The sequence below is a fragment of the Odocoileus virginianus genome, chromosome 5 (genome assembly GCF_023699985.2).
Source record: "Odocoileus virginianus isolate 20LAN1187 ecotype Illinois chromosome 5, Ovbor_1.2, whole genome shotgun sequence".
Lineage (NCBI taxonomy): Eukaryota > Metazoa > Chordata > Mammalia > Artiodactyla > Cervidae > Odocoileus > Odocoileus virginianus.
Window position 1 is genome coordinate 22,873,411 of NC_069678.1, and position 72,089 is coordinate 22,945,499.

The 72,089-nt window shown below is 44.6% G+C and overlaps 1 protein-coding gene and 1 long non-coding RNA gene across 6 annotated transcripts; one reads left to right on the plus strand and one right to left on the minus strand.

The window, feature by feature from the left end:
* Window positions 1-520: 520 nt before the first annotated feature.
* Window positions 521-51,439, minus strand: RXRG (retinoid X receptor gamma). 5 transcript variants are annotated; one of them, XM_020885230.2, is made up of 10 exons: window positions 51,030-51,439; window positions 32,994-33,241; window positions 19,757-19,901; window positions 17,273-17,452; window positions 10,884-11,044; window positions 10,638-10,767; window positions 9,174-9,306; window positions 7,787-7,878; window positions 6,164-6,269; window positions 521-815 (listed from the first exon to the last, which is right to left on the minus strand). In XM_020885230.2, exons 1-10 carry the CDS (start codon window positions 51,076-51,078, stop codon window positions 668-670), a joined length of 1,392 nt encoding a protein of 463 aa, XP_020740889.1. In that variant the 5' UTR covers window positions 51,079-51,439; the 3' UTR covers window positions 521-667. The 5 variants fall into 5 exon arrangements, with proteins under 5 accessions (XP_020740889.1, XP_020740891.1, XP_020740894.1 ...); XM_020885232.2 differs by having other exon boundaries at window positions 33,144-33,241; window positions 51,030-51,432; XM_020885235.2 differs by lacking the exons at window positions 32,994-33,241; window positions 51,030-51,439 and adding an exon at window positions 26,389-26,587.
* Window positions 38,816-43,231, plus strand: LOC139035042 (uncharacterized). Its single transcript, XR_011487552.1, has 2 exons — window positions 38,816-39,020; window positions 41,566-43,231. It is a non-coding gene; the product is annotated as an uncharacterized lncRNA (long non-coding RNA).
* Window positions 51,440-72,089: the final 20,650 nt, after the last annotated feature.

Consider the following 72,089-nt stretch of genomic DNA (forward strand, 5'->3'; position numbering starts at 1 on the left):
ATTAAAAAAGAACATCTTCTCTTGTCCTTATACTCCATGGCCCCCAATCAGGACAAGGCTATTAGTACTCATCATTCTTAGGAGTGAAAAAGCAAAAAACAAAAAAACCAAGCTGACTCTGAAAGACAATGTTTCTTCCCAATCTCTCCAGAGGCTACCCTGGGGCAACGCTGGCTATGCCCAGCTTAGACTTGGGGCATCTAACTGTGTGATTCACGGTTTCAGGACCCCTGCCTCAACCCCTATTCATAACCACCAGTACCTTTTCTCCTGCATCTAAGATAACTTCCCTGCAGCATAATAATTCACCCTATGCTCCAAACAGTGCCAATATCACATATGTTACTTTATTATTCATTCATTGGCTTTCCAAGGCAAGTGAAAAAATAATTTAAACCAATTATATGTACAGAGGCTTGGTTAGTTTTCCCAATAACTTCCAGAAAGAACCCCATTCCCTTAGATAGCAAAGAAGGGTTACATTTAACATCTATACAAAACTTCACCTATAAAAGTCACATGTGTAGAAAGGTTTCTTTATTATAAGCATCACGTCTGGGGAATGGGTAGGGGTCAGGGCGGGAGGTGGAGGAACATGTGCAGGGTGGGGGTCCACACACATCTGCCCGGGCTAGTCCTGTGCAGGGAGGCTGGTGGCTGGTGGGGCTCAGGTGATCTGCAGTGGGGTCTCCAACATCTCCATGAGGAAGGTGTCAATGGGTGTGTCCCCGATGAGCTTGAAGAAGAAGAGGTGCTCCAGGCACTTCAAGCCGATAGAACGCAGGGCTGGGAGACGCAGTAGCAGCTTGGCAAACCTGCAGGGAAGCGAGGAGACCGTAAGAACTGGGGGGCCATCATGCACGGGGCAGCTGCTGGCACGAGGCCGCTTGTTTGGTCTTCTTGACCAGTCTGTGGTCAGAAGAGAGAAACTGAGAGGGGAATCTATCGTAGCCGGAGAATCTCTAATCTGGGGGAGTTTCAGAAATAGGCTTGAGGTCTCATTTAGCTTCCTTAGATGGAAGTTGGATCCTGTGACCTCTTGAGGAACTCGTGACTTCTGTGGTCACATCCCAGAATTGCCCTCAGCACCCCCATTCATGGCAGGTGAGAGCCAGTCTGCTTGCGATGAGTCAGTGCCAATCCTAACCACGAGATGTTCCTTACGTTGTTTGTGCCCAGAGGTTCCTGGCAAGATCTGCCCAAACGCTTAGAACGCAGCCCGCAGATGTGCTGAATCCACAGGGGTTGTCCCATCGGGGAAGGTGCTCCAGGCATTCAAGCCACTGAAGCGTGGGGCACGGAGGGGCAGCCGCAGCTTGGTAAAGCACCATCAGGCACCGCAATAGGTTCTGGGATCCAGGGGAGCCCCTGCCCTCAGGACCAGCAGCTCTGATCGCCTCCCCAGACGATGCATTTCCTCAGGACACGCTTACCTTAAGCAGCGTGGCCGCAGTGTGCCTCAGTCACATTTTTGTTACCGCTTTATAATCACTTTGTACATCAGCTTCTTAGTCGATTGCTTGCCTTTGTTTTGCTTTTTGCCTAAGAAATGTGACTTTCTTTTTTAAATTTTTTTAAAAAATTATTAAAACATAGTTGATTTACAGTGCTGTGTGAGTTTCAGGTGTGTGTGGTTACTCAGTTACACATATGTACACACACATGTATATTCTTTAGCTGATTCTCTGTTATAGACCACCACAAGGCATCTAACACAGCGCCCTGCCCTGTACAGTGAGCCCTGTTGGTTATCTATTCCGTATGCAGTGGTGCACAGATGCTGAGCCCAAACTCCTAGTTTACCCCTCTCCCCCTTCCCCCTGTGGTAACCATAACTTTGCTTTCCACATCTGTGAGTCTCTTTCTATTCTATAAATTCATTTCTGTCATTTTTTTAGATTCTACATATAAGCAGCATCATATGATATTTGCCGTTCTCTGTCTGACTGACTTCACTCAGTATGATAATCTCTAGCCACCATGGAGAACACGATGGAGGTTCCTTAAAACACCAAAAATAGAGTTACCATATGATCCAGCAATCCCACTCATGGGCATACATCCAGAGAAAACCATGATTCAAAAAGATATATGCACCCCAGTGTTCACAGCAGAACTATATACAATAGCCAAGACAACATAAATGTCCATCAACAGAGGACTGGATAAAGAAGATGTGGTACATATATACAGTGGAATATCTTTCAGCCATCAAAAGGATGACATAATGCTATTTGCATCAACATGGGTGTGTTTACCTTTAAATTAGGAAGAGGGGGAGACAGAACAGAGTAGTCTCTGCCCCTCATGGGCCCATAGTCTGTTAGGGGAGATAACACACACATGCGTGCATACACACTTACTCACACGTGCCTCCCTCACATGTGCACACACACACCCTCATCACTCACACACAGATGTGTGCACACACATTCACTCACACTCTCATCCCCCCTTGCACAGAAGCTTGCACACACACATACATTTAAGCACACATATTCTCCTCCATTCTCATCTGCCCTCACACACTGGTACAAGCACTCAGGCACACAGGCACGTGTAGACACACTCACACTTTTCAGTAATTAAAGACCTTTAGTTGCAGGGCTCAACAGAGGGAGAGAGACTAGTATCTGAAGAATTAGTTCTGTTCTGACATATCTCTCAATCAAGCCACATTTGTAACCTGCTTCTGTGGCCCTTCTTCATCTCTCAAAGTCCTTTTTGCTCATGAAGCTTATTTGCAATGTTATTTATGACAATGACCAGAAACTAAATAACTCTACTTACAACTTTCAATAAAAAGTACAGGAACCAAAATCATGTTAGCCACTACAGCCTTAAATCAGCAGTTTCTGGTTGGCTGGATCTTCCCTGGAAGTCACAGCATTATTTCATGAGAAATTTTCAAATTGGAATTTTGATACTCCTTGAAAATGCATATAGGTCTGTATTTGTGCCAAAACAAGTTTTAAAGAAATGTGGCAATATAAGAAAAATAAAGTAGCACAATCTTAAGAGGTAAGAATTACCTCCCTATATGGAAAAATTAAAGGTCTATAGCAAGGCCAGCACACAACTTCAAAATGTCTGATTAGGAAGCTTCTGAGTGCATCTGAATGGTATCACCATGCTGTGAAGAGGCCATCAGATAAAGAACAAGGAGGCTGAGCTCCTGGTTGTGGCTCCCGATGGAAGTTTTATAGAATTAAGCAAAGGAAAAGGCTTTACACTTCTTTATAAAGTGTAAAATTAGATTATCTCTGAAAATGTATTTTTTTTTGCTCTAAAAATGCCAAAGTTTTACAATATGTAAAATACCAACCATTTTAGATACAAACTATTATACACAGAATGGATAAGCAACCTATTGATTAGCACAGGTAACTATATTCAATATCTTCTGATAAACTATAATGAAAAAGAACGTGTATATATCTATACACACACACACACACGCACACACACATGTATAACTAAAATCACTGTGTGGTACAGCAGAAATTAACACAGCGTTATCAATGAAATACATTTTTAAAGAACGCGAACCATGCCGTAGCTCGGCCGTCTTTGCTGTCTGCCCCAGGTTCAGAAGCTGAGACCAAGCCTGTAGAAACAGACACACTTTCTCACAGACGCAGCCGCCGGTGGCAGTCGCATTTCTCTCTGGTGTGTTTGGCAGCGAGGCCTTGGAGGGTGCCTGCTGCGTGCGAGAGAGAATGTCCCTGCCGGCTCTGCCCTCTCCTGAGCTTTGATCTCTGCTTTCTGGTGGGGGAAGCAGAACTCGGCCCTGCAAGATGTACTTCTGAAAAGTCTCCACGGAGGGGCAGCCCTCCACCACCGAGAACAGGCCCCGCGTGCCAGGAACACCGCCTGCCATTTCACAAACCCGAGGTGAGCAGCCTCTGACACGCTTCCCACCTGGCGGAGCCGAGTAACATCCTGACGGACCTGCTCAGTCTCAGGGTGGTCTCCTTCTGCCAGGCTGTGCTGGGCACACCAGGTGTAGCCTCTGCACCCACTTCCTGCACCCCCAGGCCCTGCTTCAGGCCAGGCAGCACTTTTCCCTCGTGCCTGGAAGCAACTCAAGCCCCTGGCAGTCCCTTTCCTGGGAAAACAGGCACGTTCCCAAGTTTTCAAAGTGATATTCATCAGAAGCAACCTAGCCGTCCACCACAGGGCAATGACTGGATACATTAGGATCCATCTATCCTCTGAAATAATACAAAATCACTGAAAACAAGAACTTTGTGCTTTTCAATATCTGAAAAAAGTAAAATAGCTACGGGAGGAAAGTAGTACACTGAACCAAATGATTTCAGATCCGTAACTATACATTTCTAAGTATACACATATTCACAAATGAAGCTACTAGAACTATACCTCTGAAATTTACAATCAATATTACCTGCTTAATTTTTTTAATACACTCATTTTTAATACATTTAATGTATTTTTAGATACATTCATTTTTTATAATAAAAATAAATACATTTAAAAATACATTTTAGATACATTCCTTATTCATGAAAACATGCTTGGCTTTTATAATAAGATTTTTTTAAAAAAGAGTTTTGTTTTTTAAAGAGGAAAAGGATGAGTATGAGCTTTCCTTGTTCTAATGCCTGGCACACAACACGTGCGCACACACACAGAAAACCTTGTGTAATGTTGCCGAACCGCTGGGAGATTCAGTGAGTGTCACCAGCATAGGGTTTTCAGTCAGCTCCTAAGGGCCAGAGGCTGAGCTGATGTTGGCAGTCAGGCCCTGCTTGCTGGGTGGAGATTTTTTCAATCTTACCCACTTGCAGGTATAGGAGAGGCTGCCAGGCACCCACCAAAATCCACTCTCCCCTTCCTCCTTGGCATCTAGCTGCATACATTCTCCAGATAAGCCGTGTGACCGAGTTTCAGCCAATGGAAGTGAGGGAAGGCAGACGGGCCCTCTCCAGGTCCAGGCGTTGCCCGTAGAGACACCTCTGTGCCCTCCTCCTCTGCCCCTCCAACCATCAGCATACAAATACAACGTGACTTGGGGACCATGGAGCCCCGAGAAGGACACCTGGGTTCCCGAGTGATGGTGTGGAAAACAGTGCTCTAGACTGATTATCCACCCAGGATTGATTTGTGAGGAGGAAACAAATTTGTGTTCAACTCCTGACATTGGGAAGTCTGTTGTCACAACTTACTCTCCCTAACACACCAGGCCTGCACATTTATTGTACCAACAGGCTGGATCCCACTCACTCAGATGCATCCGTTTCCTGTGATTAAAAAAAAAGCAGAGCTCATGCTCTTTTAGACAACTGATAGTGGCTTATGATCCAGGAAAAAATGGGCTAATAGAAATTAGATTTCATAGGGGAATAAAAGTCATCAGTGAGAACTGGGAACACATATAATTAATTCTAAAAACAAACTAATGCCTTTAAAGGAGTTTATTTAAGTTTCCATTTTCATTTTCAGTTTTCTGTGAGATTTGTGGATCTTTTTCTCTCTTTTTAACTAGAGTTAGCAGAGTAAGGAAACTTTTATTCAGTTGTACTTGGGGGAAATATTTGGGAAAAGTATTCAAGAACTCAGGAATACTGGCAGATGGCCTCAGAGATCTTCTGACCCATGCCCTCCTTTTCAGACAAGAAGTTCAGACCCAGGACCTTGCCAGAGCCTACAAATGGTGACTTCAGGGCTAGCGATCACCTCTTGTGGCTGCCAACGCCTGTATCTTCTACTGCAGTAGGGCTCCCATTGGGGCGAAGCAGAAAGCAGCGCAGTCACATTGGAAAGCACAAGCTCTTTGAAATCAAACACACATGTGTTCGCATCTCACTACACCATGCACCAGCTCTGTGACCCTGGGCAAGTTCCTTACCCTTTCTGAGCCTTGAGACCTCTTTGAAATTAGAGATAAGGACTTCCACAATTACTCACTCATTTGCATGTTCACTCAACATTTAAAGATGAGTATTATTTGCCAAGAGCAGTGATAGGCTCTAGAGTGCTAGAGTGATGTTAGAGTGGTGAATGGTGGATATACAAGAGAGACAAGACCTCCAGTTTCATGAAGCTTTGAGCTGGTTATGAAAACATCTAGACAGAGCCTGCTGAACATCACCATTCATTAATGGCTACTGTTGTTAGCATTCTTTCAGGACTCCCTCACCTGCCTGGTTGTTCTGGATACTTTTGCTTGGTGTAGGCCTCGAGGGTGGCATAGACCTTCTCTCGCAGAGTCTCTACCTCGGACGGGTTGGAGAGACCCTTGGCATCTGAAAAAGACAGCCGATCAAACCTCTGGTTACACACCTCTGTGGAACACCCTGTTAGAGAGGCTGTCCCCATTCATATAGGCCACATCCTTAGGGTAACTGGAGACAGACGGGATGAGGGGCATTGTGAAATACACAGAGCTGCTGCTTTGCGCCTGCCAATCTACCCAATGAACTCCTGAAGCAAAGGTACCCACCGCTGACTGCAAGGAGGAGAGTCTCCTTTTATCTGGGCCATCGTACATATACTACCTTTACACATTCATTGAGTGTTTACTCTGTGCTAAGTGTGGGCTGAATGAAAAGACAGGGAACAAAAACCAGACATACCTATGCCCTGCTTCAACTAACTGATTACCTAATTCAGAGATGAAGTGCATGCATCAGTTACTAGGTAATTCTGAACACTCATCTTTCCTGACTCATGGCAGCCTGTGGTGAAAGCTGAGCTCTTGCTCCTCCTTGCAATGCTTTTCCTCCTTGAGCCCCCAGGACATCATTCTCTGGTTCTTCCCTGTCTGACCCACTGCTCCCTCGCAGGCACCTTTGCTGTTTCTTCCTTTTCTCCACAACTTCGAAATGTGGCCATGCCCCAGGACCCAGTCCTCAGCCCTTTGCTCTGCCTCCGCTTACACTGCGGATGAGCTCGCACCAGCCTCAGAGCTCTCCACGCTAGGTATAGGCTGACAGCTCTCAAATGTACATCTCTGGTGCTGCCCCCTCCCCTGAACTCCAGAATCACATGAATAATTGCTTCCTGGACAGCCACTCTTGGGCATTTGCATCCATCTCAGAGTTTCACATCCAAAGACCTGCTTCCTAGCCACCCACCCTTAGAACCTACATTTCAGTCAATGAAAATTGTTTTCCAATTGTTCAGGAAAACAAAAATATTTAATGCCTCTCTTTCATATCCTATGTACAATACATCAGCAAAATCCCATAAGTTCTGCCAAAAAATATATGCAGAACCTGACTCCTATTTTTTTTTTTGCATGGAAGTAGTTTATTTGAGGCAGTGACCCAGGGAAGAGGAAGGAGGGACCAAAAAAGGAAAAAGCAGGGAAGGAAGAAAAGCCGACACATGAGTACATAACTGGACTGGTCATGGCCATGGGCAACTGGGACTCAGTCTCACAGGGACCCTCTAAGGAGGTATGTAGAATGTACCTCAGGATTGTCCACCTAGGGAAGGAAGATGGAAGCACGTATTTATTCACTAGTTTCTGTCACTCCTGGGAGACCTGACCACTTCTTACCACCTCCTTTACTACCCTAGGCCTCTGTCATCTCCCACCTTCCCCACTGACCCCCAACGTGCACACTCCAGGCCCATTTGAGACACTTTTCAAGATGGCTCAAGGAGCAGAGGCCATGCAGAGGTGACCCTGTCCTCCCCACGGGCAGGTCCCCTGGCCCTGCCTTCTCCCCTCTCTGTCTCCGCTGAGCTAGAGGGCCAAAGAACATCAGAGCACTGGGGGCTGACCATGGCGGGGGGCCAAGCAAGACGCCGTCACCTGGGTTAAACAGCACGATGGCTCGCAGGCACCCCAGCTCTGACTTATCCATCTGCATGTCCTTCATTTTGGAGACCAGCTCAGTCAGAACTCTGTTCACAGGAAACAATGACAGGGAATGAGAAAAGCATGAGCACCAGACCAAAGGCTGGGAAAATGAATGCAATCAATATTTATTATGTACCCCCCCCCCCACGTTTTCCAGTCAATGCGCCAGGTACTGGGGGCACAGAAATGAATCAGACGCAGTCCCTGATCTCAAGGAGCTCAGAGTTTAACTGAAGAAACAGACAGAAACAGCACATAGCAACAAGGCCAAAGTCCCAGGGGACACCCAGGAGGAGGCGGCGAGCTCAGACAGGGGGCTGGAAAAGCAGCCTAGAGGCTTTGGAAGCTGGTAGAAATGCAACAGGTGAAGCACACCGAGGGCACCGCTTTTCGGGAAGAACACAGCGGAGGACGGCGTTCCCTGACACAGAAGGAACCTGCAGGCACCATCAGGAGGACTAAGGCCACTGAAAACCTGGAACATGTGGGAAAAGGCAGGGAAGGAGGAGCGGCGTCTTAGATGGACATGCACACGGCCCTGGAAAACCGTTTATGTTGGGGCTGGGAAGGGACCACAGGTCCCCGGCACTGGGTAGAGAGACCATCTTCCAGCTCACCCTTCCCTTTCCTAGCACATCTCCATCCTGTCTCCCCAAGTCATGCATCTCTACTCATTTCTCATTGCCTTAAATCACCTGGCTTAATTTCCCTGAGGGCACAGAATCCCAGACTGAGGCCATTGCTCCCTCAGCGGGCTTGCCCCAGAGAACCTGATGCAGAGCCCAGCAAAAACCCTAGCTTACCTTTCCTGGACTCCTAAAGTCAGATTCTAAGCCTTCATTCCTGTCTCAGCTCTCCAGGATAAACAGTTCAAACTCCCCACCCCTACTTATCATTCAGTCATGTCCAACTCCAGAGACTGTAGGCCGCCAGGCTCCTGTGTCCACGGGATTTTCCAGGCATGAATTCTGAAGTGGGTTGCCATTTCCTTCTCCAGGGGCTCTTCCTGACCCAGGAATAGAACCCAGGTCTCCTGCATTGCAGGCAGATTCTTTACTGACTGAGCTACGAAGGAAGTCCAATCTTGCTAGGTAATGTCAGTAACACCATCTCTTCCTTGGAAACCCATAGGTTTTCATCTGCCAATAACTTTGTTGGCCTCTGACTGGCTCTGTCTCCTTAAATCAACATTTTTTAAAATCACTTTCTCATTCCCCAGGTTTATGTTTTCATGTGCTTAATGGTCTCTGCTTCCAGCCATATGTGTACAGCTGATTGAGCTATCCATTCTAAACGCACACATGTACACACACACATGCTGGAAGCAGAAGAGACGCACCTGTCGAAGATGGAGCCCACTCCAGCACTGTGGGCGCTGCTTCGGTGGACGTGCAGTCCCGTGGCCAGGAGGATGCCGTCCTGCACAGAGACGGAGCGGTGGGAGAAGGAGGCGATCAGCAGCTCGTTCCACCCTGCAAGGATAAGAAGGTGGCCTTGAGGGAGGCCTGCCACACTCACGCTTCATGGATAGCCATCCAAGGCGGGCATTATTATCCTTTGGAATAAAAGTAGAATCAGAATCCAGTTCCAGACAATACTGCTACTTAGTGAAGGAACAAACGATAAGACGGGGGTCTCCGGACCTGGGGCTATGCCCATCCCCAGGCTCCCCGTGTGCTGCATAGAATGGTAGCTTGAGAACAAGGCTCTTTATTCCCCAGTCCATCAACAGATGTGGATTGAATACTTAACGGGTAATAGTCACTATGTTAGCTGCCGTGGTGGATAAAGCAAGCATACCTTGCAGTCTCTGCCCCCAGGACCTGACAACTTAGTTTTATTTCTTTGGTGTTGTCTAGTATGGGCTGCCGTCTATGGGGTCACACAGAGTTGGACACGACTGACGTGACTTAGCAGGAGCAGCAGCAGTGTCACCCAGCATGGCATGACGCTTTCCACTGACACTCAGGGATCGCTCATTATTTGATAGGAATGAAATGAGTGCACTGGCTTCCAAGGTCAGCCAATCTTCATGAAATTTCTCTGCTCGCTCCGTGACAAAGAGGAGCTTTGGCATATGTCAACTGCCAGTGTCCCAGAAATGGGAGGTGAGAGAAATTACAGCATGTAGAATATTAAAATAGGGAGGGACCCTGGAATCCATCTAGTACCAGCCTGAGCAAAAATCTTTGGCTTCCCTTACTTCATCTGTGAAATTAGAATATCTCTATTTTCCAATTTCATAATAATAATGAGGCAGAGCTTCAGATTGTCTTCAGTAAAAACTATTTAACTCTCTTTGAAAATTGAATGCAAATTATAAAGGCTGTGTAACATTTGCATGGAAAAATAGTTCTTTTCTGGTAACTATAAGGATTCTAGGAAGCAGTTTAAGAAACCCAATGGACAGAAAAGTCTCTGCTTCTTACTAACTTGCCTCTTTTTGAAGTGCTATATGTGTGTTTAAAAGTTATTTTTCTCTGATAATAAAATGCATGTAGAAACTGATACAAATTTCATCGTGTTAAAAAAAAATTAAATATCAAAAAAAGAAAAAGTCTTATTCCTCCACTAACAAACTGTTTTGTTTGGGAATGAAAAGTTTGGGAGAGGACCATCCAAATTTAAGAGACTGTAAGTAATATAAAAAAAAGAACAATCTCACATAGGGTTATCCTTTCTCAACAGGATGTACCAGCTTGGAGGGGTCCAACTCCATCAGGTCACTTGTTTTAGAATCCCAAGGGCAAAATGGCAACCCAAGTGCTTGCCCCAAGAAGAAAGGATCCTTGGTATCACTTACCTGCCCGGAGCAGAATGACTTGGTCCTCCAAGGTGAGGTCAGAGAAGTGGGGTATACGCTTGGCCCATTCAACGAGAGTAAAAAGCTGCTTATCGGCAGCATGGCATATATTGGTGACAGGGTCGTTAGTCTAAAAAAGGAACAGAGTAATCTGAAGGGACAGAATCTAAGACTCAAACAAACCCCTTGCCCATGTCTAGCCCCATCTAAGATCTGGCAGCTGGATGGAGATCTAAGAGCACCTACCGAATTTTCCGTGTTCATGTCACCATAGGATTCTGTCTTTGGTTCAACAGCAAGCTCAGCCTCCAGAATCCTCTCCACGGGCATGTCTTCGTGGCCACTGCTGGCACACTCTGCCTCACTCTCAGCCCGCTCCCGGCTTCTCTGCCTTTCTTCCTGCACAGCTGGTAAGGACAAGGATGTGCAGACGTTACCACGTGCCCAGGACAACAGTGGGAAATTGAGTTCCCTCCCCAAGCCTCCATTTCCTCATCTGCAAAATGGGCACCATCATGGTAGTGAATCAGGACATTGTCCTTTAACAGATGAAACCAAGAAAGCAGAGTGTTTGCTTATGCCTGTGCACAACTGTGGGTTTTTTAGTCCATATTCCTTCCAGTTCATTATGGTGACCTCTCTAAGAAGTATGCATTTTAAGCTTTAATTATCTCCAATTTTGCCCTTTCTTTAAGTAAACCACTATCTCCTTGCATGCTGTATGCCATGTCCTTCCTCCACCGGCTATCTCTAATAAACTATGAGCACGCAATAGTTAAGTAACAAGCACATTACTCTAAAAACTCCCCCTGTCAGATCTTATGCATCATCCTTGGCATTCACGTCCCATTAGGTCTGCCCCTAGTGCACCAGCCTGAACACAACATCACCTGATCTGACTTGTCAGGGAAGATCTTTAGGGAGCCGTGCAGGCATTTAGTAAGCAGAAAGGTGGAGGAATGTCACCTAGATGACATTTCAGAATCAGTAGATGATTTAGGGGGTGAGGAAGGGTACACAGGCAAAGGTGGAGGCTGGAATATTCTCAGATTCCCAAAACTTAGGGTTTCCATCTAGAACCTTCTGGGTCTGTACATGAGAATGTCAGCCAGACCCCTTCCCCAACTCTGTCTTCTTCATTGGGAGGACAGTCTCTATGGGGTTAGTTTCCATTTTCTCAAAAGCTTTAGTTTTCATCTTATTCCCAGTAGCAATAAACAGAATTCAACATTAGCATACATCTTTTTAAATCCCAAGAATCAAGAAAATTATACTCTAAACAGTGGCTAAGTGGGACCTCAGTGATAACTACTCCGTCAGAGATTTCTACGTCTCACCCCCTCTCCTTCCCTCCCCATCATCCACTTTCCCAGGCACCTCCTACTCTCTGAGGGCAGAAGGAGCTACAGAGAGTGCAGAATGAACTGGGACCGGATGCTGGACATTTAGTTTCTCACGCAAGGGGTATTAGCGATCTGTCAAAGTAGGTCAGAAAAGGGCCTGCCTCACAGACACAGCTGATCACGTCACAGTCTCGGACAGAGACGCTCCAAGAGGCCTCAAGATGAGAATAATACTCAGGGGGTGAGAAGGAAGGAAGGAGTAAAGGAAGAAAAGGAAGAGAGATTAAAGCAAGGGACTAAGAAAAAGGAGAAACAGGAGAGAAAGAGGACAAAGATGAGAAAATAGCAGAAGAGCAAAAATCATGTACTGGGAGTCAAATCTTTTTCAAAATGGACCTGACCATTTCCTAGCCAGCAGCATCAGACATGTTACTCAGCCTACAAAGCCTCAGCCTCCCTGTACGTAAGGTGGGGCTTGTAGTACTTACTCTAGATTGTTTTCTGAAGATTGAATGAAGTAATAATTTAAAAGTTAAAAAAGTAGCAACTTCCCTCCCCTTGGTCTGTCTGCACTCTTGGACTCTGCTCTGGTCCTCTCTCCATCCCCTCTTTGGACCTCTTCGTCTCTCTCCTTGTTTCTCTTTCCCCCTCCTTCTTTCTTTCTGTCCATTCTGGTAGCCTTCATTCACTGACGATGTACAGAAACTCTCATATGTGTCTTTATATTCAGTTGGATTTGCTGGTTAAAGTTGAATGCTTCTTGTATTAATTTTTTAACACAGGTTAATGGGCTTCTATTTGTCTTAATTTGAAAAGATGTGGAAAGCAATATAAGTTGCTTTTGTGGTCCTCAATTGATTTCTTCTATAGATTTGTAACATTCAAGGAAAATAACTTTCAAACTTCAAAGAAAATAACCTTAGCTTCAGGGAATTATATCCTAATTCCAATTCTGTCATTAATCGAGTGATTCCTTTTCTATTCACTCCTCTTTTTTTGTGCCATGAATCTTACTGTCGTCAATAGGAGTCCAGTATCTCTGGTTGGAGGAAATTCGCTATGGACAGACATTTTGAGCTACTGCGACTTCATGCCTCAGGCTACATTTAGGGGACAGTGGGATCTAAAACAGGATTATTCTTTAGTCCAACATATATCTATTGGGATGCACTAAAATAGCCAAAATTTATCAAGCTCTTTCTCTGTGTCAGAATTGTGCTCAACATTTTCCATAGACTACATGTCATTTAACCCTCTGAAGAGCTATCAACCACAGAGAAGTTAGGTGACCTACCTAAGGTCTCAGAGCTAGAAAATAATGAAGTTAGCATTGTAGACAGACCCAGGCTGGCTGTCTCCTGAGCCTCCGTCTAGCCCCTCTTTACTACCTTCAGGACTGTAGGCTGGTTGGATTAATAAATCCACAGGGATATCAAATGCTGCCTAAATTGCTTGAAAATACTCCATTCTCTTACTACCCAAACCACATTTTATGGCTCAGAATTGTGGAAACAGACTACCCCAGAGCCCTGAGGATTGTTTGGTGGCCTGGATGCCAGAGGGTCCCAGTCCTACAGCTGCTCTGCCACTAGCTTGCTATGTAAGCTTAGGCAAGACTCTGGCCTCTCAGAACGTCCGCTTCTTCATTCAGAAAATAAATGTGTTATATCAGTCAACAGCAAATGTCCATTCCAGCTTCACCCCAGTATGTACCCTGATTCCAGACAGGTGACTTCTGAGCCCACCCCAGTTTTATCTCTTTCTATCTGTCCAACTCTCTAGTAATATAAATTCCATAGTATCACTCAGTTATCTGTTCCAGAATTTCATTATTCTTGCCCACAAGAAGGTGCATGAACTGAGCCCTAAATTCTGCAAATAAAGACCAGAAATGATAGTGGCAAAGGGAAGGCTGTCCAGTCACTTTTAAAAAGTGACATTTCATATAGTGAGATGAGAAATTGATTTCATTTCTTTGCGTTCTCTTTGTCAGGGTAAATAGTATGAATTCCTTTAGTAATTTCCCAAAGAGCCCTTTTCCACTCCTAATTTTTAACGATTCAGCTTTTCATCACTCTTCTTTCACCACATTATTTTTTTTAAATTCAGGAACCAAAACTGGACCCAATTTTCTAGTAATGAATCAGAATACTAGGTTTAAAAGAACCTAGAGACTGTTATACAGAGTGAAGTAAGTCAGAAAGAAAAAGACAAATACCATATATTAACGCACATATATGGAATTGAGAAAGATGGTATCAACGACCCTATATGCAAGGCAGCAAAGGAGACACAGACATAAAGAACAGACTTTTGGACTCGGGGAGAAGAGCGTAGAATGATTTGAGAGAATAGCATTGAAACATATACATTACCATGTGAAAAACAGATGGTCAGTGCAAGTTTGATGCATGAAACAGGGCATCCAAAGTCAGTGCTCTGGGAGAACATAGAGGGATAGGGTGGGGAGGAAGCGGGGAGGAGGGTTCAGGATGGGGGGGACACATGTGTACCAATGGCCAATTCATGCTGATGGGTAGCAAAAACCATCACGATATTGTAAAGTAATTATCCTCCAATTAAAATAAATATATATATATTTAAAACAGGACAGCCCAGGCTGTTATAATCCACATGTCCCTGTTTGACTTACATTTTAAAATAAAGAACCACATTTCCCATAATTTTCTCCGTGAACCAGTCTGACCCTAATTGAGCCGGAAATATTCAGGTTGAGTTTTGAGAGACAGAATTAGACTGTGAAGAAACAGAGTCGAATATAGATGATTCTCAGTCAGTAGCAATCACACTCTATGCTGAGGGGAGACACACTTCGGGGTCATTAATTTAATGTTTTGACTATCACAGTGGTGGGAGCTACAAAGAGTGAGTATCAGTTCTATCCTGGGGAAGAGAAGACAGTCTCTACCATCTGATTTTTCGCATCACATGTTCCAGTCTAGAAAATCGTTGACCCCTCTACAGCAAGTATGACACAAACATAAAGTAGACACCCGGTTAATACATGATGAATGAATGACTGAGCAAATGAATCATTTGGAAGCACCTGAATTACTAAAACATCTGACTCCAATATTTAGTTTAAACCACTCATCGATTCTCTCAACAAATATTTCCTAAATATCTACTATGTGCTAGTCCCTGGTGATACAGCAGTGGGGGGTAGGAAGGCAGGAAAAATACCCCTGCCTTTTTGGAGACAGGCAGTAGACAAAATTTAAATATGTATTATATAGTAATAAATGCTGTAGGAAATAAACTGGGAAGTATTGGGGGGGGTTGATGTGATTTGAGTCAGTGTAGTCAGGCAAAACTTTAAGAAGTTGACAAGTAAAGATATGAAGAAGTGAGCCATGCAAACACCCGGGAGAGGGCAGTCTGAGCAGACAGAACAGTAAGTGTAAAGCCCTGAGGCTGGAGCAGAAAGACAGGGGTAGCCGGACCATGTACAGACTTGAAGTCATAACCAGGATTCTGCCTTTTTTTTTGAGTAAGAAGTGAAGGCACTAGAGGGTTTTGATGAAAGAAAGACTTCACCTGACCCACTTGTTCAAAGACTCACTCTGGTTGCTTTGATAATGAGAGACTGAAGGAAGATAAAGATGGAAGCAGGCAAACTTCTTAAGAGGCTATTTGTATTATTACAAAAAAAAACAACAACAGTGGCTTGGCAATAACAGTAAAAATGGTGAGACACAGAAAGATTCTTAACATATTTTGAGAAAGAGACAAGATTTCCTCACCCATTGAATGTGGTGCATGAAAAAAAAGAGGTGTTCAATGAATTTTGATCTGAGTAGCTGAAAAATGGCTATTTCCTAAAATGGGGAGAACCATATGGTGAACAGGCTGAGGGGCAGATTTGGGTCTGTCAATCTGAGATTCTTGATAGATATCAGAGTGAGAGTCCATCCTTAGCTCCATAGTTCCTTCTTGCCCTGGTTGGAGAAGAGATGTGTGATGAGCTCTGACCTGGAAGTAAGAAGTTCCAGTCTCTGTGTATCACCTATCCTTAGGACCTTGGGAAACTCACGCCACCAATCTAAGTCTATTTCCTCAGCTATAGAATGGTTAGGTAAAGAATCTGCCTGCAATGCAGGAGACCCAGGTCCAGTCCTGGGTTGGGAAGATCCCCTGGAGAAGGGAATGGCTACCCGCACCAGTATTCTTGCCTGGAGAATTTCATGGACAGAAGACCCTGGTGGGCTACAGTCCATGGGGTCACAAAGAGTTGGATACAAGTCAGTGACTAACACTTTCACTTTCAGAATGGTTAGGGTTATTAAGTTATTCTTAAGGGCCACCTCCATCCCAAACATTCTAAGAATGCCATTTTTTCCTTGTTGGTAGGATTCTCTCCTACAAAGGGTCCAAACCCTTTTTTCACTGGTTCTTTTAGCCAGCCTCCCCCCTCTTCATAGAAAAGAAGTTATTTAAGAATAGTCACCTGGGAGATACAAAAACGCCTTGTTCCCATTTCTCAGAGAGAGAGAGACAAGACCTCTTGATTCTTAAATCTATTAAGATTTACCATTTACAGCCTGTACCTCTTGAGTTCACTAGCTAATTAACTTCTTGATTTGATTTATCTGTGTTACTTAATGGAAAGACTTTTTGATCTTGTAAATAAACAGACAGCACGTTCATATTTTTTTCCCTACAACAACCCAGCTAACCTAACCTGTAAATTTGAAAGATGTAACACTTTAAAAGTACACAATGATGATCCCCCTGAATGAGAAGGCTGTCTGATCATTGGTAATGCCAATAATCCCTAAAGATTTTGGAATACACCAATCTCAGAGGATTTATAGCAGACCAAGGTCATAAAAGCCCAGAGAGATTAATCAAACCAGCAGGCTTCCCCAGGGTGAGGATTAGAGGGGATAGTCATCTCTGCCCAGAAGGTCAGTCTGATGCTCCATGGTAGGCCAGCACCCTGAGACCTCAGCTCTAACACTGCCTGGATATTGGAAGAGGAAGAGAACAGGTCCCTTTTGGACCATCATCTGAGGTCCAGGACAGGTGAGAATGGTGAAGGAAGATGCTCCTGCTCGCTTTGCTTAGGGATACATGCTTACCAGGGCAGGAGGCATTCAATTGCAGCACTTGAGAAATCATGGTACCCAAAGTCATTCCCTCCTCCTCTTCAAACTTGTTCACACAGTCCAGCCTAGCAGGACTCTGTCCTACGTCCTGCACTTGCTTCCATTATGTATATGCAAACTGCTCTCTCCCCTGAGCGGAGAGCAGGGTGGCGGGAAGCCTTACCTTCCCTCTTCATGCCCATGACCAGGCACTTCTGATAGCGGCAGTACTGACAGCGGTTGCGCTGACGCTTGTCGATGAGGCAGTCCTTGTTATCCCGGCACGTGTAGATGAGGTCTTTCCTTATGGTTCTCTTGAAGAAGCCTTTGCAGCCTTCACAACTGTACACACCATAGTGCTTTCCTGGCCCCAAGAGAAGGACATTCCACAAGTTGTTCTTGTGTTTATCTGGGTCTTTCATTCAAAAGAACCTCTGGGCTCTCCCCAGAAAAACTAGCACCTCGCCTCGGCAATGGGAACAAAGGCGAAGAATAACTACCACAGAACGCAAGCCTGATGACTGGAACCAAACCAAGGCAAAGTAAATATGCCCTTTCTCGTGTCCACCCTCTAGAAGCAATTCTCTGGAGTCACTAATTCCAGAGAATGTTATTAAAAACATCCTGACCTAAGACTTCGCTTCCATTTATTTAATAGGGCAATTCTTATGTTTAGTTAAGCAAAGTGTTCTGCCTTCATTCAAGACATTAGTGTACATAAAAAATAAAAATATTTATGATTGTTATGTATTATCTAGCAGGAAAACAACCTCAGTTTCACTCATATTTCTCCGTAACTGAAGTCCAAGGACTTAAGAATCTCACTTAGAACTATTATGCTTTATAATAAACTACATGCAAGAAACTAAATTACAAATTTTTCAAATATTATTGCCTATCAGAGGAATAAACTGTTACATGATCTTTACAGCACAACATGACATGTAATCTTGAGATGTGACAAGAAGATCTGGTGGAAGGTGGTTTTACTTGGTCCAGGATAATCTGTTACCTGTTCCATTGCCCTTATTACCTGTCCCACACCTCCAGTTTTTCATGACCCCAGCCAAAGATGGCTTATTTGTGTCAGAAGGGCCACCTCACACATGACCACACAGGCATCAAGAATCAGTCACCATGGACTTCCTGGGTGGCCCAGTGGCTTAAGACTCTGTACCCCGATTGCAAGGGGTTCGGGTTCAATACCTGGACAGGGAGCTAGATCCCATATGCTGCAACTAAAAAAAGATCCTGCATACCACAACTAAAAAGACCCCACATGCCCAATTAAGACCCAGCACACCCAAAGAAATAAATATTTTTAAAAAGGAGTGTTTCTAGGTAGGCGTCTTCCCAATACGACACACTAGGCAGCTGCACTCAGTTGTGAAATTGTGAGACTTGAACAATATAATGAGACAAATTATGCAAAACAAATTTAAGTCTGATTCTTGAGAGTGACACGTGATGCAGTTTAGCTATAGACCTGATATGACTTTCTAATCTGGTGAATCTGAAGTCCCTGAGAACTAACCAATGTTAATATCTGGATCCCAGGAGCTTATATTTCATAAGAAGCCACTTCAAGGTGCAATGGTGGCTAGAGATAGCCTGCTTGATGAAGTTAGTCTGTGTCTAATCAGCTGACTACACCGATTTACTGAACTCATAGAACAACAAATAATGCTCTCAGCTCTGAAGTATTTGTCATTAAGAACTTACCATTTCCATGGTTCTCCCATATATGAATGAACCGCCCAACTTCAATTAAACCATAGCAGAAAAAACTCTATCAGGGTGTGGCTGGAGTTCTGTTGCTATGGCAATGGCCAAATCTGCACAATTTGGGAACAGCGTTTTGAGAACAAGCAAACACTAGTCATGTAGCTAAGTTCCAGGCACTGGGAACTTTCAGTGGAGGGACAGTTTGCAGCGACTTCAGTGGCAATAAAAAGCAGAGAAAATATTGTCAGCCAGCATACACAGACATAGAAATCTCCCTCAGCTTCTCTTTCATCAGAGCAGAGATTCAATTATCATCAAAATTGTTGATATGGGGAGTAGAGGGGCAGGAATTTTGGAGAGGTAGGGAAAGAAGTCAGGAAAGAAATAATTCGGGCAAAAGTGGAAGACGATAAAGAGAATAAAATCAGGGAAAACAACAGTTCCCACCCAGGGAAACATGTTAAAAGCCTAGAAGGTTGTAGAAGGAAATTTGCTAAAACATCAAAGGATTTCTCTTTGTTGGGAACATTATAGATAACTTTTTTAGTTTTCACTGATAACTTTCTAGTTCTCCCATATTTTGTACATTAAGATATTATTTTTAGAATTATAAAAATAATTTTTTAAAAATTAAAGAGACTCTAGATTGAAATACTTGCTCATCACAACCGTTTCTTTATCCCAAATACACATGGAACACAGTAACTCCAGAGAAGCTTCCTGAAATGTTGCTTATAAATCTAACCACCTAAAGTGAAGTCATGCTTTAAATTCATCAAGACTGTGGTGACAGAAATCTACAGCCTGGGCCCTAACTTGGATCATCCTCAAGGACTTTTTTTCTCATTGGGTACAAAGAAGCCCAGTGGGACGTAGAACAGCTGTCTTCTCTGGGACCCCGTTGCATGGGGCACTTGGGAGAAGTGTCTGCCTCTGTACATACCTGAGGATCTGTCCCCGCAGATGGCGCAAATGTGTTTAACCAGAGATCCTGGGCTGGTGGATGGGTAGTTCATGTTTCCAATGCCAGGAAGCCCTGGTAAGGGCTTGATGTCCTCTGAAATGCTGACACTGTTGACCACATTTAGCTTCAAAAAAAAAAAAAAAAAAGATACAATAAAACACAGGGCCAGAGTAAACCCAACCCCCAAGGCAGAAACTAACAAAGCCTTCCTTGGGGAAAAAAGCAGGTTCTCTTTCAAGAAGTAGTTTCTGAATACAGAGTATCTAAAATTGCCTATGAAGGATGTGAATTTAAGGGAGAAAAAGAGTAACACAGAGGAACTAAGTCATTTCTAAATGCCAAAACCTAAACTGAAAATCACAACACATCTACATCAGAGCTCTCAACGTTAACTCATTTTACTCATGTTTTATTTGAGCTAGAAATCCACACTGAACAGCACACTTAAGACAAGTCTGTGTATTTCTAAATTTTTTATTAACTACCTCTTGCCTATTCAGCAGTGCTCCAAGAGGAGATATGGCCCTCAGGCAAGACTTAGACTCTGAAAGAACCAAGCAAAATATGCAAATCCATTTGTTTAGTGAATCAACAGAATTCAAGCGCTCATTATGTCAGGCATCAAGCCAGGCTCTGTAGCACAAAGGTAAATAAAATGCACATTTAAGGTGTTTGCAGTAAAATGGAAGAGGAGATAATGTGTAGTGGTCATCTCAGTGAACCTACTCAAGACATTAAGCCAAATGCCCACATCATTGCAGTAGCACTAAAAATGAGCTTAAAAGCCCCTGATCATACTTTTGAACTTGTCTATAAGGGAAAAAACAACCTCCATGAAAATATAAAATCTTTTGCACCAAAGACAAGCACTACCTGACATCAACCCAGCACGTGGTAGTGTGGTAGGAGAAAGACGGGCCTCTGGGCTGGACAGCTGGCGTTTGTCAAGTGGGGTAGAAATCAAGCTTGTTCTCACTCAGGCTCCAAGGACAAAGCTATGGCAAAAGCTCAATTCCGCTAAAGTAGAGAGGTAAGGTGCTCACTCTTGAGATCAAGGAAGACTTCCCTGTCTGCACATGTGCAGGAAGGCTCCTTGGGGTCAAAAAGGGAGGGGAATCCATGGGTCCCATGCCATAAAAAGTGTGAACATACACCCACAGCCCTCTGCAGTGGGATCCATCTTAGCAAAATGTTGTGAACACATCTTGGGAAGGGCCCTAGGAACAGTCAGATATGAAGAAAGTAACAAGATCATTGGCCAGGGTAAACAAAGACAAGCTTCCCCGGTGACGCTAGTGGTAAAGAATCATCCTGCCAATGCAGGAGACAGGAGAGATGCCAGTTCAATTCCTGGGTCAGGAAGATCCCCTGGAGGAGGAAATGGCACCTCACGCCAGTATTCTTGCTAGAAGAATCCCTTGAACAGAGGAGCCTGGCTGGCTTCCGTCCATAAGGTCGCAAAGAGTCAGACATGACCGAGCATCTGAGCATACACGCAAAGACCCAGAAGGACAGCCCTACATAAGTGATTTAAATCACCTCTTTACTTCTCTCCTCCTCATTCAGGATGCCCGCACTCCTCTCCGGGTGTGTATTTCTGCCTAGCTTCAGACTTCCTGTGCTCCTCCTCACTAGAGAGGATGCCCATACCCTTCTTTCTGGGTGTGTGTTTCTCCCTTACTTTTGTCTTAAATAAACTGTTTTTCTGTGTGCTCTCCCCTACATGTTCTGCTCTGTCTCTAATAAACTTTGTACCTATTTTTACAGCTCTTGCCTCCATGAAACATTCTTGCTTTCCAACAGGGGAAAGAGCCAGGGCCACTTTGCTTCTAACCTCTCGTCCCTGGTTGGCTAGGATTCCTGGTTTTCATCCAGGTTCAGTTCAGTTCAGTTCAGTCGCTCAGTCGTGTCCGACTCTCTGCGACCCCATGAATCGCAGCACTCCAGGCCTCCCTGTCCATCACCAACTCCCAGAGTTTACTCAAACTCATGTCCATCGGGTTGGTGATGCCATCCAAACATCTCATCCTCTGTTAGCTGGGTTCAATTCCTGGGCAGGGAGCTAAGATCTCTTTGTAGGATCACTCACTGCTGTCTCTCTGAGAAATAAGTAGGGAATTGGTAGAACTGAATGGCTCAAAAAAGGAACATTGTGAGATGCCTTTCCTCACCCCTTAGCACCAGTTAACATTAGCTCTTCACCACTACCAATTCCACGTCTCTTGGTGCGCTAATGGAGATGACTGAGAAGCCACTGCTACCTGTTTCCTATTCATCAGAGAAAAGTTAAATAAACATGAGTCCGTCATCCAGTCGGCAGCATTTCTGTACCCATGGGTACAGGTCAACATTCTAGACACTGTCAAGGGAGATATAACATCTAGATCTGTCTCTCATTCTTCAAAAATGGCCACAATCTCAGTGAGGAGTCAGAACACACACAAAAACTAAGAACACTTCCAAGTAAATTCAAACAAAGGTGATGCTGAGTGCGCATGTGTTCAAGTGCCCAGCAGCAGCACCTGGTGAATACCTGGGGATTTTAGGGAGGGTCCACTGACTTTTGCACGGTCTATATGAATTCTGAATCACATTGCCTAACCAAAGTGACTGCAGCTCCCAAACTGAACCAAAGGTAGGAATTTCTTCTCTATTTAAGGCCTTTGAAACAGAAGAAATGATCAATAAAACATAAAATATAACAGAGCCTGAGTTAGGTTCCTTCAAAATTTACTATCTTTTCAATTCACTAAACAAATATTTATTGAGCAGGAGGTGGGCAGAGGTTCTGGATTAAATGCTGTAAGGGATGCAAAAAAGAAAAGATAGCGTTCAGGGCCTTGCTTTGAAATCAAAGTCACCAGGAATTTTTAAAAATTAATTTGTGTGAGAGATGAAAACACATATGTGATGAGGGAATTCTCCCTCCTCTTCCTCCTCCTCCCTCCTTTTTGTACAAGGCTAAGACAAGATATCTAGAATTTATGTTCAGCATTTTTTTTTTTTTTTTTGTTTAATACAGTGGTTCTCATCACCGAATGTACTCCTGGGAGCTTTGGAAAAATTTAATTCCAAAGTCCCACGCCAAGAAATGGTCTGAGGGTCATTGGTGCTGGCATTTCTTTAAGTTGATCAGATAATGCTAATGGCAGTCCAGGGTTCTGAAACACTGATGTAGAGGAGAAAAGTTGCTTTGAAATCACACAGCCCTGGGATTGACTCCCCATCCGCCTTTATTAGCTGCATGACTTCAAAGAAGTCCTGGATTCCAGGTCAACATTCCTCCTTATTAATCTTCCTTGACCTCTGTCTCCTTGTCTATAAAATGAACATAGTAATACCTAACTTACAGAGTCACTGGGAGGATTAGATGAGATGATAATGTAAAATGTCTGTCACATTGCCTGGTACACAGTAGATGTTCCATAAATTGGAGCTATTATCATCCCAATAAAATCCGGTTAACTCAGATTTTGAATGTTTATTATGAACCAACATTCTGCTATGTGCTAGGAATTCTCAGCATCTCGAGGAAAGTTAGATCCATCCCACAAAATGGAAATATTTTAGAGAGCTCTCTAACTGACCTTTGTCTGCAAATCCTGAAATAGATAAGAAAGATCAAGGGAATAAGGAGGAAGACAATATCACCTGGGGCTCAGGAGACCCTCACCCACCTTCCCTTCCCACTCCCATCTCCAGTAGAACCAGCTCCACCCTCTCCAGTCTTCAGTGATCACAGAAGAGTAATTATTGTTCGTGCTACTCAGTGCTACCGTCCAAGGAAAGTTTGCTCAGATCCAACTAACTCTTTTAACCCTCACAACAACCCTATGAGGTTTTCCTATTTTCCAGCTGAGGAAACTGAGCCATAAGGAGGTTCACTTATTCATTCACTCACAGGTCCTCCTGGGACGCAAAAGAGAAGGTGCGGGCACTGCCTCAGGAAACCGGTCGTCAGTGAGACAGAAAGCCGGCTGGGATAGCTTAGGAGAGAAAGACCACAGGCAAGATTAGGGAAGATGTCTTGAAGGAAGGAGCATTTGATCTGGGACTTGACAACTTTTAAAAAAAGAATGGCATTTGAATGAGCCAGTGGGTGAAAGGTTTTGACAACAAGGGCCTGGAGAGAAACCCAACTATTTGTGTCCGGTGGATGTATGGGAGATAAGACCAAGAGGTGGGCTGTGACCAAGCCTGAGGCTTGATCGCCCAGGGAAAGCAAGTGGATTTAATCTGAGAGGCTATGAGGAGCCACGAGGTTTCCAGCAAAGGAATCAAACCCTTAAAGTATGAGGCAGCAGCACAAGGAAGAGAAGGAGACACCCGAGGCCATTGCAGCTGCCCATGTACCGGGTTCGGAGAAGGCAATGGCGCCCCACTCCAGTGTTCTTGCCTGGAGAATCCCAGGGACGGGGGAGCCTGGTGGGCTGCCGTCTATGGGGTGGCACAGAGTCAGACACGACTGAAGCCACTTAGCAGCAGCAGCAGCATGTACCAGGTTAGGCACCTTCCCAGATCTAACATGCTGGAGCTGGAACCCTGAGCTTCTGGATCCCAGCTTATCATTCTTCCTTCCCCACCTTGCCTGTCTTGTGCAGCAGGAGCTCCCAGACCACCCCTGCCCTGGCTGCTTCCAGCCCCCACCTCATAGGCAATGAGCCCCCGGCAGAGTAGACTTGCATCTGGTCACTGTCTCCTGGCAGCCCCTCTCCAAAACCCTTCCCCTTCCTGGGTTGGATGGTGGTGGGAGGCAGTGGTGGGGACAAGTGGGTTGATAGCCTCTCCTCTGTCCGTCTCTTTGCTGGCTTGGGGCTTGTGTGGGCTAAGAGCAATGGTAGATGAGATTGAAGGCAGCCACCAGAACTCAAACCCATTAGCTGCCTGGTCCCAGTCCCACAGCTCCCCAGCTGTCTTGTTCCATTAGAAGCCGCTCTGCTGAAGTGAGCACTTCAGAGCTGGGATTTACCAGGCAGCTGGCTGCTCCTGAGAAAAAGGAGAGACACACACTTGGCTGACCTGTCTTCCATTTGCAGACTCTCAGCCAAGGACCGAATGCATCCTAGATGCCCTGGAGCCATCACCAAACATTGGGTCCCACATTTCTGAGCTGCTTTCAGCCTAAATTATTCCATTCAAGGCAGATACGTGGCCAGCCAGGCAGGATTCAGGCAGGCACTCCTCTTCCCGTGAGCGGAGTCCTCAGAGGGGCATATCTTTAGTTGAATGAGGGTCTTCACTGTGAAAAGTACAGAGCCTGGACTTGCCACTCCCTTGCTGTGTGGTCCTGACAGGATGACTTCACTCAGACTGCACTAACTTATGCACAGACTAAAGCAGTGGTTTCCAAGCTGAGAACGTGTGTGGCAGGGGGTGGGGAGGTTGAGTAAGAAGTTTTCACATCTCCTACCTCAAGTTCACCAGACCTGTTTTTACTTAACGTACAATGGCTTCCAAACATGCTTTCACTTGAAGACTATATGGCTTTTTAAAAATCATTAAACAAGATGGTATTCAAGATCTGTTCTAGCTCTAACATTTTTAAACTTTTAAATTTCTACTATATTTTTATTATTTTTAAATTTTTGGTCATACCACACAGCTGTGAGATCTTATTTCCCCAATCAGGGATCAAACGTGTGTTCCCTGCAGTGGGAGTGCAGAGTCTTAACCACTAGACCACTGGGGAAGTCTTACACTTGCAACTTTTATTATCAAAGTAATCTCTGTAAAAATGCAAACATCTGAAAGGGCAAAAATTCAGTTATCAATCACTACCTAGGCAGGAATTATCAGTGACAGAACCCAGGTCGGGCAGCAGGGTGGGGACAGGCGAATGAGGTGGGGGCCTTCCAAAGACTTGCAGGTCCTGCTTCGGAGTCCAGCCAACAGACATCAGGCTTACAAAAATACAGCATTACACACACACACACACACACACACACACACACACACACACACACTGTAAAATGTAATCTAGATCATCTGTCAGAAAGCTGCATCTCCTCAATTATATACATGTTGTTTTGGGAAACAGCTCACTCCACTTAGATCCTCCCCAGGCCAGGGACTGAGTCTTGTACATTTTTTAAATTTCCAGTTCTTAGTGTAATGAATGCTTGTCGAAATGAACTTCTCTGGAACCTTTTGACAACAAAGAACACACACTTGGACTAATAATCACGTAGGTATATAACATTCATCACCTTGGCGCCTGATATATCACCTGGGTATAATAATACTAATAGTAAAAATAATACCACCTTGTGGCCATAGAGCTTCATAAGCACCTAAGAAGTAATTTCTTAAGTCCACATCTTGTTTGATATACACAAAAAGTCTCTGTAGGGTAATCAGGGCAAAGTATGTTACCCCACAATAGAGAAAAAGGAACTGAGATAAATGTAAGTTCAAAGTGATGATTTGCGAAAGGTTACACGATCCTTACCTCCGGAGCAATCGGTTCAGTTCTCTTACTTCTCAAGACTGACAATCCAACAAGAGCAAAAACAGAAGCTCAAACACCAGAAAGGCAGAGCACAGAACAGGACACCACGCCTGCTCTCACCCCGAGCACCTCCTTCCTCCCCTCACCCCTAAATCACACTCACCCGAGACTCAGGTCACAGAAGACACATGTTCCCACATGAACTCCACTCAGCCTCAGTCCTGGGCGAGAAAGGAGGGATGCATAGGAACCGTCTATCTGGAGCGTTCAGAGCCCAGCCCACAGTGGCTAACACTGCAGGCACTGAATGTCCCGAGTCACCTAACCTAGTTAATTGGGCGAAGTGTCACTGCCCCGTGGCTCCAGAAACCAAACCCCAAACGCAGCCCTGTGTCTGGGGCTGCTGAGCTTCACCAGTGCTTGGCAAGCTTAATACAGCTCTCAGAGCCAAACTTGGCTTCGGCCTCTGCACACAACCCAGTTGGCCAGGACCAGAGCTTCCAGCTGACCTTTCAACCCCAATCCCTCTGTACAGACACATGTCCAGGAAGAGCCGCCCTGCCACTCACACGGCTGTGGAGCTGAATTTATTGGCCAGATTCAGCTGAGACTGGAGTGTGTCTAAAAGCAGGCTTGGAGGGCCGGTGGCTTGCCCCCTCCCCACCCACACACCCTGTCCCTGGTCATCACCTCGCCCTGTTTTATATCTTCGTGAATATAATCATGGTCATTTGAAACTATCTGGTTCATTCATTTGGTTTTTGTCTGTCTTGCCTGCTGCAGCATAATTGCCATGAAAGTAAAGACTTATTCAGTGCTTATCCCCGGAACCTAGGACAGTGTCGAATAGTGACACAGAATAGGTCCTGCTAAATAGTTATTTGAATAAATGTGAGTGTCCTTTGCAAAATTTTACTTCCAGAACTTCAATCTCTCTTTCTGTCTCTAATCTATTGACTTTGACCTGCCCTCCTGGAATCCATTCACATGAATGAAAATGAATAAACAAATCTCTTCAAGGTCCCGCATTCTAAAGGGTAGAGTATCACCAGCTCTGCTGATGACAGAGGGAGAGAGTGGCATAAATCCATGTCCCCTCCCACTGCTGTCTGGCCTCCACTTCTCTGAGAGGCTGACACTCTCATGGAACACAAGACTGGAAGTTCTCAGGTCCCTTTGCTATAGTCCCTTCGGTTCTGTCCCTACACCTACACAATGTTGCAATTTATCTGCGGAATATTCATCTTTTAATCCTTGGCAGCCAACAGGAAGATCCTGGGGTCACTGTGAAGACAGAAGACACCATGGCTGTGAGTAAATGCAGCATCACGGAGACTGAGTGGGCCGTGGAGGCTTGGGGTCTAACCCTGGCTCCGCTGTGACTAGCTGCTTGACGTTGGACACATCACCTGAGCCCACTGGGCCTATGTGGGATGAGGGGCCTGGACGGAATTAGTGGTTCTCAGCTGGGCAGGGATGGGCCAGTTAGAATCCTCTGTGGGGCTTTTACAACTCACACAAGGGCCAAAATACGGGATGAGGGAGAACTGTGTATGCTGAGAAAGACCCTACAGGTGAGGGCCATTAGATTACAAATTAGGGTTAAAAGGACTGGCCAAATGGGACCTTGGCCATGAAATACTTCAAGTCTCTGAATTTGAATGGTTTCAAGTGGGGAGAGCAGCTCTCTACAACCCCCACCAGACTCATTCACCCTCCTGTGTTACCTGTCTGGCCCCTGACACCTGTGATCCCTGCACTAGAGAACTGATAAGGTCTTTAGTTTCTTTACTCCACAGATGAAAAACTTTCTGAAGTCCTTACTGGCTATAACATTCTATGACTCCACATGGCTTTACTTTTAGGCTCTGAGCACACACTCTCTCTCTAAGGAGAGTCTCTGAAATTCTCTTTGTAGCAGTAAGAAATGCTAAACCAATAGGGGCCTTGTCCCTTCTTCAAGCTATAAATTCAAAAGAGACTATAAGACCTACTAATTCTACTGCTAGACGTGCTGGTGGTTGGGACAAGAGGGATCCTGACCCCAGTTGTGAGATGCCAGCACAGTGAGAGAGTGTGGTAGACAGGGTTATTATTCCTAATGTTTCACTCCTGCTAATTCTTCATATCCTTGCATTGTGTCTTTGTAGTTTCTTACACTAACAGGCACAAATTATTCCCCTGTCCCACCAGTGTTGGAGTCAGTCATACAGTTTTCTAAGACAAATGGGATATCAATGGACACGATGTGAGCAGAGACTTCACCGAATTTTCCTGATTTGGTTTAGATTTTCCCACTCCTGAGGGATACCTTGAGAAAAGCATGACCCAAGAAGCTGCTGCTCCTGTAGTCGGGACATGAAGAGCTGACCTGCACCAGGTTGCAGCCTAGACCAGCTCCCCCACCAACTGAAACAGAACCCTCCTCAGTTCAGTTCAATCACTCAGTGGTGTCCAGCTCTTTGTGACCCCGTGGACTGCAGCACGCCAGGATTCCCTGTCCATCACCAACTCCCAGAGTTTACTCAAACCCATGTCCATCGAGTATGTGATGCCATCCAACCATCTCATCCTCTGTCGTCCCCTTCTCCTCCTTCCTTCAATCTTTTGATAATCAGGGTCTTTTCAAATGAGTCAGTTCTTCGCATCAGGAAACCAAAGCATTGGAGCTTCAGCTTCAGCATCAGTCCTTCCAATGAATATTCAGGACTGATTCCCTTTAAGATTGACTGATTTGATCTACTTGTAGTCCAAGGGATTCTCAAGAGTCTTCTTCAACACCACAGTTCAAAAGCATCAACTGTTTGGCGTTCATTTTACTTTATGGCCCAACTCTCACATTCATACATGACTATTGGAAAAACCGTAGCTTTGACTAGACGGACCTTTGTTGGCAAAGTAATGTCTCTGTTTTTTAATATGCTGTCTAGTTTGGTCATAGCTTTTCTTCCAAGGAGCAAGTGCCTTTTAATTTCATGGCTGCAGTCACCATCTGCAGTGATTTGGAAGCCCAAAAAATAAAGTCTGTCACTGTTTCCACTGTTTCACCATCTGTTTGCCATGAAGTGATGAGACCAGATGCCATGATCTTAGTTTTCAGAATGTTGAGTTTTAAGCCAGCTTTTTCACTCTCCTCTTTCATCAAGAGGCTCTTTAATTCCTCTTTGCTTTCTGCCATAAGGGTGGTATCATCAGCATATCTGAGGTTATTGATATTTCTCCCAGCAATCTTGATTCCAGTTTGTGCGTCATCCAGCCTGGCATTTCAAATGATATATTCTGCGTATAAGCTAAAGAAGCAGGGTGACAATATACAGCCTTATACAGCCTTTTCCTATTTGGAACCAGTCTGTTGTTCCATGTCCAGTTCTAACTGTTGCTTCCTGACCTGTACACAGATTTCTTAGGAGGCAGGTAAGGTGGTCTGGTATACCCTCCTCTTTCAGAATTTTCCACAGTTTATTGTGATCTACACAGTCAGAGGCTCTGGCATAGTCAAAAGCAGAAAGAGATGTTTTTCTGGAACTCTCTTGCTGTTTCAATGATCCAACAGATGTTGGCAATTTGATCTCTGGTTCCTCTGCCTTTTCTAAATCCAGCTTGAACATCTGGAAGTTCACAGTTCACATATTGTTGAAACCTGGCTTGGAGAATTTGAGCATTACTTTGCTAGCATGTGAGATGAGCGCAATTGTGCTGTAGTTTGAACACTCTTTGGCATTGCCTTTCTTTGGGATTAAAATGAATACTGACCTTTTCCAGTCTTGTGGCCATTGCTGACTTTTCCAAATTTGCTGGCTTATTGAGTGCAGCACTTTCACAGCATCATCTTTCAGGATTTGAAACAGCTCAACTGGAATTCCATCACCTCTGCTAGCTTTGTTCGTAGTGATGCTTTCTAAGGCCCACTTGACTTCACGTTTCAGGATGTCTGGTTCTAGGTGAGTGATCACACCATCGTGATTATCTGGGTCATGAAGATCTTTTTTGTACAGTTTTTCTGTGTATTCTTGCCACCTCTTCTTAATATCTTCTGCTTCTGTTAGGTCCGTACCATTTCTGTCCTTTATTGAACCCATTTTTGCATAAAATGTTCCCTTGGTATCTCTAATTTTCTTGAGAAGATCTCTAGTCTTTCCCATTCTGTTGTTTTCCTCTATTTCTTTGCACTGATCACTGAGGAAGGCTTTCTTATCTCTCCTGGCTATTCTTTGGAACTCTGCATTCAGATGGGAATATCTTTCCTTTTCTCCTTTGCTTTTCACTTCTCTTCATTTCACAGCTATCTGTAAGGCCTCCTCAGACAACCATTTTGCCTTTTTGCATTCCTTTTCCTTTGGGATGGACTTGATCACTGCCTCCTGTACAATATCACAAACCTCTGTCCATAGCTGTTCAGGCACTCTGTCTATCAGATCTAATCCCTTGAATCTATTTCTGACTTCCACTGTATAATCCTAAGGGATTTGATTTAGGTCATACCTGAATGATCTAGTGGTTTTCCCTACTTTCTTCAATTTAAGTCTGAATTTGGCAATAAGGAGTTCGTGATCTGAGCCACAGTCAGCTGCCAGTCTTGTTTTTGCTGACTGTATAGAGCTTCTCCATCTTTGGCTGCAAAGCAAATAATCAATCTGATTTTGGCATTGACCATCTATTTATATCCATGTGTAGGGTCTTCTCTTGTTTTGTTGGAAGAGGGTGTTTACTATGACCAGTGCCTTCTCTTGGCAAAACTCTGTTAGCCTTTGCCCTGCTTCATTCTGTACTCCAAGGCCAAATTTGCTTGTTATTTCCAGGTATCTCTTGACTTCCTACTTTTGCATTCCAGTCCCCTATAATGAAAAGGACATCTGATGGGGGTATTAGTTCTAGAAGGTCTTGTAGGTCTTCACAGAACCATTCAACTTCAGCTTCTTCAACATTACTGATTGGGGATTAGATTACTGTGATATTGAATGGTTTGCCTTGGAAATGAACAGAGATCATTTTGTCATTTTTGAGATTGCACCCAAGTACTGCATTTTGGACTCTTTGGTTAACTATGAGGGCTACTCCATTTCTTCTAAGGGATTCTTGCCCACAGTATTAGATATAATGGTTATCTGAGTTAAAGTCACCCATTCCGGTCCATTTTAGTTCGCTGATTCCTAAAATGTCGATGTTCACTCTTTCCATCTCCTGTTTGACCACTTCCAATTTGCCTTGATTCATGGACCTAACATTCTAGGTTCCTATGTGATATTGTTCTTTACAGCATCAGACTTTACTTCCATCACCAGTCACATCCACAACTGGGTGTTGTTTTTGCTTTGGTTCCATCTCTTCATTCTTTCTGGAGTTATTTCTCCACTGTTCTTCAGTAGCATATTGGGCACCTATCAACCTGGGGAGTTCATCTCTCAGTGTCCTATCTTTTTGCCTTTTCATACTGTTCATGGGGTTCTCAAGGCAAGAATACTGAAGTGGTTTGTCATTCCCTTCTCCAGTGGACCATGTTTGGTCAGACCTCTCCACCATGACCTGTCCATCTTGGGTGGCCTTATATGGCATGGCTCATGGTTTCATTGAATTGGGCAAGGCTGTGGTCCATGTGATCAGTTTGATTAGTTTTCTGTGATTGTGGTTTTCATTCCTACAAACTATACAATCCATGGAGTTCTACAGACCAGAATACTGGAGAGGGTAGCCGTTCCCTTCTCCAGGGGATCTTCCCAACCCAGGGTTCAAATCCAGGTCTCCTGCTTTGCAGGCAGATTCTTTACCAGTTGATCCACAAGAGAAGCCCAAAAAGAAAATGAAGTGGCTCAGTCATGCCCAACTCTTTGTGACCCCATGTATTGTAGCCTGCCAGGCTCCTCCATCCATAGGATTTTCCAGGCAAGAATACTGGAGTGGATTGCCATTTCCTTCTCCAGGGTGTCCTCTCGACCCAGAGAGTGAACCCAGATCTCCCGCATTGCAGGCAGACTCTTTACCTGAGCCACCAGGGGATCTAGAACTTTCCTAGACAACACATAAATGTGCAAGAAAATAATTGTGTGTTCTTGTAAGCCATGGCAATTTGGGGATTGTCTGTTATGCAGAATCATTGAAGCAATAGCTGACACAAGACGTGAAGGTGGATGATCTCAGTGTGACATTGCTAGAAGGAAATAAACAGCATCTGGCCAACCTGTAGTTTTCTTCAGCAAAGCAATGTCCACCACGCATATTCACCCTTGCCTCTGTTGTAGCAAAAGGCACTAGGAGCTAAAGTGAGGGTTTTTCCCCCTGAGTTTCCACAATCTTTGCCTCTATCTCAGAGATAACACGTGTGTAACACAGTCTGCCTTGTTTTAGATTTATCCATGTGCAACAGCTGCTTCTCAATGGTAAACTCCTGGAGAGCAAAGACCACATCCTGATCATTTCAGTATCACCTACAGGATGTGGAACAGGATCAGACACTTCACTGACTTGAAAAATACCTAGTATTGAGTTGAGAAGGATCAAGGGGGTCCATCCCATGGAAGATGAACAGGCCTAAGAGATGCTGAAATTACAGCCGGGACTGAACCATCAAAACGCCTGGACCATGAGGCACTGTCAGTTCTCTGCGGCCGCCTGAGGACACACTCCATGAAGGCCGTGCAGAAGGGAAGCCTACACAGACAGCCCAGTTCCTTCCCCAGCACGCGTAAAGCACCTACTGAGCGTGGCTCAGCAGCAGGATGAACCTGTTAAAGACGTCTGGAAGGACATTGAAGACAATGGACGCACACCTACCTGAGAGCTAGGCGGGGCCACCAGATTGATTCCTGGAGGGGCTGCCAGTGCCCCCGAGGGTGGGCCCATGGCAGAAGTGATGACGCGATATGGAGAGCCCAGGGCATTGAGGGGGGCCCCCACTGCACCCAGAGTTCGCGGGGCACTCACTGGGGTGTCGGTGTAGCTGGGGCGGCTGTCCACGGGCTTCCCTGTGGACAAGGCCGCCGATGGACTCATGGACGTGGAGCCAGTATGGCCGGGAGAACCTGCAAGGAGAAAAAAGTCAAGGTGATGGGAGGGTTGGTGTGTGAGGACAGAGTCCCCTCCTTTTGTCTCCTGTATCATTCCCCTTCTTCCAGCCGTAGCCGCACACCTGTGAACTCGCAGCTGGTAGAGTAAAGGCCAGCAAAGACCAGGAAGGAGAAAGGACTTGCTATAGGACAGGTTCTCTGGTACGCCACATGGAATTCACCTTGAATTGTATCAGAACAATAATCAGGGCCACAGGGACATAACCCACAAGTCCCCAGGCCTGGGGGACTGTGATCTGAGCCAGTCAGACAGGGGAGGTGAGCCCATACCAAACTTCCAGGTGGGGGATGGAGTGAGCAGGTGTTTGGGCTGCTCCCAGAATTCCCTGCTCAAACTCATTTTGCTCTGAGAACAAGGGTAGGGCTGAGCCTCTATATAGTCAGGAGTCATTCATTCATACGTAATGAACATCTATTACAGTGCAGGTACCACATCAGATGCTAGTGATTCAGAACTGAAGGGGACACTGTGCTTGCTGTCGGGAACACATTCCATTATGATCACGGGGAAGGCAGAGGCTGTTATCATGCCTTTCACTGTCTGTAGCTTTTGCAATTTTAGTCCCATAAGGTTCTTATCCAATCTCTAGAGTGTAGGGTTAATCAACACTCAGGGAAGAAGACTCAGGATGGCTGGGCATGGCTCAGCAGCCACAGAGGCCCAGGAAGGCAAGTGTGACCTGGCCTGCCCAGACTGTCTCTCCTCTGGGGATAGGAAGCTGTGGCCACAAGTGTCTGCGAAACGTGCTCTGGACAGATGGCATCTGGTACCTTTTTCCTAGAAAAGTTGAGCCCAAGTTCCCTCCTAGATGCAACTCAAGATAAAAGAAAAGAAGCATACCCAACTTCCATCTCAGGAGCCCAGCATGGAGCACTCTCTCCAGGAGAGAGGAGCTGTGAACTTTAGGGTCCACAGCAGCAGGGCAGAGACTTGGGAGAGCAACAGAGCAGCCCACCGAGAATCACAGTCCCAGCTCCCTGTGTGGCTGGCATGCAAGAACAGATTCTGCATCATAATTTTTATATATATATATATATTTTTCCATTTATTTTTATTCGTTGGAGGCTAATTACTTTACAATATTGTAGTGGTTTTTGTCATACATTGACATGAATCAGCCATGGATTTACATGTGTTCCCCATCCCGATCCCCCCTCCCACCTCCCTCCCCACCCCATCCCTCTGGGTCTTCCCAGTGCACCAGGTCCGAGCACCCTGTATCATGCATCCAACCTGGACTGGCGATTCAGTTCACATATGATAATTACATGTTTCAATGCCATTCTCCCATATCATCCCACCCTTGCCCTCTCCCACAGAGTCCACAAGTCTATTCTGTACATCTGTGTCTCTTTTTCTGTTTTGCATATAGGGTTATCATTACCATCTTTCTAAATTCCATATATATGTGCTAGTATGCTGTAATGTTCTTTATCTTTCTGGCTTATTTCACTCTGTATAATGGGCTCCAGTTTCATCCATCTCATTAGAACTGATTCAAATGAATTCTTTTTAACGGCTGAGTAATATTCCATGGTGTATATGTACCACAGCTTCCTCATCCATTCGTCTGCTGATGGGCATCTAGGTTGCTTCCTTGTCCTGACTATTATAAACAGTGCTGAGATGAACATTGGGGTGCATGTGTCTCTTTCAGATCTGGTTTCTTCGGTGTGTATGCCCAGAAGTGGGATTGCTGGGTCATATGGCAGTTCTATTTCCAGTTTTTTAAGGAATCTCCACACTGTTTTCCATAGTGGCTGTACTAATTTGCATTCCCACCAACAGTGTAAGAGGGTTCCCTTTTCTTCACACCCTCTCCAGCATTTATTGCTTGTAGACTTTTGGATAGCAGCCATCCTGACTGGCGTGTAATGGTACCTCATTGTGGTTTTGATTTGCATTTCTCTGATAATGAGTGACGTTGAGCATCTTTTCATGTGTTTGTTAGCCATCTGTATGTCTTCCTTGGAGAAATGTCTGTTTAGTTCTTTGGCCCATTTTTTGATTGGGTCACTAATTTTTCTGGAATTGAGCTGCAGGAGTTGCTTGTATATTTTTGAGATTAATCCTTTGTCTGTTGCTTCATTTGCTATTATTTTCTCCCAATCTGAGGGCTGTCTTTTCATCTTGCTTATAGTTTCCTTTGTTGTGTAAAAGCTTTTAAGTTTCATTAGGTCCCAGTTGTTTATTTTTGCTTTTGTTTCTAATATTCTGGGAGGTGGGTCATAGAGGGTCCTGCTGTGATTCATGTCGGAGAGTGTTTTGCCTATGTTCTCCTCTAGGAGTTTTATAGTTTCTGGTCTTACATTTAGATCTTTAATCCATTTTGAGTTTATTTTTGTGTATGGTGTTAGGAAGTGCAAGAACAGATTCTGAATGAGCAGATGCTAGGTTTCACCATGGCACCCATGTTGTCCTCATGGATGGAACATGAGAGGGTTATGCAGAGAGGTGGTCAGTAAGCACGGCCTGCAGAAGTTATCCAGTTCTCCACTTTCTACTGGAGCCAGACACACTTCTACTGGAGCCAAACTATAGGGCAGTCTTGAGCCTTTCAGAGACCTTAGTGATACTTACCTAGTACTAGGACTAGGATGCAGAGAGGGGGTACTCTCTTCACATTCTGGAGGGGAACGTGAAGCATCGGAGGTGTAACCATGCAGTGATTCTTAAACATAAATATCTCACTAGAAAAATGTCAACCTGGAGTTGCCCTTGGAGCTTCTCCTAGCTTTCTTGCTGTTTCATTTCCAAGTGGTGTCCAAATCTTGAGACCCCATGGACTGTAGCCCACCAGGCTCCTCTGTCTATGATTTCCCAGGCAAGAATACTGGGGTGGGTTGCCATTTCCTCCTCCAGGGGATCTTCCCGACCCAGGGATCGAACCTGCATGTCCTGCACTGGAAGGCGGATTCTTTACCTGCTCAGCCATCAGGGAAGCCCACTCTTTTAGCTTAGTTAAGGTCTGCTTGCAGAGAGAAGAGTCACTCCTGTGTCTGAGGAGGCTGGAACCTTCCAGGAGTTTCAGTCCATGAGGGACACTTGTCTCATAAACAGATGAATCCCAATTGCCATGTTCTAAGTACCACAACTGAGGTGAACCACACGCTGTGGGGTCCACAGAGAAGTGGCTAAAGGGCTCAAAGAACGGTGAGACATTTCTTGTGTGTCCTAAGTAGCATCAGGCAATTTCCGTACATTAACTCATTCTACCATCTTGACAACAGGGCGTGAAGACCATCTCAGCCTTTTATAGATGAATGACAACTTGGGCTTAGCCTCACCCCCATGCTGCTCCAAGTGCTGGGATGACTTGCCCCCACCTCTTTTGTCTAGAAGTTTTTACTTCTCCTTCAAGGTCTAACTCAAGTATCACCTCCTCCAGGAAGTCTTCCCTGATATTCTTAATCTGGTTTGATGCCCTTTTCTGTTTTGGTAGTAACAGCTTATTTATTTCCTTGTATTTCCCATTAAACTGAGAGGGAGCACTGGTCTGTTTTGTATCCTTACCACTAGCACGTTACCTGGCATTAGCCAGGTAGCAAGTGGCAGATTCCAGATTCAAACTGTCAATCTGAAGCCCATGCAGTCTCCTCTGTGCTCTGTCAAGGACAGCAGAGATGATTTGGAGAGCCACCACATCACAGAGTACAAGATGACTCAATTATGAAGTGATCTCAAGCTGAAAGTTCATCCGAAGGAGAGAGAAGAGGGCAACTTCCAAGAGCTCAAGCCAGAAAAACCAAATATCTTCTCAGATGGTCACTGATTAGAAAGAAGAATTTTAGCCTCTTCAGCAGCCCTGGAAGTCTGTGACATTTACAGAAGCCAGTGCGCACCTTGAGCCTGCCACTAAGACAGCATGTGACAGGTGAGTTAGGAGCCAGCCCATCCTGACGGGTGAGGAGCCGTGAACTTGGCTGGGATGACAGCTGTCCCTGCCCAAGCCATCTGATGGAAACCGACTTTCCCTTCCCTGCGTGGCCTTTCCAAAACTGACCCAAGGACCCTGCATATTCTACTCGGAGTGGGTCTCGGGGACTGTGCCTTTCATTTCTACGTCCCCAGGGTGATGTCCAGTGCTTCACACCAGCCCAGAGCTATGGGACAGGCAGGAACAAGATCTTCCTTCACACAGTCATCAATCTGAGGGTTACCAAGGTATGCAGCCTCTAACACTGGTGATATGGGACATCTCAGGTGGTGTTTTAAGTGATATGTAGGCAAACGTTTAAAATATATTAAGTTTTATATTCATTTTTACTGTTTCCTTCTGTTTATTGCAAGTGACTCTGCTTCCATCTTTTATATAAAATTATCTTCCTAAAAATCACTATTTAAGTTTTCCCAAAAAAGTAAACTGACCTCAGAAAATTTCTATGTACAAGAACATGTGACATGTTGAATATCATGAAAACAGCATGCAAAGGAATGATGTTTAAGAAACATGGGCTGTAATTTGCTATTGATAAGGAGGGAGAAATGGAGAATATCACAAAATTTCCAGTTCTGTTTTGTTTTGTGTTTATGAATTAAGTTTACTCTTTTTAAACTTTATTTTATATTGAAGTATAGTTGATTTATAATGTTGTGTTTGTTTCAGATGTACAGCTAAGTGATTCAGTTATAGACACTGATTTAATGTTTTTGCAGCTATTATTTATTATATGTAGCTATTTGTAACATCTAATACATATAGACAGATATGGAATTTAGCTTTCATTCCACATATAAAAATAAAGTAATGACTAGCTTGATCATTTACTTAAAAAAAAAAAAGAAACATGAGCTGTACAAAAAATATGAAAATATGGACTTGGGGAAACTCACAAATTGTTTCCAGAATAAAATGAGAGGATGTGAGAGAGATCTGAAATTTAAAGTACATTATTTTTATTATAATTAATAATAATACAAATGAAGACAATCAGAATATTCCTCAATTAGTCAGTGATGGCAATGGCCCATTGAGACAGAATGCAACAGCCAATTAAAGTCTGGTTTACCACGGCCTTTAAAATGTCTGCTGAGTCAACGGCCCAGAAGAGATGGGCCATATTTTTATATGAAAAATTAAAAAATTAAACACATCTTCACAAATGCATTTTTATTCTTTGCCTCTCACAATGAATGACCACTGTTACGTAGAAATACATAGCTTTGCTTTTAGAAAAGGTGGAAAATAATGAGTGTTGTTCAATGGAAAATTAATCCACACTCCCAAATAGACACTAAAACCTTCCTATCTAGGACATTTTTTATCAGTTTCTTCAGCTCTCACTTCTTTTTTTTTTTTTTTTCCATAGCCATGTGGGAACTACAGCTAGTACAAGTTTTCCAGAAGTTTGGTTTCTAGTCCAAATCCAAAGTGAAGATTTTCTCTAAAGCTTCTATCTGGCTCCTGTGCAGAGGCTGGGAGCCCAATTTTCTCCCTGACCACATGCCCCCTAGATCCTCATCAGCCCCTCATACTGTGCCCACTCTCAGATGCCTGGGAAATGCACAAAATCTCTAGTCTGCAGAGTTCATTTTTTTGCACAGCAGTTATTTTTATAGAAATTAATTCATCTGATGGGAGAGGGATGGCTGACTTTCTCTGGACCTTCTCTTCTCTCCTAGCAACATACTAAAGAAATGTCTTTCATCTTTCCAGGGCTCACTCTCCCCAGTAGGAAGGCAGCACCTAGTGGCTTCTAAGATCCCCTCCAATGCTGTTCCATGAACACTGAGGTGGGTAGGACATAGCTCACTGGCATCTAAAAGAAGGACGTGCAGGTGGTGGTGGTCTGGAATGGTCTGAGTATAGACCACGTGCCAAGGGGCCCGTCATCAGCTGGACCATGTTAACCCTCCAGGCTGTCTGGATTCCAGATTGCAGTTTGAGATGCTGACAGTGTCACCAGGAGCCAAAGAGGTTATGGAATCTGCAAAGTGTCTGATTTTTGAAGTCCATGAGTGCATCGTACGGGCATCCAGGGTGACATCTATGTGGAATACAAGGCTCTGAAGCTGCCCAAATGTCCTAGGATGGATGGAGGTTACAGCGCTTTCCAGTCATGTAAACCTGGGCCAGGAACTTGACCTCTTTGATCTAGTGTCCTCAGCCATAAATGGAGGTATACATACCTAGCTCAGAGGTGCTCAAACCATTTGAGACCACTAGCCCGGGGCAGCAGTTACAATTACTTACCGTACTATATGGTTGGTGAGAGAGACCTATGTCTGGCTTGAATACCACTGTAGAAGGTTATGTAAAGAGAGTTTAACCCAAGCCACACCAATAGTAAATGTTCTATTAAGAACAGCTACCATCAGGCACTAGTCTGAACATACCAGTTATTTATAATATTAACCTCTCCTCTGAGCCCTGAGTGCCCCTCCATCATCCCAGCAACCTCACCCCTTCCCCTGGGACCCTCCAGATCTCCCCATTATCCATCACAACACGGAAATTTCCTCCAAGCTTTCTTTCTGAATGCCTGGTATCCTACTGGCTATCACACATTTTAAATTTCACCACAATTATCTTTGTGGTGTCTAGAACTGTGCCTGGAACACAGTAGATGGTAAAAAAATATCTGTTGACTGATCAGTGAATGAGCTTCCCTGGGGGCTCAGAGAGTAGAGAGTCTGCCTACAAGGTGGGAGATGTAGATTCCATCCCTATGTTGGGAAGATCCCCTGGAGAAGGGAATGGCAACCCACTCCAGTATCATTGCCTGGAGAAATCCATGGACAGAGGAGCCTAGCGAGCTATAGTCCATGGGTCAAAGAGTCGGACACTACTGAGAGACTAACACTTTCTTTTTCAATGAATGGAATAGTTCTTGTGTTAACTGATACAACCATGTAGGGAGTTCATCAGTAGAAATTATTTGCATGAGAAATCTGTGTTCCTTATGTTTACCAAAACGAAAATCTCTGAAATCTCTAGATAACAAATTGCGTGTGTGTGTTGAGGGGACACTTATTGAGAAAGAAAAGCCCAGGTACTTAGGACTACAGAATTCAACCAAGGCAAGGAAGTTGCTTAGCAACCTCATCCTCAGCCGGTAAACATAAAATGTCAAGCATGAGTCTTTCTGATTGGCCAGACAAGGGAACAAATGGCTTGCAGTTTCCACCCCTTAACCACTGTGCCTGGGTAGAGAGTTCACTGTCCCATCCTCAGGATGGAATGGAAACTTGGGATGAATGATCAATAATGGTAACACCCAGCCACAGGGAAGGGGCAGAGGTAAAACAAACAAACAAACAAACAAAAAACAACTTGCTATTTCTAAGAGTCAGGACTCTCCATTAGAAACGTCACGATGGACACAATCTCACAACAACCTGCCTCCTTTTCACTAATGGAGGGATGTGCTACATAAGCCTAACAGTCCTAGAATATTCAGAAACCTGGCTTGTGCTTCCTAGTCAAAGGGAAACTTGTTCACACATCTTTTCCCTGCTTGGCTCATAATATACAGACTGGCTGCAAGGGAGGTAGGGAGGCCTGCAATATGAAGACACTCAACTGACACTTAAATGTCATCTCCTCTGCTGAGTAAAAACAGCAGATAATATTTATTAAGCAATTGCCATGAGCCAGACATAGATCTAAACACCTTCCACATACTGACTTAATTCATCCCTACAAATCCCTTTAAGGTTACCAACTTTCATCCCTATTGCAGAAATGAAAATCGGGGGGACAGAGAAGTTAAACAACTGGCCCAAGAGAACATGGCTGGTACATTATACAAGCAGCACTTGATTCTAGGGGAAAGGCAGCAGACCTGGGTTTTAATCCCAGCCGCACCATATACTATACTGGCTGTGCGGCTCCTTATAACAGTTACTCAGGATTGCTCCTTCCTCTAGCTTCCCCGGGCCCAGTTTTTGTCCCCAACTCTGCCCTTCCTAACCCAACTGTGGCCTCTCTCAGGATTCTGACTTGGTATTCTCAGTTTTAGATTTTTATCGGAATAGAGTTGGTTTACAATGCTTAGTTTCAGGTGTAGAGCAAAGTGAGTCAACTGTACATATGTTCATTCTCTTTTAGATTCTTTTCCCACATGGGCCATGACAGAGTACTGAGCAGAGTACCCTGTGCTATTCAGTAGGTCCTTATTAGTTACTATTTTATACACAGTAGTGTGTACATGACCCGGCACTTTCTGACTAAGACACTCCAGCCCCTCATATCAAACCCAAGCTCTGGTTTCCTTCATCAGGTAGGAAACCCAGTCCTCAGTTCAACTCAGCGTTTTCCTCTTTCTTTCTTCCACAGAAGGGGCACTCAGATGCCCGGGCCTGGCTGATATGCATTTCTTATATTTAAACTGCTGTGGCATTTTCAAAAGCACTTTCACATACTCGTCTGAGCTGTACCGTCACTCTGAGACTGCACGGGAAAGTATTTTACAGGCATCGAACTCCACTTTTAACAGATGTGGACATCACATCATTAGCTGAATTCTTACTGAGCACAAGGAGAAACTGCATTTTTTAACGGGAAGCCTTCTCTGCTACCAGCATCCTTTCTGGCTTTCTCAGTGGGGAAAGTGAAGAAATACGATGGGGGTGGCAAGCGTGTGGGAGACGAGATGCTCCCTCGGGCCCTGGGGCTCAGCCTCCTGGGCCTCTCAGCTGGAATATGCGGACAAGATGCAGCAGCTCCAACCAGCCCGCCAGCCTGAGCCCACACAGCCCGATTCCGTAGGCCCCTCAGGAGGGCTGTTGAGCGCTGGGGTGGGGGCGGGGGCTTGCTTCTTCCAGGGCTTGGATGAGGGGGAGGGCGAGATTGGCAGCCCCTCCTCCCTCTCTGCCTCCACTCTCCCCTCCATCCCGCCTTCTCCCTCCATCCCCACCCCTTTCCCTAAAACCTGCAATGATGGAGGTAGTGAAAAGCAGCAAAGATTGATAATCAGCCTCATTATCACCAGCATTATATATAATTATAGCAAAACCTCACTCATTTGGATCAATTGAGAGAAAAATCAGTCTAAATTCGTGACAAGTTGGCAGATTACTTTTAAATTACAATTTTATTACTTCTAAGTAACACACGTGAAGAGTTTGTGTTTCAAGTACCACAAGCTAATGGTTATTAAGTGGGGATTTTATAAAATCTGCTTTAAAAGATTCCTTTGTAATTAACACCCCGTTAATATGCTAATGAGATTTCTACTATGCTTTCTTTTTAAATTGCTTCGAAACCAATGTAACTTAAAGAGGCTCAAGACTTCCACAGTCTTACTTGCTTAACAAACATTTTTGTTGTTATTTTTCATGAATGTGCAAACACAGACTAGTTCCTGCCATGATCAATTTAACCACCATTCCAAATTAATAATATCACAAATTAGTAAGGCCATGTTGTTTGGGGGTAGAAACCAGACTTTCAGGACTTGAGGAGCCACTTCATTTTCTAGAGAAGTTGCATGACTTGGTCGTGCAGTCAGAACAAAACCCTGAGTCTTCTGCTCCCACGTCAAAGCTTATTCCATCCAGTACATACTGCCTTACGTTTCTAAAACTCTTTATAATTTTCTGCTGTGTATTCCCATATCAATTATTGGTTTTGTCAGTCAAAAAATGCTTGTTGAGGGCTCCTAACTGTGGACGAGGCTCCATGCTGCTGTCCCGTCACTCATTCGTGTCCATGGGCTGCAACACGCCAAGCTTCCCTGTCCTTCACCACGGCCCAGAGTTTGCTCAAACTCGTGTCCATTGAGTCAATGACACCATTCAGCCATCTCGTCCTCCCTGCTAGGTGCTACACATAGAGCAGGCCCTTGAGGCCACTCTCTGTTCCATCCAAGCTTCAAACTGACTCAGAGTAGTTGGAAAGGAAGAAATTATCCTCATTAGACAGATTAGAAAACTGAGGTTTAAGAATGATAAAGGGACCCTTTCAAGTATTTGTTGTGAATTATTAAAGACCTAGAATCTGAGTTTAGTCTGGCACAATTTCTGTCAGCCTCTCTGCATGTAATTAATGGCGTTTTGCTTACATACCACCCTTCCCACCCAGGACCAAATTTGAACCTTGTTGGAACAGATGGAGAAGGCAATGGCACCTCACTCCAGTACTCTTGCCTGGAAAATCCCATGGACAGAGGAGCCTAGTAGGCTGCAGTCCATGGGGTCGCAAAGAGTGGGACACAACTGAGAGACTTCGCTTTCTCTTTTCACTTTCATGCACTGGAGAAGGAAATGGCAACCCATTCCAGTGTTCTTGCCTGGAGAATCCCAGGGATGGGGAGACTGGTGGGCTGCCATCTATGGGGTTGCACAGAGTCGGACATGACTGAAGCTACTTAGCAGCAGCAGCAGGTACAGATGGATATTGTGCCATCCCCAACATATTGGAGGCACAAGGGGTTACTGGAGAGTAGGGGCTCCACCAAACAGGACCAGCTGTCTGTCCTTTTAAACCAAATCCATGCACTGGTATGCCATAAACCAGCTCATCAAGACAAATGCCAGGAAGTGCTCCCGGCATTGACTTACAGTGCCCCGCTCTAGCCCCTTGTTCCTGAAGTCCTTGAACACCAATTCTGCCCATACCCAGCTCTTGAATTCATGACTTCCATCTCTTTCTCTGTCTCTGTAGGCTTCTGGTTCACAATCTGAGGGGATCTTCCTGACCCAGGGATCAAACCCTGGTCTCCTGCATTGCAGGCAGATTCTTCAGAGTCCAGAGGGAAGCCCCAAACAAATCATCATTTCAGCGTGTCATTGGTGCATGCTTAGTCGCTCTGTCGTGTCCAACTTTTTGCAACCCTTTAGACTGGAGAAGGCAATGGCACCCCACTCCAGTACTCTTGCCTGGAAAATCCCACGGATGACTGAGCAACTTCACTTTCACTTTTCACTTTCACACATTGGAGAAGGAAATGACAACCCACTCCAGCGTTCTTGCCTGGAGAATCCCAGGGACGGGGGAGCCTGGTGGGCTGCCATCTATGGGGTCGCACAGAGTCGGACACGACTGAAGCGACTTAGCAGCAGCAGTAGCAGCAGACTGTATTCTGCCAGGCTCCTCTGTCCATGGGATTTTTTCAGGCAGGAATATTAGAGTAGGTTGCGATTTCCTCCTCCAGAGTATCTTCCTGACCCAGGGATCAAACCTGCATCTCCTGTGTCTCCTGCATTGCAGGCAGATTCCTTAACAACTTGGCCATCGTAAAGCCCATGCTCTCCCTAGCCTCTCAATATGGACTGTCTTCTACAGATTGCAGGTATTTTAAAATATTGTGAACCATAAGCAGAAATAGAGACATAGAAAACAAATGTATGGATATCAAGGGGAAACGGGTGGGGTGGGAAGAATTGGGAGATTGGGATTGCCTTATATAAACTGCTGATACTGTGTATAAAACAGAAAACTAATGAGAACGTACTGCATAGCACAGGGGACTCGACCTGATGCACTGTGGCGACCTAACTGGGAAGGAAGTCCAGAAAGAAGGGGTATGTGTTTACAGATAGCCTCTTTGTTGTGCAGCAGAAACTAACACAGCATTATAAAGCAACTATACTCCAATAAAAATTAGTTTAAAAATACAGAGAACCATACCCTTAGTGCAATGTTACCATTGGGTAATGAACATGGTAGCATTTATTCTCAGGTCCTAAATACCTAAATTCCTTGGACCACTCTCTTAACCTCAGCCCCGAAAAAACATTTCTAGGAATAAATCACCTCCAACTGTTCTACAGACTTCAAAGCTTGTAACTGGTTTATATACTCCTTCAGGACAGGGGATGGGTCTTCACTCTTGGTGTCCTACACAACCCCTGCACAAACCAGATGCTGAGCCAAAGTGTGCTAACTGAAAGATTGAAAGGCCCTCCTGGAGCAGTCTGAAATATTCTTTCCCTCCTGGCGATCTCTAACTTTTGCTCTGTTCCCTATGTCACTGGGACTGAGAAAACACAGGTATCATGAGCCCCAAGCTTTCCAAGAGACTGCTTCCCCATGACATTAGGGACCAACAAAGGCAGAGACCAAAGAGATGCTGAGTCACAGAAACGCAACCCAGGCAACCAGCCGAGAAGGAACATCCCAGCATATTTATTAGGCACTCTCTTTGCTGTTCCTCTGACTTCTTGTAAATGTATTTTGAGTAAAAGATCACAAGCTTTTCCATTTTTTAAGTTCAGATGCTGAATTCTAAAATCCCAATAGAAATCTGAGCTTGGTCTTGAACCTGCAAACTCTTGCCTCTCCCTTGCTCCTTTCTCAGTTACAGTATCTGATGAAAGGAGCCAACAGCCCCAGGCTGTACAATTTGAAGTTGAGGAAACTCAGGGGAATATGACTTACTCAGGACACTGGCCTGGGGTGAGGGTATCCCGATGATTATAGGGATGGGAGGTCCCAGGTCACTGCCCTCTTTCTGCCAGATCTCATCTGCCAGTGTCTGTCCTGGAATGATTTGCTAAAATATAATTTTCTGTAACTGGCCCAGAATTGATGCCTTATTTACTTCACCTTGTCAGCCTCTCATGCACAGTCTGACACATGAAGAACAGGCATGCCTCCGCTAAGAAAAACCTACATACAAAATTTAAGCTGAATGTACTACCATAGTCTCCAAGTTTTCTGAAGTAGGAAAGAGAAACAACCTTTTATTGTGTGTTTACAATTTTCCAACCTTTGTTTTATTGAATCCCTACACTGTGGAATGTTAACCCCTGACCCTGTATAGTTGGTAGTATAGTTATTTTACAAAGACACGAGGGGAGGGCTCTCTGTGGCTTAGCCTCCTTCCACATTTCTTTCTGCCACTGCAGGTGGCCCCCAAGGGCGCTCAGGAGAACCCAGTTTGTAGAGCATAAGTAGACACAGGTCGCAGGCAAGCCCCACCTGCTTCTCCTAGTGTCCTCACCCCTAACTGATGGGTCAGTTCAGATGAGCTACAAGTCTTTTTCTGGCTTTAAAGATTCAGCTCTTGTAGGGAAGCTGGGGTGGGAGTAGGGGGTAGAGGAGGGGTGAAGAGCTGTTTAGAGCTGGTGTTGTTATTCACTGCTAACTGGGAGACAATCAAAATAGTACCAAAACTTCTCTGGAATAATCCCCCAGGGTGGGCCAACATACTCAACGCAGCACATCCCCATGTGTTAGCTTATACGTCTGACCACAGCCACTTCCCCATCACAACAGAAGAGCTGCGCAGCTGTGACAGAGGCCATAACCAGCCACTGAACCAAGACCTGGGTCAATCTCAAGAAAGCCACCCAAGCCCAGGCCTTCTAGAACATTCGCTCCTTAGATTCCCTGGGCCTCTGTGTTTTCTACTTTCAAATAAGAGAAAAAAATAGCAGCTTCCTCCGGGAGCCCCCGGCACCCCAGCCACCCAACCCTGGTGGCTAAGTTCTCTGCAGATACAGAAGCGACATAATGAGGGGAAGGAAGAGGTGGAGAATTTTGATTACTCTTTGCATAATTTCTTCCCCCAGTTGCTATTCAGCTCTCTATCTCTTGGTAAGATTGTAAATGTTTCAGAAAATAGTTTATACTAAATATACTCCTTCCTAAATCTCATAAACATTTATTCCTTCCTACATAAACCCTAACCACTTACCTCCATGGTAAGTCCCTATTAGCCACCCACACATTTGTGGAGGGGAAAAATATGTTCTGGCATACACATAAAACACACACACACCCTCCTCCCACATCCTCATATTGCCCTCCACACACAGACACACACATACACACACACACCTCCAACTCAGCCCCTCCTCTCTGGCTATTCTCACGTAAGAAGGGGACTCTCCTACACAAGTGGTCAGACTCCATAGGGTAGGGCGCTGATGAATCAGTAGCCCCCAGAGAAAAAGTGAAAGTGTCAGTTGCTCAGTTGAGTCCGACTCTTTGAAACCCCATGGACTGACTGTAGCCCACCAGGCTCCTCTGTCCATGGGATTCTCCAGGCAAAAATACTGGAGTGGATAACCATTCCCTTCTCCAGGCGATCTTCTTGACCCAGGGAAGATCACCTGCATTGCAGCCAGATTCTTTAACATACCAGGGAAGACTCGGGCCCCCAGAAGAAGCCGGCAACTAGTTCTCCAGAGGCCACCATCGCACCCGAGTGATTGCTGACTTACTGTGTACTTTACTCCTCGAGGCCAGGCTCCTGCGTCTACAGCCGCTCGGCAGTGACGTGACTGGCTTGGGCTTCCTCAGCCCTTCAAGGGATGTGCTGCTGCCCTAGCTTCCCGTGGCAACTCTGTGGCCCACAGAAGTTGTGAGAGGCATCTCAGCACCGCTAGGACTCAGGGCCAGACTGCCTGGGTTCAAAGCCTTGGCTGTGCCATTTTCCAGCTCTGGGACCTTAAAATGAGTTATTGCAGTTTACAATGCCTCAGTTTCCTCGTCTATAAAAGGAGTGCAATAATGATGGTAGTAATACCCACTCAAGGAGTTGTCCTGAGGATTAAATAAGATGATAATGGTGAAGTGCTTACAATGGTAGTGGGCACTTAGTAAGTGCTACTGTGTGCTTGTTAAATGAAATGAGACAAGTGCCCTCTCCCCTGATCTCCTTTTCACCCTGAGGATTACTGCACAATTGGAAGGGGGATTACAGGATTTGTTCTGCCATCTTCTTAGAGGCTGCAACTGTCTCATCCAGGCAAACAAATCTCTTACTGGGCAGCTGGCAGAAAAAAAGAAGAGAAAGGTTCTTACCTCATCACATGGGAGAGAACAGAGCCGGGCAAGTGGGCACCTTGGTGGGGCCACTGCAACCCAGCTAGTCCCCACCCTGTGGCCAGTATGCCCAGTGTCTTGTTCACTTATGGGAGGATGGTCCGATATCTGGTAAGCACAGCCCAGACACAAATCCCAGGTGTTATTTCCCAAGGGTGACATTGCTTCCCTAGAGATTCTCAGAAATCACAGGAGCCCTCTGTGGTTCCACTTGCTAATGTATGAAAGGACAGAGGTTATACACTAAATCATTTATACGTGTGGTGCAACTTGCCTCATTGGGGTAAAAGGAGTGAGAGACTGTAGGCTACATCTGCTTCAGGCTTCAGGTCTCCCCAGCTCCTGCAGGCAGGTCCTTCTCCCTCCTCCTCCCTCTCTCACCTCCGCAAGCTCTCAGGCAGACCTTCCTACAGATGGGGTGCTTGCCTTTGCTCAGTGTTTCTGCCTCTTAGCTGGCAAATACAAGCACAATGGAAAACATCAGTATAACTAAACCAAATAATCGTTCTCCTCCCCCAGGAATGGGGAGGAGGAGGGGCATTAGGGCAGACAGCCTGGACAATCCTTTCCCCTCCCCCCAACGGTTGTATCAGCCTTACTCTCGCCTGGCCCAGCCATTGTGTTTCCTTTTATCTGAAACCTAATTACACTAAATACCAGAGCTCCCACAATTATGAAAATTTAAACCAGCAACGTATGTGGGTCTTTACGAATTTAATTTTATTTCCCCAGATTCCTAATTCATTATTCTACAGTAATTTTTGATTTTTAAATTAATTTGCATGTTAGTACTTGGGCAGAATAGAGGGGACAAAAATATTAACTTTTATTAAACACCAAATATATAGACAACTCTCTGTATCTGCTTTTTCAAGCATTTGCACCTTTAATGCTCACAACCATGGTCTAAGATATGATTTTAAACTACATTTTAGAGATGAGGCTCAGAGAGGTTCAATATCTTGCCTAAGGTCACACAGCTAGTAAGTAAAAATCTAGGAACCAAACTCAGTTCTCTCTTTCTCTATAGATAGATAGATAGATAGATATCTTTCATGCTCTTTTCACTATATTGGATAGGAAGAACGCTATTAGAAGTTGGACTCAGGGGCTTTTCTAGAAGGGCTCTCCTCCTCAACCCCATATAACCTTAGACTGGTACTGCCTTCCTTGAGGCCTCAGTTTACACATTTATATTAAGAGAGGACTAAGGTGCTCTTTGAGGTCTCAGGATATTACAATCCCAAGATTCCAGACAGCAGCTTCCAGTGGATTTTGGACTAGACCTCCTTTCTCCAGACTGTCTCTTCCTACACCTGTCCACCTCTAACCCTTTTATTCACCCCAACCATCTCAGAGGGTCTCCTTGGCAGTTAAGAAGCCATAACCTCACAGACTTCGGGGGTCCCAAGAATCTCATGGATAGGCATGTTCTTCAGACAACTGAACTCAGAAGGAAAAGGAAAAAGTGCTTCTCAGCTGAGAATGGGACTAAATGGGAGTCAAGGAGGCTTTTCACAGCACCCAACTGTATACTGAAGATCAGATGTCCACTTCACAGCCTTGGCCACCACACTCACTGGGTCATGTCCCAAGACTGGCCCCAGCAACTTCAGCATTATCTCCCCCAGAACGTGTGCCCAGGGTCCCTCACCCATTGGATCCAAGCAGCAACCTCCTTCTGCAACCAGTAGTGCGCACACCATGCAGTATTCGATGAGTCTGGGTAGTAACAAGCTTGCCCGGTACAAATAGTACAGACTATGTCTCATTAACGTCTGTATTACCAGCACCTAACTGCACGCTTAGCCCATAAAAACTGCCCAATGCAGCCCGAATAAATAAGCAACCCCCCTGGCTTAATGTCTCCAGGACAGGGACCCCATCCGCTTTCAGTGTCCCACCACACCTTATGGAGGGGCATGCCCAGCGGAATAGGCAAGCTTTGCTCGCAAGCCTTCAGATGAATTGCCTATCTGTCCTCACAGGAGGTGGGGAGGGCAGGGACTTTTCAGTTCTCAAGACCTAACAAGAATTCCTGCTGTCGTGCCTGCCAGCGTCTGCTGTCCGCTGTGGCTCCTAAGAACCCAAACCTCCGGCCACCAGCTGACAGGTCAGAGGCAGTTGGTCAGCTGTTGGGCCCATTTACCCGAAGCTGGGCCACCGGCTGCTTCTGTCACTGAGTCAAAGGAGCCTCGGGACCGAAGGGCCTGGGTGTGAGGGCAGCCCCTGGGAAGTGCCACCTGGCTGCCCTGCCTGGCTTGGCAGCCTGGAGCTCCAGCTGCCTGAGCTCCGCTGTGAGAGCCCAGACCCCCCACCACGCCCAGATCGCGACCCTCAGGGTGGAGGTGGGGGTGGTGACCCTGGAAGTGGAATTGGGGACAGCCGCAGGGGAGGGGACGAGAGGCTATTAGCAAATCAAAAGGGGAGGAGACAGAGGAAGGAAAACACCGCAGCAAATTAAAGCACTGTTTTCTTTTTTAAAAAATTCAATTCTAGGGAGATCTGCTTTTAAATAAAATAATCAGTCTGTTGTTACGAAGTGTCCCAGGTACCCTTAATATTGGCGAAACCTTTTCCGTCATGTTTTTTTTTTTTCTCATGGCAAGCTGGGTACTAGGTTCATCCCAGTAATTTCCTCTTACCTCTTCCATTCTTCACACCCCCACAAACCCACTGAGTTAGAACAATGCTCTCAGTCTACCTTTGTCTCAGACAGACTCCCAAGCATGTTGGCTGAGGCTCTCCTTAGAATATCCCCAGATCCTTCCATCTGCTCACTCGCTCGAATGTGCAAACAGATCCTCACCTACGGACCGTTCTCTCGCACTCTCCCTCCCTCTCCCCATCCGTGCCCCTCACTCCGGCCGCGCTCACACACACACTCGCAGGGAAACACACTCCAGACGCCGATAAACACAGATGCCCTCCTTCCCAATTCAATCCTAGTCCAGTTATCCGGATCTCCCCATCTCCGCTCGGTCTCTCCAGACGGTCCCGGCGTTGAAGCCGTGTGAAATACTCACCTCCAAAGCCTGTGGGAAACTTCATGAAGTGAGAATAATTTCCATACATGTTGACTCTTCAGTTCATAGTCCTCCGGGCGCGTCTGCTCAGTGGCTCGGCCTCTGCCTGCTCCCAAGCGCAGCCGGGCTCCCTTCAACTTGGGCTAACAAGAGTGGTCATCGCTTCCTAGCAGCCCGGGCTCGGGCTGGGCCAGCCCTCTGGGATTAGTCAGGAATCTGCCTCTCGATCTGAGCGTCCACATCGTGCGTCGAGCCGGCGGTGGCGGCAGCAGCTGGTGCCTGTCAGTAATCACGCATAATGCCGCCGCCGCCGCTGCCACCCTGCCACCGCCGCGCTGCCGCGGGAGGCAGATCCTGTTGCTAGTTTGATTAAGTCGGGGCAGGGCTGCTGCGAGCGACTCTTTCAGCTCCCGGCTGGTCCCCAGAGGTCCCCAGCGGTGGCACGATCTGTTATCTAGGAAGCCAATCGATGTGTGACTGACCCAGAGTAGGTCAGGACAGAGGAGGGGAAGGGGGGGGGGGCTCTTTAGATGTCTTTTCTTTGACTTGCACCCCCCCAAAAAAATCAATGGGGTTTAATTAAAATGGGTTTCTTCCCTATGGCTTCTAGCTATCCAATGCACTTGGTGTTTGATCTGGGAAAGGAGGTGGGGATGGGGTGAAGAGAGAACAGACCCCTTCATAAACCCAACATTGGCCAGGAGTGAGAAATCCCCCCCAACTTTGGAAAACTAATCCAGAGTGGCCCTTAGACTTGGGGTAAGCACCCCCTGCTCTGGTGGGAGGCACTGGTCTGCGCTCTAGTGGCAGAAGCTTGAGAGGGGCAGTTAGGAGCCAGAGCTCACTCACACAGAAGGCAGTACAGGCAGGGAGGCGGACAGGTGGCCCTTCTCTGATGCCTCACTGAGGGGAGGCGGTCGCCTTATGCACCACTGTCATCAGGCCGCCTGTTCAGAAAGTGCCACTGAGTCCTCACTGGCACAGAGCTTCTTTGGAGGAACCGACCTGCAGATCATAAGGTCTATGCATCACTTTGATGTTTGGACCTGCTATACAGTTTTCCTGACAAGCCACTGCCCCACCTATACCTGCACACCTCCAGTGATGGGAAGCTCACTGTCATTCCATTCCATTTCTGAACAGCTCATGAGAACGTTTTCACTGAGCTCCGTCTCCTCCCCGCTGCTTCTGCCACAGGTTCTAGGCTACTCCCTGGGGCCACACAGGAGAAGCCCTGTGGGGTCTTTCACAGTAGGATCATCTGCAAATTCAGAGATAAATCTCCCAAGTCCATAATCTACATTCTCTAGGCATTCTTGTCTCTTTTATTCATTTCACATATATCACCAACTGTTCAAGTCTGTTCACAACCTATCCTTTTTCTATGAACGTACTTCAATTTACATAGATACCCTTATGGTAGGGAAAGGGGTCAGCCAGACTTGGATACAATACTCCATATATGGTCCGAATTTTCTCCTCGTGGTTTGTATTGGGAGGGCAATGGGGGTGCTATCAGCACACCCACCAGAGGTCAGGGCCATGATCAGAGCTCTGAGGGTTTTCTTCAGATGCAGCACTGCACATAGACAGCCATAGAGGCAGTCAAATCAGAGTCCCATGGTGGGGAAATATGAAACAAGGTTCACATGGTAGGAGAACCCAGAACAAAAGCTGAGAATAAAGGGCTAGAGGAAGGAACAGAGTCGGGATGGCAAGAGGGGAGGAGGCCAAGATGGAGGGTCAGAGCAAAAGCAGGTCAGGAAGGAGGAAGAAAGATCAGGCCAGCACTGTGAAGAGTCTTGTTGCCCAGAGCTCCCCTAGCAGGTCTCTGGTCTCAGAACATCAGCTGAGACCCGCATGGGCGTGACCAGTGAAAAACATACATGGAATATCGTTTGCTAAATTGCATTAGCTTTGGGCAGCCTCACATGCTTATTCATGTAGGAGTTGATAAATCCCTCCCCTCAAGTTGTATTTTATGCACGTTCCCCATTCCATTCTTGGGCAATTGGTTTGAGAATCAACAAGCAGTATCTTCTTATGTTCCTCTGAAATGAAAATGTTTAGATTTATCATCCCAGAATTTTTGAGATCCTGCTTCCTTTGTCCAGTGTATTTTTTAATCCTCTCCCCATATAATGACTTCCGAAGATCTGATGAACTGCTTTCCATATTTTATCCAACTCATGGATAACAGCATTGAAAAGGACATATCAAGGACATCTTACAGCATACCACTAGAAAGTCCATTCGTTAGTGCCATTGACACTTTGTTCTGTCACTTGCTAGTTTTACGGCCTGGAGAGGCTGTACCTAAAAACAAAGTACCAATTCAGGAGCCAGTCCTACTGGGTACAAATCCTAGGTCCACTGCTTACAACCTCATGATATTGGCAAGTTACTAAATCTCTCTGTGCCTCCGTTACCACGTAGGTTTGTTGTGAGGGTTAAACCAGCCATGAATGAGTGCTCAGACACCCGGTCATGTCTGACTCTTTGCAACCCTATGGACTGTAGCCTTCCAGGCTCCTCTGTCCATGGGATTCTCCAGGCAAGAATACTGGAGTGAGTTCCTCCTCCAGGGGATCTTCAGACCCAGGAATCGAACCCACATCTCCTGCTTGGCAGGTGGATTCTTTACCACTGAGCCATCTGTCAAGCCAATACGTATTGAACACTTAGAATAGGCCAGATACATAGTAAATGTGCAAGCTATGTGTGTAAGCTATTTTGATGATGAGAATGATAATGATGATTATAATGATGATATAGCTCAGAGTAAGTTGATTAACCCCTTGTTTCCCTTTTCTCATCTATAAAATAATGGAGCAGGGTTAGATATGTTTTAAAATTCTCTTCTACACTAAAATTCAGTGCAAACTGTAATATATACACACCACTATATTTAAAAAAGATAACCAACAAGGATCTATTGTATAACACAGGGAACTATATACTCAATACCTTTTAATAAACCACGGTAGAAAATAATCTGAAAAGAATATAAAACTGACTTACTTTACTGTACATTTGAACCTAATACAACATTGTACAGAGAAGGCAATGGCACCCCACTCTAGTGTTCTTGCCTGGAGAATCCCAGGGATGGGGGACCCTGGTGGACTGTTGTCTAAGGGGTCACACAGAGTTGGACACAACTGAAGCGACTTAGCAGCAGCAGCAACATTGTAATTCAACTATATTTCACTAAAAAAATAATAAATCAAGTAAAATTTGTAAAATAAAGCATAAAAATTCAATGCAAATTAACTAACCACCCACCCATTATTGTCCATTTTCTCCAGAGAGGTATCTGAAGGAAGCATTTCACTGAAGTACCAACTAAATTTCCTATGGTACTCCTGTCAGAGAAGGAAATGAGTTGCTCCAACATAATTGGCTTTTTGGTGAACAGGTGCTGGCAAGGGCTCTTCCAAGTCCTCCAAAGCCATCCTTTAGCAAGCTCTCTGCAGAGCCTTGTCCAAGGTCAGTGTCAGGATGATCTGTTTGCAGCTTGTGGTGGACTCTGCTTTCTTCCCCTCGTGCTAAATTAGGTCTGCTGTCTATTTCCTTTCCTCCCGGAAGCAAGAGCAGATTCCTTAGTCTGGCATGGAAGGACCTCACCATGACATCTCATCCTACCTTTTGGGATTTACAGAGGGAAAGGGTGCTGGTTCAGTTATATGAGGCCCCCACTGTCCAGCTGTGTGGTCTCTGGCAAGCTCATTTAGTCTCTGGGAAAACACCCACACTGCCAACCTCACTGAGGTTTCTGGGTTTGGTTTTGTTTTATGGATCACATGTGATGAGAGCTGTGCATGCGTTTTGGTTTAGTTTGGGGTTTTGTCTGTTTATTTTATACTAAGAAGTTCTTTGCAAACAAGGAAGTCATATTTTCTTGCTTTTCTTTCGTCCCTTTCTCTGATGGTCCCTTCTGCTCTGGCTAACTTGCTTACTCACTATGGGAGCCCAATATGCTCATTCCAACTTCTGGTTCATTGTTCATACCAAGTTACCATCTCCCAACAAAATTCTTCCACATAAACACTAAAACACACAATAAGTGCTCAATAACTATTTTTGCATTAAAAAAGTGCTTGATATGATTATAGACCCCAAATATCCCAGCCTGCTGTCCTTATGGGTTACCTTCCATCTGGTTTAACATTCCATAACAAGCCATAAAGTACTAAGCCTAAAGCACAAAAAAATGAATGTAGCTTTTCTTTCTAATCCACATTTTTTGCTTGGCACCACTGTGCCTTGTTTAAGATTGTTATTGATATAACAACTTTATCCTGAGCTAAGCCCTTCTCAGATAACCCTGTGTCTCACTCACTCCAGTGTCTCCAGCTGGTCCTGAATTTTCACTAGGATGACAAATTGAAAACCAAATACTCAGTGTCCATAGTGGGAATCACCAAATCCATTCATGAGAATTCTGAGCTTACTTCTTGTTAAGGCTAGTTATTTTTTCTCCTTAAATGATATGTTCTGCTTTTATGAAAGCCATTTGTGCCTTTGGATAAATGAAAAGGGCGTGTGTTTTCACTAGTATGTTCAACACAGACTCAATGTAACATCTTATATTCACTCTGGTAATGAAAGAATATAGATTTAACACTGGTGTTAATTTTTCTTTTTTGCTTTTAAGTAAATGGTGGTAGAAATAATATTTTGCAGTGAACACTAATGAAAAGCCAAAGTTACTTATTTGCCAACTGCCAATAAACATTAAATATGAGATTTAGACACAAATATATCCACATTGATGTTTTGGACTAATATTTTTATATTTGTGTAGTACTTTACCTACATGATTGTATATTGTTACAGTTATTTTCCTCAATACTGAAGATAAATAGGGCAGGTTGTATTATCCCAGTTTTATAAACGAGGAGTTTGAGATCAAGGCTGAACAGCAGAGAAGGAAAAACAGCTACTCTAACAAATTGGATTTTGGACATGGTCTCACAATTAGGTAGCGACAAAAATGAGTATAAACACTGGGCCCCCAACTCTGACTCCTCGCCGGTGTATCTTGCACCAGACCACAATCTTTCACTTATTAATGATGTTTCTATTTCACATGTCTCTCTGTGTGTGTAAGGGGATTTCCATATATATTGCTTTTTCTCTTTGCTGTCCCTCATTCATTTGCTTATCATTTAGCCAACACTTATCGAGACCTTTTTGCCTGTCATTCACTGGGGATACACTAAAGGACAAGATGGATAAAGTCCCTGACCTCATGGAGCTTATGCCAGCTGATGGGAGAGGTGGATGTCAAACAAATGGTCACAGACATAAATATACCATTACAATCTGTGATAAGTACAAGGAAGGAAAATAATTGGATGAGATGAGAGACTATAGCAGAGGAATCTAATTTCAGTTGAAAGGTCAGGGCAGACTTCTTTGAGAAAATGACAGTTATACTCAGACCTGAAGGATGAGTAGGATTCAGCCAAGGTGAAAAAAAAGAGCAGTGGGTGGGGAGGGTGTGCCAGACAGAGAAAAGAGAGGATCCAAGAGCCCTGACGGAGTGAGTTGGTGCATTCAAGAAGCTAAGGACTGAAAATGTTCAGGTCTCTCCTTTAGATGGCCTAGCTGTCAAGATTTCCATCATCCCATTGTCTTAGCCACAATCCGATGTTTGACACGCCATGTCAGCTGTGTACTACTGACAGCCTCCCTTCTTGTCTTTTCTCTCCTCCACTTGCTGGACAAATTCAGATGACTGGCCATTTTCCCAAGGCACCACCCCAGTAATCCATCTTCATTCTGCTCCTCTGCGCATAAGAGCCTTCCTCTCTTTCTGTTCTCTATCCAATACCACCCATTTTCCCAGGCCATTCTCATGGCACCTTTTGGGTGCTCTTTGGTTGAATCCCTCTCTCTCCTAGACTCCTGTAGTTTATGGTTGGGTTGAGACCACTCTTGTGTCACCAGACATTATTATTAACTCCTCATGTTATTATAATCATGAATGCAGGTGAAAACCTGTCCTACTAGAAGCAAAGCTTAAATAACTGTCAACTTGGTCTGAGTCATTTTTGTAGCCTCATAAGTCTTTACAACAGAGTCTAACACATAATAGAAATCTAGTACATGTGAGACTAGTGAATAATTAAGTTTATTGATTACGCTGAGATCTCCAGGGCATTGGACAAAAGGAGGCCAGTGTTCCTACACCCCAACAGTCTTTACAGCCCAAATTTCATTTTCTTGAGTTCCTTTTTCTGGAATCACAGGCTCATGTGTGGACAGGCTCCATAATGGCATTAGTACAGGACATCAGTCTCAATGACTGAGATCCTTTGAGGAGAGAAATGAGGTACCTAATTCAGAAACAGTGATGAGTAGCTTTAAATTAGAACTGTATCAGTTATCATAAAAAATGGGGCCATTTCCCTAAGGCCTGAAATGTGTCCAAAAGTACACACTATATTTACAAGGTGTCATCCATGGCTCTGCAACCAGCCACGTTTGTATTGTAGCTAACTGTTCTGATCATTGGTAAAATGAGCTAAGTTAAATGTGCCTTAAGGGATGTATTCCTAAACTTGTTTGTGCATTGGAATCACCCAGGAAGCTTGAAAAATTAGATACTTAGACACTCTACCTCCAGAGATTATTTAGTTGGTTTGGGGCTATGGTCTGTGCTTTGGAACTGTTAAAAGAATGCCAGGAGATTCTAACATGCAGATGAGCTTGGGAACTATTGACTTAAGGAAAGAGAACCTTTCCACAACAAGAGGCTAAGAAGGACCCATCAGCAGAAAATGAGAAACCACTTCCCAAGATAGTTCCAAGGAACCAATAAGATCCACTTTGCCCATCTGCTAGTACATACAATTGGGGCTTATGAACCCAAGGAGCGCTTGCTTAGCAGGAGATGTGGTGGCTGAGGCCATCTGCTGTGTAGACTTGCATATACTGACTTGAGGTTTTGCTGGCACTGAGTTCTCAGCATGACATGCTCACACCCCACCCTGTCTGCTGTCAAAATCTTACTTGTTAAAGACACTATCTAAAGGCCGTTTTCTCTGTCAATCTTCCTTTGCAAATAGTACTTCCACTGCTTTCCAAAAAAACTTGCTTAAATATTTATTACAGCACTAGTTGAATTTCCTTTTGTATCATAACTCGTTAAACTGGAATCTTCTTCCTGAGTGTAGGGAGAACCTCTTATCCATCTTTATATTATCAAAGAATCTAGCATTTTACTTTGTACACAGTAAGAGTTTGATAAATGCTTATTGAATGGATGCTGAGATTATAACTATGAACATAACAGACTCTCTCTCTGCTCGTATGGAGCTATGAACTGAGAGTTTAAGGGTAACTTATAATGACCCTTAACTCCAAACTAAATAACATTGTCATAAAAATTTCAAGGTAGAAGGCACATTTATGGATATGCCTCCATCTCTTGGTTCCCAGTCAAATGATGATCATAAAACCCTCCCTGTCATAAACAACTCAACCACAGCTGCAAAGCACATGGGAGCTCTCAGGATACAGAACAACTGTGATCCCACTGAGAGAAGAATAGGGCTGAAACCAGAGGGAAACATCTGGTCCCTTGCAGAGAGAGGCCAGCCATGCAAATATGGGACACTCTAATCCAGACTGGGTCCAGATCCAAGGAGTCCCAGCCAAAGAGGTGGACGTCAGCCCCAGACCTCAGAAAGGCCTGTTTAAGTCCCTTTGAGGGAGGAAAAATACTTGACCAGAGCCCAGCCCCCAAGACCAGGCCACTGTCACTTGGATTCTATTGAATCCATGTGTGTTGAGCTGGCTACCACCTCCATATATTCAGGTGTAGAGCTGCAGGCTGCAACCCAATCACATACAACCCAGGCAATCTATTTTCAGATCACACTTACTGTTGGGGAAGAGGCTCTAAATATACCGTCCAGTGACTGCTGGAGGCAGACGATCACTGCTAGCAGCTGAGCAGGGCGGGGCAGGCAGGGACGTTAGGAAGCTCACCATTAACCTTGGCACAGCCCAAAGGCCCCAACACTTGTAGAGCTATATTTACAGAAGGGCAAGTGTCTGTTATATTTGACTGGGTTTTCATTTAGGAGCGCCTAGGCATAGGTTCGGAGAAGGCAATGGCACCCCACTCCAGTACTCTTGCCTGGAGAGTCCCATGGACGGAGGAGCCTGGTGGGCTGCAGTCCATGGGGTCGCAAAGAGACACGACTGAGCGACTTCACTTTCACTTTTCACTTTCATGCATTGGAGAAGGAAATGGCAACCCACTCCAGTGTTCTTGCCTGGAGAATCCCAGGGATGGGGGAGCCTGGTGGTCTGCTGTCTATGGGGTCACACAGAGTCAGACACAACTGAAGCGACTTAGCAGCAGCAGCAGCAGGCATAGGTTTGGTATGGCAGTAAAAATCTGTATTTTGCCCTCTCCAAGATCCACTGAGCAAAACGTGTAAGAGGCAGCAAAGGAGGGTTTAGGTGAAACTGACACTGATCTGTTCAGGCGTTCATATCATAGGAGGGTCTTACAATTATATAAGCATTCATTACTGTAATGAAATTCATTACTTCATTACAGCTGTAATGAAATTCCCATGCATGTAACACCTGATACTCTACAATGAGCTTTTATAGTTTATTTAAAAACAAGCACAAAATACCATTAAAAGCAAAATCTGAGGGACCTGCAGTCAGAAAGAATGCTGGATATTAAAACGTGAGACTGAATCTTGCTGCAATGATTTTTTCCATAGTGGGGAAGGCCTTCTAAGTTAGCGGTCAGCTGAGAAGTAGTCCTCTTCCTGCCAAAAGCCAAACACACTATAACCACCTTTGTTTCCAGGCAGCTGTTCCCAAAAGGCCAGAAAGAATTTAGTTTCAGAAGGAATTGTATGAGAACTGCATTAACTACCAGCATTCAGGTAATTCTGCTCAGTAGCAAAAATGAATAGAAACAGCTAAAGACGGAAAGATGGTTGATTGGGGCTGGGAGCAGGGAGGGCACTGGCTTGTGGCACAAAGAAGGTCTTAAAGTCCGAGTGTTGAGCAATATCAGACGAAGTTTGAGTGATCGCTGAATTTAGAGCATCATGTTGGTCTTATGGGCTTCCCTGGGGGCTCAGATGGTAAAGAATCTGCCTGCAATGTGGAAGACCTGGGTTTGATCCCTGGGTTGGGAAAATCCCCTGGAGGAGGGCAGGGCAACCCACTCCAGTATTCTTGCCTGGAGAATCCCCATGAACAGAAGAGCCTGGCTAGCTACAGTCCATGGGGTCGCAGAGAATCAGACATGACCGAGCAACTGAGTGCACACACACATTAGCCTTAGAGGAGACTGCGGTGCCAGTTTCGCTAGTGCCAACCATGGAACTCCCAGGAGAGAAGGAGCTGTGGCGAGGCTGCTCAGAGGGTCCAGGCACATCTGCCTCAGGTTCATGTGGGGTGTCAGGGAGGCAGCCTGCTGAATACTTCTGAGCCTGCTTGCACTCTCTGAATTAGAATCTTTGGGACCTAGACATGTGTCTCTCTTTTTAAAAAAAAAAATACATTTTCATTTATCTATGTATTTATTTATTCTCTTTTTGGCTATGCAGCATGCAGGATCCTAGTTCCCTGACGAGGGATCGAACCCATGCCTCCTACAGTGGAAGCATAGAGTCTTATTTGTTGGACTGCTAGGGAAGAGCTGGACATGTGTCTCTTTAACAAGATTCACAAGTGAGTCCTATGAGCAGTGATATTTGAGAATCACAGCCTTACAGAATGGTGTTGAAGAAGGGCGAATCTTGACTGGGTGTGTGTGCCACCTTTTAGCATTAGAGATTATTCATGCGCCCCTTCTGGGTACTTCGTAGGCCAGCATGATTGCCTTTTCACAACCAAACTGATTTCCTAAAGACACAGTTTTAAAGTAGTGGACTCAAACTCGAGAACAAATTCTTTTGATTCTAAATTCTGTGCATTTTCCCCTATGCTTCACTTCACCTTTGGGATGCAGCTCTTGAACTGTCCCAACTGCTGTCCCTGGCAAGCAAGAAGCCCAGCCTCTGGTCAGAGAAAGGTTCTGAAAAATAGGTTGTGTGTGGGGTTAAGGTGGGAGTGAGGTGGTGCTGGCCTGCAGCTACAGGTCTTGGAAAGACTTTGTTGGGAGAAATAAGCCCAAGAGAAAAGAAATATTTTGAAGCATGTATTATACAGAGAGCAGTCCCAGAAGATCTCCGGTTAAAGGGACTGTCTTAGAGGAACTGAAGGGTTGGCAGGGACTGGGACAGATAGAGAAGCAGTTTGCTGATGCAATGGCGTGCTAAGTGGAAGGCTAAATGGTGTGCAAAGTGGAAGGCCATGCTGGCTGCCTATGACTTCGTCCATGAGCAACTGTTAAGGATGCAACACTATTTCTGAAATCACCCAAACATTAATGACTCTCAAGGTGGAATTTCAGCACCATCAGCAGCCTGGGGCACAGATATTTAGGGACTGGAGCCTTTCTGATGCCAAGTCAAGACCTATGTATGAGCTGCTATCGTCCCCTCCCACTGTGGCCTGGGGTGATGCACTGGGTCTCTCTAGCCCTTTGCTGGCCTCCGCCAGCCAAGACTGGAAGGATTGTGAAATCAGAGACGGAGAAGGCAGCTGCAGCAGAAAGGACTTCCCCTTGACATCCTGGCAGGTAAAAATAATTCCCAAGGACTTCAGGCCACAAAAAGCAAAATCAAAAAGGGAGGAAACTCAATAAATCCAACAAGTAGTTCTTGAACATCCATTATTTCCCCAGCTGTTTGAAGGCCAGTGATATACCCTCTCAATACTTCAGGGAGGGATCCGTCATGCCTTGCAATTAAGAAAAGCAATCATGATGAGTGCTAAAAATGAATCACCCTTTTCCCATTGGAGGGTGGGCAAAGGGCTGCTTTAAAACTTCCATTTATTGATCAGTTTGCCAGGGTAGACCAGGAAGACACTGTAAGTGAGGTGGAGAGGAAGCTGCCAGCCTCCCCCCAGCCCCCTGCCCATCCATCCTGTGTTCTCCTGGCAGATTAATCATCCTAATGCACAGTGCCAAGGTGCCTCCTCAGACCGAACACTCTGAACAGCTCCACCTTGCCCACAGAGGTATCTACACTGAGTTCCATCCCACCTCCCCAGCACCTCCAGCCTCCTCTTGCCTGAGCACATGCCAAACTCTGGAAATACACAGCATGCTCTTTCCTCAGACACACCTTGCACGCTCCTTTGCCCCAGACTTTGCTTGGGCGGCTTCACTCTCCGGGGTAACGTCGTCTCTACCACCTATCCCCTTTAGCTGAATCCTAGCTCATCCTAAATGCTGCCTCTTGCTTATCCTCCCCAGCTCATGGTCTTTCCCCTTCTTTTGTGTGGCTCTCTGTAGCTTTTTCTCTCTCTCTCTGCCCTTGAAGCTTCCACCTCCCAGCCTTTTGCACTTCTCGGTTCTGACCCATAACCAGCTCAGTCATGTGACCTTTGAATCTCAGTATGAAGCATTCCTACCAACTGATATCATGGAACTTGCTGCTGCTAAAAACCCACCCCTCCTACCCTTTGCTTTCACCTGTTTAATTCACGCTGTCTCCTGAGTCTCTACCACAGACTCGGCCTAATTTTGATGAGACCAGGATCTCACTTTCCTTTTGGGGCAAAGATGGGGCAGGGGCAAGGCATACCACCCCACCTCCTTGGATCGAATTCTTTTCCTTAGGAAGTTTTCCATGTTGCAACCTCCAGTCCTTCCACCCAGCCAAGTCAGAGCCTCCTTTCTATGCTCTTGTTGTGCACCCATTCTTCCTCTCTAGCACAGATCATGATTATTGTTAAATAATTGCATAACTGTTTGTTTAACACCTGCTCTCTTCACAGACAGAAGCTCCAAGAGGGCAAGGCCCACATCTGTTTTTGTTTTTACACCAGTGAACTCTAGGACAAAGTTGATAGACAAAAAATAGCTGGTGAATGGATGAATGGCATTTATTACAAGCTATGCTGGATGACAACATATCGCATCCCCTCTTCACTGTCTAAGAATAAAGAGATGGAGGACACGCTTTATCCTTTCCCAACACTCCCACCAGTGCCTTGTTCATAGTATGTGCCAAAGAAAAGAAAGAGAAAGGAAAAGGAAGGAAAAGGGATAGAGATGGGAGGGGAAAGGAAGGGAAGGGAGGGGAGGGGAGGAAAGGAAAGAAGAGGAGAGGAGAGGAGAGGAAGAAAGTGATGGTGGGTCAGTAACATCACATTTGAATCAAAAGCAAACACATTAGTCAAAAAGTCAACAAATAATTGCTAAGCATCTTTTCTGCAAAAAGGCTTAGAATATTTGTCTATCTGCTGATCCCCTAGAAGAGAAGCAGTTGTGGAGACAGCAAAGAATCAGGTTTTGAGTTCTCGCTTTGCCCCTGAGAGTCGGTACAAACCGCGACAGTCAGGCTGCGCTGAAATGTCAGTTTCCAGCCTTTAAAGGGATTCCCAGGTGGCTCAGTGGTAAAGAATCTGCCTGCAATGCAGGAGATGTGGGTTCAGTCCCCGGGTTGGGAAGATCCCCTGGAGAAGGAAATGGCAACCCAGTCCTGTATTCTTGCCTGGGAAACCCCGTGGACAGAGGAGCCTGGCGGGCTGCAGTCCATGGGGTCACAAAGAGTCAGACACAATTTAGCAACTGAGCATCCACGCACAGCCTTTAAAGATGAACACAAAATTCTTAGCTCACAGAGATAATGTGAGGATTGAAAGAAGGGATGTGTTTGAAAGCCTTTTGTAAAATGTGACATGTGATAACATGTATAATTATTATAAGTGCATGATGAAAAGGAAAAGGCAATGAAATGAGACTTGGCTGGGAGCATCTCTAGACAGCAAAGTACAAGCCAGGAGCAGGGCGTGAGGTCTGAGCTCTCGGGGCCCCTCTGTGCTACCCCCTGACAAACTCTTAAGCCTCCTGAGACACAGGTCCATCATCTTGTCAAATGGGCTCCAAGGTGCCCGGCTTCCAGGGAGGAGCAGGCTTCCTAATAAAGAGATTTTTTAATGATGTGAGGTACTGGGTGCTATGGTAACGGGCATTATATGATCTGGAGAAGTGGGATAGCTTTTGATAAGAATAGGGAGCCTGCAGTTGTGAACCAGGGTGCGGGGGGATGCACGCAGTATGGGGGTGGAGGTAAATGCAAATGTAGATAGACACAGATAGGCACCAAAGGGAAGGAACAAACTGTATTGAGGTTCCTGCCTCTCAGGCAGCTTCTCCTGTCTGGGCCCCGCTAGCTGAAGAGTATCTTGAGCATCTCCAGATTGTCTGCTGATATTGCAGTTTAGGATCTCCCCATGTACTTAAGCAGGTAGCCCTGATATTTTTTAAAAAGATATAAATACATGCATAAGTGCAGATAAAATCAGACTTTTGGTGAGTTTACCAAAAAATTAGAAACATGAGTTTTTTGTTTGGGGTTGTTTTTAATTCACCAACAGATGGCTTTAAGAAGTTTTCTTCTAACTCTGTTTGGCATGACCTCTTGGTTGTTGATGTTCTCCATGAGTCCTAGTAACTTGCAGGGCTAGAAAGCTTGTACATTGTTAATAGATCAATTGCAATGCTGAAGTCCAAATCATCAAACTTAATTACCCTGTCCACTGAGGAGTCTGCACAGCATGGAAGGCTGCCAGTGCAATGGAAAGCATATTAGATGGGCAAGGAAGGAGATTCATGCCTAATGAGTCGTCTATGCTGCAGGCGCTGGACAGGATACTTTATCCGCACTAGCTTCTGCCAGGGAGTCTGATATCTCGGGTTCTGGGCCCAGCTTGGCACTAGCCAGCTGTGAGATCATTGGGTTTTCTCAAAGAGAAGAACATCTGCTCACAGACACTTTTATGATCTAGTTCTTAAAAGAGCTTCCTCTTCCGGTGGTCCCTAAATGTCTGCTATTTAACCTTTGCTTTCTCTTTACCTCTTGCTAGTTCCTCACTTATAACTGAGAGCCTGAGACAGTCATGACGGTGAAGAGAGCTTAGTCCCTTCTTGATTTTATCTCATCTTATGGCTGAAATATTAGCTGCCTCAATGGCAAACTGAGTGTTGCTATTTTTGTGTTTACATAGATGTTTGTATTGTTGCCAGGACTAAAGGAGATGGGTAGGAGAAAGTGGAGAGATTTAGATTGGGAAACTGAAAGAGCTCCCTGGCTACTAGGATGTAGGATGTGGGGTCCACAGGAATGGTATCAGGGTCCCAGTACCATGGCTGGCTAAGAACATTCTTTTCTATGAATTTTTAAGAAAAATTAGATTTCTTGTCCTGCAGTAGTATAAGATCAAATGTGCCTGCAGGAAAAAGAAGGAACTGCCTACTGGTTTCTTTAAAGATTTTAGATGAATTTAAAAGAGCTTTGGATTTTTGCAAAAATATTCTTTAGCCTGAAATAGAGCAGAATTTGAACAATGATTAACTTTGGATCATGGAATTTTGAGATGACTTCTATTCTCTTCTGCAAACCTATTAACCTTGCCTATTACCTATTATATTTACAATGAGAAGAATAGTTAAAATATTTAACATTTTGAGCAAAAATATTCTTCAGTCTTCAGAATTGTTTGCTTTTGCCATTGGTATGTAACAAATCACAGCCTCTTTGCTCCTTACATTTGATTTCATAAGGCAAATAGCTAAGGAACAACAGAACACATAAACAAAAGGAGCCTGAAAGCCTTACCTTCCTAAAAATGCCACAAGGTTGCATACAAAAAGCAACACTTTATGAGCATGCCCTTGGCACAGCCTCTGAGGGTCCCCTCACCTGAATTATATTAGACTATCTCATCCAATCAATGAATTAATCTCTTCTGTTGCCCCTCCCCCATCTCTCTTCCACTCTCCCCCCATTCATGATTATTTAATTACCATCTGTTTTTCATGTCCCTCGAAAGTCAACTAAAAGATACACCAGCAAGATTCATGGACAATTAAAACCCATCTCATTTCCTTTCTATCCTGCTGATTTTCCATGTGCCTTTATAAGGTGTGTATCTTATGAAATCAGAAGACCTAGGTTCAAATCCTAACTTTGCTATATGGTCTTAGAAAATACACTAACTTCCTGTTCTTATCTATGAAAGGTAAAGGATAGTTGTGAAAATGAGAGAGTCGTGAAAAGATGAGAGAACTTATGAAAACACACGGCACAGTAACCATCGCATACAGGCAATCAGTAAAAATAAGGGAGCCCTGTTCTTATCCTGACGGGACCATTCAACTCCAAATCCAGTACCTGGGCTTACCCAGCAGGCCCGGTCGATTTTTTTCATCTTTTCCAAGTATTCATAGAAGCTTCAGCAGCTTAATCCCCAAGAGACCAGGCTGACCAAGACAATTTACACAAGTCATATCTATCAACAGCCTGCTATTACACGGACCTGTGACCAGTCTCAGAAACAGTACTGCAGGCTGAGCACTGAGCCAGTTCTGCCTGCCGTGAAACAGTAGAATGGCTCTCTTTTTTTTAATTTTTATACAACTTTAAAAGGTCACTTTCCATTTGCAATTATTATAAAACACTGGCTATATTCCCCGTGTTATACAATACTTCCTTGAGCCTATCTTATACCCAGCACCTTGTGCCTCTCACTCCCCTGCCCGTGTATTCCTCCTCCCCTGCCCACTGGTAAACCCTCATTTGTTCTCTATATCTGTGTCTGCTTCTTTTATGTTATATTCACTACTTCACTGTACTTTTTAGGTTACCCATATAAGCAATATCATAAAGTGTTTACTGATCTCTGTCTGACTTATTTCATTAACATAGCCCTCCAAGTCCATCATGTTGCAGCAAATGGCAAAATACTGTTTCTTTTTTATGGCTGAGTAGTATTCCCTTGTATGTATGTACCACATTGTCTTCATTCATCTGTTGATGGACACTTAGGTTGTTTTAGAGTGGTTCTTCTTAGAAAGTCTTTGTATACTAAAATAGATTTGATAAACTTGGTTTGATCAACTACCATGTTCCACTACTGGGACAGAGGAGAGAAAGAAGTATAAAGAGAAGCTGTCCCTGACCTTGTAGAGTTCAGTCTACTGATGTGGAAACATGTATTATGCTGCGTTCCTTTAGCTGTCATCCTCTCTTACCCGGCACAGCCAGTCTCCTCCAAGGCGTTGTCTAAGCACCCTTCCTCCACTCCTACCCTGTCTATCTGCTCTCCTTCACTTGCTTCTCAATCCACCTGAGTCTGGCCACCCCTAATAAGATCACTCTTTCTAAGGTCATCAAAAATCTGTTTCAAGTTTGAATTAACATGTCTCAGCTGTTTCTTGGAGAGCATTCTATGTGCTGACCTTTCTCCTCCCTTCGTGAAGCATGCCCTTTGGGCCTCCATGGCACCATTTTCTCCGACTCGAGTATTCAGAAGCCTGCTGGGCATCGACACGTGGGTATCTCACAACCATCTCACGCCTGACATAACCCAACTACACTCATGATCTTCTCTCCAAATCTGCCTCTCTTCCAGGGTCTTCCTTCCCACACAGCATCTCTATGCACCACTTTGCTCATGCCCGAAGTCCAGCAGTCATCCACAGCTGCTTCCCTCCTTGCTCCTTATCACTCTTTCACCATCTAGCCCTGTCAGTTTTTCTCCTCTTCTCTAATGTACCGCTGGTGGTCTACATCTCCTTCTGCCGGGACCACTACAGACATGTCCTTACTTCTTCCCCTGTTTCCACTGTTAGCCCCTCTATTCCATTAGCTGCACAACAGCCTGGATGTTTTTAACACGAGTCTGATCAGATTACTACCATGCTTAAACTCACTCAGTGATTTATCATTGCGCTGAAAAATAACCTCCTACTATAACTTGATCTTCAAGGTCCCATGACCAAAGCCTCTGGCTACTTCTTTACCCTAAAATAATAGATTCCTGCCCTTGATCACTGTGTGTGTCATAGATATACAGCTCTCCTTTCAATGCTCAAAATATGTCATATCTGTTCCTGCTCCCAGGGCCTTTAACCATGCTGTTTCCTCTGCTTGGAAGGCTTTTATATCCACTCTGTCTGGCTAAAACTCCAATGCACGTTTCAGAGCCCAGTATGGATGTTACCTCCTCAAAAAAAGCCTTCCCTAAAACTTTTCCAACCTAAATTAGATCTCTCAGCTGTGTTCCTTCATAAAGCCCTGTTATTCTCATCAAATATTATAAAAAATTTATATTTACTTATCTCATTATGTATATGATGATATATAATCCCTAAGATGACAACTAACATGAGGGCAGCACTTTGTCTCTGACCTTAATTGTTTTTTTGTTTTTGATGGAGCAAAGGTGTTTTAATCAACAAGGTGTGGGCATATATAAGGTAGTTATTCTCAGCAAAGATAAAGATTAAAATTCCAGATTTACAAAACATAACTCAATCCCCATCAGAGAGAGCTGCAAACAACCACCTTTTACCATATAGTTCATAAAAAAGAAGAGGGTACTTATCACCGTAATGAGAAATGCCTGGATTCCTCAGCCCCAGGAAAGGCGTGCCTCTCCTCTTAATTCCTGAATATTCTTGGAATTAATAAGGGCCAGAGGGTTCCTGGAAGATCCAAAACAGCACACTGGAAGCCTCTTGTTAAATGTTTCTTGACAATTCCCCCTATTTTATCTGTAAAAAAAAAAAAAAGGTCTTGACCAAATGAGTTTGGTTAGTATTGACCAATCTTATAGAAAGGCAACAACAAATACAATTATCGAGACAATCACCAAAGTTACAGTTCTAGACCCGATGCTGTGGGTAATACTTTGAAACTATCCTTGTGGGCCTAGCCCAGATAATTTGTTTAGCTAAAGTTTCTAAATTAGTGGAAGAGGGCAGACGTTCAGAAAAAGTTTCAAAGATTTCCTTTTGCAGTAATTGCACATTCAGAGAGGCATTATCAAGTAAATGAAATTTGATTTGTTCCCAGCTGTAGGTCCTATGATTGAAATGAACAGGAGTAACACAAAATTGGCAATTAATACAAGTTACAGAACATAGTGAAGTGAAGTCGCTCAGTTGTGTCCAACTCTTTGCAACCCCGTGGACTGTAGACCGCCAGGCTCCTCTGTCCATGGGATTCTCCAGGCAAGAATCCTGGAGTGGGTTGCCATTCCCTTCAGTCTTATTAAATTGTAAATTTCTTATGGCTATAACAAAAGGAAGTGGGACACAGGCCTGTATAAAATATGAGTGATTATAGGGAAAGAAATGGTTACTGTGACCACGACTGGTCCCTGTGAAATGTCCGGTCCGAGTCCCAAGTTCTTTGGTGCTGGCAGCAAGTTTCCATATGTTTTATATGTCTGTAGTTCAGGCCCAATTTGTTTATCGAGGATGATTCGAGGAGGAGGGTGTCATTCCACTGTCAAGCCAGTCAAGAAGTCCTTTGTCATGGTGATGTTTCAACGTGGTGTTAGTAACCTTTTACATAATCTTTTCTGTTCTTTCCCTAAAGTTTCAGTAGTAAACATGGTTCACAGACAGAAAAAGGGCAGCAATGTCCGCAAGTGTTCTTTTGGAGACAGGACGAAAGCCCAAGTTTGTTGGCCGACGTTTATGCATAATTTTGCTGGGCCCATACACAAAGGAAGGACTTCATAATCTACAGAAATATTAATTAGTTTTTCCTCCTCCCCAGGGTGTGAGGGTTCCAGGGAGGGGGCATCTGGGTGGAGTCATTGGTTGATTAGAGTCACTGGCTGGGTCTTTTCTCTGTCCATTTTATGACCAGTTTGTCAAGTCTGTTCTGAGTCTTAGGCAGAACCCTGTTTTCTGTTTAATAAAGAGGCCTGATAAGAAAACAGGATCCTACATTCACCTAGGAAGTTCATGCTGGCTTCAGAAATTAAATTTACTCTTTCATTCAAAAAATATGAGTAGACTTCCAAGGATCACCAGGTATTTGAAAAAATCAGCATCACAAAAGAATCTTGACAAATTAAAAACCCCAGAGGAAACAAAATAGAAACTTTTAAAAACAGTTCTAACTAGTATGCTTAGAGAGACTCAGGAAGATATTATTCATAAAGCAAAAACAGTTCCTATAAAAATAAAACCTTCGCAGAGCAAGAAATAGTTATTGGAAATTAAAGACAATTGCTAAAGAGAAAAGGTCAATAGCGTACGTGGAAGACAAATTCAAAGAAATCCTCTAGACCATAGATTAAAAAAGATAAAGAGATGGAAGATATCAGAGAAAAATCAAGGGTCTTTATCACTCAATCCAGTAAGAAAACCATCCATTTGGTGAGAACTCCAGAAAATGAACACAGAGAAAATAGAAGGGAAAAAATAGTAAAAGACAGAAAAAAGGACAAATGCCTGGAACTTACAAAAACCACAAACTAGATCCACCACCCAGGTATGTCCCAGTTAAAATTTAGAAATTCCAAGGACAAAAAAGATCCTAATAGGTTAGGAAAAAATAAAATTGGTTATCTATAGGACAACATGTAACAGCTTGTCATCACTAAAATTGTGTACTATAGGTTAAAGCAGAGAGAAGAATCATCTTTAACCTAGAACTCTAGCCAAACAAATTAGGGACTAGGGGTGCAGGTGGGAGGGACAAGGACTAGGGGTGGGGGTGGGGGGACAGACAAAGACTCTGAGAGCTGGCATGCAGTGCAGCTTTCTGTAACAATCACTGGAAAGCATATTTCAGCCAAGCAGAGCAGAAATCTAAGAGTGGCGAACGTGGGACCCAGAAAGAGTGGACATACAATGTGAAATGAAATGAAATCCTAGAGTGACAGTTCTTCAGAGGATCTAGAAAGTAATGGAGCACATTAGAAAAGAAGGACAGAGCTTTGGAAATACCTTAAAGAATCAAGGAAATGTCCTGTAACAAATCATTGGAATTAGAAGCTGAATGATCTTATTGAGAAGGTAAAAGAATATCACTGAATAACAAGAGAAGTAATTAGAAATGCCAGAAAAAATAAAATTAGCAAAGAGCTGTCTAAGAAAGTCACAATCCAAATATACAAAATGAAAATGTTGTGATTCTGAGCATGGATAGAATGTATGAAAACAGGAACTTCTCTGGTGGTCGAGTGGCTGGGGCTCTGGGCTCCCAATGCAGGGAGGCTGGGTTTGATCCCTGATCGGGGAACTAGACCTCACAAGCTGCAACTAACTGTTTGCATACCACAACTAAAAAAGATCCCAGATGCTGCAACTAGGACCTGGCACACTCCAATGTGTGTGTGAGCATAGTTGCTCAGTTAGTGTCTGATTCTTTGTGACTCCATGGACTGTAGCTCACCAGGCTCCTCTGTCCACGAGATTCTCCGGGAAAGAATACTGGAGTGGGTAAGCCACTCCCTTCTCTAGGGATCGTCCCGACCCAGGGATCAAATCCTGGTCTCATGTATCACAGGGGGATCCTAAAATAAATAAATTAACTTTTAAAAACAGAATGTATGAAAACAGAATGCATCTGACTGATTCTGGGATCAGTCACTTTTGAATGGAGGAGGTTCAATAACATAGTGTTAAAAAGATGAACTGAGGCACGTGAAATTTTTGAAGAGTTTATTTGAGCAAATATAAATTTGAATCAGGCAGAGATAAACTGAGAATGGTCCGGGGTGCAGGGCTGACAGGAACTATGGGAAAGGCTTTTATAGGGCTGACACAGAAGCAAGGAAATGATTTGACTGGCTAAGGCTTGAACAGGCGACTTATTTGGGAAAGCCTAGTTAACTGTGATTGTTGTCCTTGACTTTCACTTTCTCAGACACAAGCGCACTTACAGGGGTTGACTCTGGCTTAATTTCGGTTTGTTTAGTAGGCTGCCAAAGCTTTAGGGTCACCTCAGTCTAATGCCTCTTTGTTCAGTTACTTCAACAATAGATAGAACTGCATCTTTTCCATGGATCCAATCACAAATACCTGACTCCGAAGAAGAAAATAATTACATAATCATCATGGAATGAGCTTCCCAGGTGGCTTAGTGGTAAAGAATCTGCCTGCCAATGCAGGAGAAGTAAGAGATGCGGTTCTATCTGTGGGTTGGGAAG

Excerpts from the sequence above, each read along its gene's own strand:
- RXRG (XM_020885230.2), bottom strand. The coding sequence starts at position 51,078 with ATGTATGGAAATTATTCTCACTTCATGAAGTTTCCCACAGGCTTTGGA. Across the intron at positions 9,307-10,637 it reads AGTCATTCTGCTCCGGGCAG|GGTGGAACGAGCTGCTGATC; the intron begins GTAAGTGATACC and ends TTATCCTTGCAG. Across the intron at positions 6,270-7,786 it reads CATCGTGCTGTTTAACCCAG|ATGCCAAGGGTCTCTCCAAC; the intron begins GTGACGGCGTCT and ends TGTCTTTTTCAG.